This window comes from Gymnoscopelus braueri (assembly GCF_963280865.1).
Source record: "Gymnoscopelus braueri genome assembly, chromosome: 1".
In the NCBI taxonomy this organism is placed as follows: domain Eukaryota; kingdom Metazoa; phylum Chordata; class Actinopteri; order Myctophiformes; family Myctophidae; genus Gymnoscopelus; species Gymnoscopelus braueri.
The window spans coordinates 33,697,300-33,768,190 of record NC_137603.1 but is presented as its reverse complement, the minus strand read 5'-3'; the positions used below and the strand labels follow the sequence as shown (position 1 = coordinate 33,768,190).

Sequence of the window (70,891 nt, the reverse complement as noted above, 5' to 3'; positions counted from 1 at the left end):
TTAATTGACTTTGACATCAAAGTCCACGGGCCAATCACAGCACTTTTCTGAGCTTAATTATTCAGAAAACCCCAGACCACAGAAAGTCCACTGAATGTTCAAAGTTCTGTTTTTTGGGGTGTAATTGAGGTTAATTATTTATTCATTTTTTAATAATTTGATGTCATGAAACCTTTAACAATTCAGTGGGTATGAATTATTACCCTCTTCTATGCATGGTGTGTGGACCCTATAACGCATACAGTATACATGGTCACTTCACTGGTGTTACTCTCCGACTGTTTTCCTATAGGGCTCGAGTGTCAGAGGGCCAAACACCAGGACGGCAAGGACAAAGACCACGAGGTCATCTCCACGGGCACAGACAGTCCTGAGCTGTGCACTCCGGACACCACGCCTCCTGTAATAACACCCGAACTCAGTCCTGTGTTGAGCGTGCCCGCCTCGCCTCCACGGAGCTCGCCTATGCACGCTCACCGTCCCAGAAATGCTTGCTTCATGCGGCAGAGTGCCGTGGATGACCAGGGTGGGGCTGAGATCCAGGTGCTGGTGGAAGGGCGGGGTATGGATCTGCCTCGGGGCGGGGCTAACAGTTGGACAGAGGACATGTATCCGGAGCGAGGAGGCAGCAGCCGTTCCACCACGCCATCCCTTCTGGAGGAGCAAGAGGGACAAGTTAACGGCCATGAGCAAGTCCCTTTGACCAATCACAAACCGCGGGAGAAATCCATGTCCAATCACAAGTCCAGAGAGCACTCGTCCTCCTACAGAGCCTGGGAGCACTCCTCATCCAACCAAAAGCCCTCCAAGCATGCCTCGTCCAATCATAAGTCAAGGGAGTACTCCTCCTCCAATCACAAAACATGGGATCATTCTTCCGCCAATCACAAGGCCTGCGAGCATGCCTCTTCCAATTACAAGCCGCAGGTGCACATTTTATCCAATCACAAGGCCTTGGAGCATAACATGTCCAATCACAAGACTTCTGAGCATGCTTCTTCCAATCACAAGTCCCAAGATTATATCTGCTCAAATCACAATGCAAAAGACCACTTCTCTTCTAGTTACAGCCCTCGAGAGCATGTATACTCCAACCACCATCACCCAGAGCATGTGTACTCCAACCACCATCCTAAGCAGCACATCTCATCAAACCACAAGCTTAGCGAGCATGCGTTGGTCGACCAAAGGCTTGACGGCCACACTGGGGCTTGGACTAATGAAAGCACCCTTCGGTGGAGCCCCGCCCACTCACGCCTCACGGAGCAGGACGAGGAGAGGTTGAGTGACTACACTGTAGATATGAGGCTTCAGCCGCCAGACTCGCAGATGTCCCAAGGGCTGGGCCAGGAGTCTCCGGGCCCCAAGGGCCACCACAGGCTGCGGTCCCGGGGCCTGCGGCCCGTAAGGGAGGGATCCATGGATTCTGTACAGATGCTGGACAACCTGAATGTGGGGGCAGAGCTGGAGGCTGAATGGCCACTGCACAGAGACCTCACCCTCTCCCCACCCCTCAAGTCTCAGCCCATCACACTGGAGCAGGAAGGAGAGCATCTCACCCTCAAATCAAACTCAGTGAGTCATTACGTTTTACATTTCTGTCTCCTGTACTGAACTGGAAGACAGCTTGAGATGACATAGGCACAATAATATATATATATATATATATATAGGGTGTGTGTGTGTGTGTGTGTGTGTGTGTGTGTGTGTGTGTGTGTGTGTGTGTGTGTGTGTGTGTGTGTGTGCGTGCGTGCGTGCGTGCGAGCGTGCGCACGTGTGTGCGTGCGTGCGTGTGTGTGTATATATATATATATATATATATATATATATATATATATATATATATATGAGATATATATATATATATATATATATATGAGATGAACTCTGAGGTCTCCAGTGGTCTTTAGTGTAACAAAATATGTTCTATATGTAGAGTGTGTATATATGATAATAATCTATTAATAAGTTCACTATGTCCTTTCAGAACTGAACTAACGTTTTCATTTGTCTTCTTCTCTCTTTTAGGGCTCCAGCTCTATTCTGGTGGTTATGGTCATTTTACTCAATATTGGAGTAGCCATTCTGTTCATTCACTTCTTTATTTAAGCTTCTACAAGTATGATCTAAGACTTATTGTTACCTACAGTATACTATATTATTATTTATTGAGAAGGACATTCTGCCTATTCGACTGGAGCCCACAGCCCAAGTGACGGACACTGCAAAGTCTTTCTATTGTTGCTACTGGTCTTTTCACCTTTGTTGAAGCCCATTTGAGTTTCTATAACATAACCATTTCTTTTGAAAAGCCTATTTTGAGCTTGCAACCATAGTGAAAAAGGTATTTGATAACTATGTTAAGAAAGCAAAGAGTGCAGCTTTAAGGTAGTGTGGCATCGTAGGACACAATGTGCATGGGTTCAACATCTGCTGTAAAAAGACTGGAGATGACAGGACAGTTTTGCCCTTTCTTTCTGCTCTAGAGACAAGAGTACAACACCACTATGTCCAACTCGTTGTGACTACCACTGAACATGCTAGCCTATAGCATGGCAGACACACTTCATCCTAAAACCCCTTTTGCCTTTTACTTCTTTCCACCTTCCACCTAGTCCACAACCCTATTAGCACTATGCGCTAAAGAACTATGCTGCAAGAGTAGATCCATTTTAAAGGGCTCCGTCATTGTTCTTTTCTTTTTCATCACGAAGCACACAAACTCGCAACCATTGCATGAGGCTGTGTAGAGTTTAAACCGTGCACCATTTTTTTCTATCCCTTTAACATGTGTTGTCTTCATTTGTACACGCTCCACTCAAATGATGAGTTATAGGGTCACTGCACCTGTTGGCAGATATTTGGGATCAGTGCCATTTCACCTCCAATCAAATGAGAGAATCTGACATGGTCAGATTGGCATTTGACTCATGAATTCTATGTTTAGCCACAAGTACTCTAATGGCTTGGATTCAAGAATCTAATCTTAAGTAATTTCATGAACTTATTGTAAATGAAGAGGAATTTGTCAACCCTACCACTTACGCATCAGCGCACATCCAGTCTCAATGTCGCACACATGCACATATACGCACACAACAAACACATGCAAACATTTGACTATTGACAAATTGAGGAGGATTCAGGCTTGCCCCTTTGTACAGCTTTGAGACTGTTACGTTATAACCACTAATTCTACTATATACGTGTATGTGTCATTATTATTCCAGTTTGTTACTTTTTGCAGTTTGCAAGACAGAGAGAATGCTGAGTGCCTCGTATTTATTAATTTCTTGTCTCAACTTAATTTAACCCTAACCCCAGCCCTTGATAAAACACTCGTCATGGGCAGGCTATGGGGAGATAGGTAAACCTTCAACATTAAGAAAGGTGACCCCTCCGCCAACCCTCTGAAATGGCATGCACTGTTTTGTCTCTCTCTCTCTCCTACTCCCCCTTTTGGACGAGTCAAAAAGGGAAAATGAGGTTTCTACAGTGTCACTTCCAGACACTTTGGGCCGGATGAGATTTTTTTCAGCATGTTTGTTTAGCCTGCTCAATCTGGTGTCAGTTTGTGAGTTTCTGCCTCTAGTCTCTTTATCCAGCAACACAAGGCTACATGAGACATGGAGAGCAGTGTAAAATAAACGCTAGCTTTTAACTCTCAGTGGATACTGAAATGTCCTGAGTTTATGAATGATATAAAAAGAAACTCTCTGCTACTGTATGTTTTATACTTCGCACCCAGTGACATCATCATGTTGTGACATCATTGCATGCCCAAGCATGCTCTTTCTTACACTTTGGTTTATGAGGTTGTTTCGAAGTTAATGTGGAGAAAATAATGAAATGTTTGAAATTATGAGCTTGGTGTGGTTATTACTGCTGTCTCACATGTTCAGCCAAATATTTCAGTTTGACAAAAATGAACCCTTTAATTTTAACTATTTGTAAACAGTGGGTAAGTATAATAAATAATATACAGTATGTGGACATCTACTTTCTCATGTATATATTAGTTGTATCAACAGAAGACATACTCTAGTCTATAGACATGACATTTCGGTTGGACATATATACCAGTATCTCACATTGTCCAAAAATCACCAACAGCTTATGCCTGATTTATACTTGATTGCGCATCGTGCACTGAAGATATCCGTGAGGCAACGCGTTGTGAGCTTGTAGATCTGCTATTTTCGGTGTGTGACACTGGCATGCAACGTTAGAAAGGAATATAGCACATTTTATTTATTGTCTTTTTTGCCTGTTCCAATTTCACCAAATGTAGTCGTTAATGCTCCCCCACTAGTAGCCCGTCACTGCTGACCCCCCATTGGTTGGTCTTGGGGAGGGCTGCGGTCAACCACCTGTCTCCTCCTAAATGTGATGTCTCACCAGTCACTTCTTTTCACCGGGCAGTGAGGAGTTTCACCATGACAACTGTAAAGCATGCGGACGAATATGCTATCCCTCTCCCTCCTCATCCTTACCTAACAGGTAGGAGAAGAACCACCCCTCCCCCTGGCCAAGCCAGATTCAAACCTCTAGTCTGGGCAGGAACTTTACTCCTGCCCTGCACTACTCGGACGCTCCAGACAGCACCCACATACCGTATGTTAGCTGAAGCACTGTACTGTGTGATGAGCCAGGACTGCAGCCATCTTTACGCACCTGGTAAAAGACAATGGTCAGATAGCTGAAATGAATCGCAAAGACAAAATAATGTCTTCACCAGAGAAATATATCGGGCATACAGCAGACTTAGGTGGGACTGTGACAGGGGGACCATTATCCCAAATGCTGGAGAGGTCTACATTATGCTCTTCCTGGGCAATATATTTTAATAACCTAATTTCTGGTGTGTTTTGAGAGAAAGATTATAATTTCATTTTAGATAGACTAGGGCGATGCCCGTTGAGAACAATGCCCTTTAATTGGGAAAGCTTGCCCCTTCAGTTATGCAATACCCCTTTCACCCGTTATACCCACTGCCAGAGTACCCGCTGTATCTGTTGTTAGAGTCCTTAATTCAGAAACCATTATCATAGCAGCCTACTTGGAGGCCAGTCTATGACTATGACCTACGTAATGACATCATATTGATGACATCAGGGACCTCCATACATGGGCATAAGACAGACAGAGACAGAGACCGAGACCGAGACAGGCAGACAGACTGAAACACAGATTTGTGAGCATAAAAGGGACTCAGATATACAGACAGACAAAACACACACACACACACACACACACATGCACACATGCACGCACGCACGCGCACACAATTCAATTCAATTCAAAGGGCTTTATTGGCATGAGAAAACATACGTTTACATTGCCAAAGCAGACACACACACACACACACACACACACACACACACACACAGCACATTTTTCGGTTTCTGGGTGGATTTTGATAAATTTCTTTCTGTTTTTGGCAACTTTATTTCGGTTTTAGGGTTAGGGTTAGGTTAGGGTTATGTTATTAATTTTTTTTACCGATTTATTATCAAAACATTTAAAATCAATTAAATTATATATATATATATATATTTCCCCCCAACTTTTTTTGCGCCTTGGCCTCTCCAAACTGCCGCTCTAGGCGGCCGCCTATGTCACCTGTATGGATACGCCGGCCCTGGTTGTAAACTGTAAATCTGTTCTTTTTGGCAAGCGACACCGTCGTACTACGAAGCTGTAGATTGGCACAAAAAAATGGCAGCGGCAATAGCAATACCCAGTGGTGGAAAAAGTGCTCACATTTTTACTAAATACTCTGTTACAAGTAAAAGTCCGGAATTAAAAATGTACTCGAGTAAAAGTACAAAAGTATTGGTATCTAAATGTACTTAAAGTATCAAAAGTAGAAAGTACTCATTAGTCATTATGCAGAATATTCCCATTTCACAAATTTCAAATGCATAAAATGTAGGCCATATTATGAAAATAGCAGATCTACCAGCTCACATTGCGTCGCATCAAGTTTTCAAATAATTCTAGTGGAGTAAAAGTATAATATTTGCCTCTGGGGTGTAGTGGAGTAAAAGTAAAAGTACTCTTAAGTACAGTAGGCTACTCGGTTGCTTTTACATCAGTGGCAATACCCCACCTTGCCCCCCAGAGGGCGCACACAACCCCCCTCCCCCCATTGTTTCAGAAATAATGTAATAAAATCACACCTTCTGTTTGATCCTGGTTTCTATTCGCTGCCACTAAACAACACTATTCTAGTAGAACCAGAACCTAACGTTTACAGTATTAATACCGATGATAATAATAATTATCATTGGAGTCACAGTAAAGCAGCGCAGCAGCAGAACTGCGTGGCGGTTTCCGGTGTCCTGCTGCGTCTGGGTTCTGTCTCATCTTAGCGGCATCAGGCTGCAGAACAGAACAGAACCGCTGCTTCTAACGGCTGATCATCTCCAAACCACAGAGGAGGAGGAGGAGGAAAAAAAAACATCACATGCTACTTGTGTAAGTTGAACGGCTTCCTGCTGGATATTTTTTGTATGTGTGTATGTTTGCAAAATGGGATGATCATGGGTCAGGGGGGGAGGGAGGCCTATAGGTTCGGGCCTCGGTTCGATCGGGCCCAGAACAGTATTTAGTCCGTTAATTGTGGGCCCAACGGCGGCTTCAAATCCCCCAAATTAAAGGCTAAAGAAAGGCTAGCCTGCCCCCCGGCTAATGATGTAGCTCGATCTGCTAAGCGTTTGATTCGGGATGGTTTTTATTTTACAATGGCAACGTGATCGCAACAATGTAACATTGTAGCAGGTCGATGATTCAAAGGATCGAGGCGCTTTAGCAACAATGTAACAATGTAAACCGTGCAGAACCAGTACCGATCACACAGCTCCACGGTACCAGCTAACAGCTATAGCCTGCGGAACAGACTATCATCTGGGGTGGAATTCATTTCAAAATGCAGACTGTTCTGTGTTCTGTGTTCTCGACCCCTGATCAGCGGTCGAGAACACAGAACAGTCTGCATATTAACACGAAATACGTCTACATTACACTGTAGGAAATATGCAATAAATATAGATGAATTAATGACGTTAACAGGTCGACTAGGTTGTGTCTCAGTAAATAGTCAGAGCCCAGATCCTGTTTTAGTCCCTAGCCATTTTGCAGATTTGACAAAAGGCTGTTATCAAAAATGTCTCAAATAGATGATATCCCCATGGAATGATGTACTGTACTGATAAGAATATGTGCTTGGTTGTTTCCTTGTGAGGTCTCAATGGGAGTATTAGGCCTGCTAACTTTGCCAGTGTTTTGACTTAACATAGAAAGGATGTTGCATTTATTGCTGAAATAAATGTATGTAAATGACAAATGTTTTTTTTTTCCTGACTGCAATCGATCTGACATACAACACAAACCACACTACTTCCTTTTAATGTCATCCAAGGTTTCATTAATATTCATTAGTCTTTAAGTGTAGTTGTATCATTCCATATATATATTGGTATGTCTATGTATGTGTATACATAATGTGTGTGTGTGTATGTTTTATACTATGTAGTGTATATATATGCATAACAGGTTTACATGTACACTGATTCTTCTTTTACTGACCACAATTACTGGTTCACACTCAATTGTTCATTTTGATTTCTTTCCCTCCAGGTTGTGCCACTGATTTCAAAATACATTTGTAATCACAAGGAAACAGGAACAGAAAGCCCCTCCCAAATAGCTGATCGCCATCCCCCAAGCCACTCCCACATTCTTAGACTCTGACAGTCAAGTTTCGCTAGTGTTGGAAAAACTCAAAGTTCCTTCAAATGCGAAGCGGAAGGATGACGGAGGCGTGGCAGCAGCAGCATGCCGTGGCTCCACCCTCTGTTGTGCACACCATCCCCCAAGCTTCAGACAACCCTCTGGCCTGTGCTGTGTATGGAGTAGTCCTGCAGCAAGACTCTGCTGTGCTGCAGCAACCCCAGCATAATAGCCAACATGGCCAGCAGCACTCTGTGCAGGCCCAGCAGTCCTCCTTGCAGGTAGGGGGTGAGAGAGGACACAAATGCGGGGCCTGTGGCCATGACATATCCCACTTAGCCAACCCCCATGAGCACCAGTGCATGGTAAACCAGGACCGCTCCTTCCAGTGCACTCAGTGCATGAAAATCTTCAGTCAGGCCACTGATCTACTGGAGCACCAGTGTGTGCAGGTGGAGCAGAAGCCCTTTGTATGTGGCGTGTGTAAGATGGGCTTTTCTCTGCTGACCTCCCTGGCCCAGCATCACAACGCACATGGCAATGGAAACAACCCCATGAAGTGCTCCATCTGTGAGAAGACGTACCGGCCAGGTTCTGGAAATGTCACCCCAACCTCCTCAGCTGCCAACCCTATACAGCCATCCGCTGGCGAGGCATCCGGTGGTGAAGCAATTAGTGCATCCTCTCCGCCAGTGTTTGAGGCTGCCTCACCAGACAGGCCCTATAAGTGTTCAGTGTGCCATAAGGCCTTCCGACATTTGTCCGAGCTGACCCGCCACGAGAGGGTGCACACAGGCGAAAAGCCATATAAATGTGACACGTGTGATAAAAGCTTCAGCCAGTCTTCTCATCTGGCCCACCACCAGCGCACTCACAGCTCAGAGCGTCCATACAAGTGTGCCGTCTGTGAGAAGAGTTTCAAGCACCGGTCTCACCTAGTGCGCCACATGTATGCACATTCGGGCGAGCACCTTTTCAAGTGCAATTTGTGTGAGATGCACTTTAAGGAGTCATCTGACCTCCTGCACCACCAGTGCCAACCAATCGGTGAAAGGCCCTTCCGCTGTGGCTCTTGTGGAAAAAGCTTCAAGCGCCCATCTGATTTGCGGCAGCATGAACGCACTCACTCAGAGGAGCGACCTTTCCAGTGTGAGGAGTGCCAGATGAGTTTCAAACAACAGTATGCCCTTGTGCGCCACCGTCGCACACACAAGAATCCAGCTGACCGCCCTTTCAAGTGTAACCTATGTGATAAGGGATTTCTACAGCCTTCCCACCTGCTTTACCACCAGCAGGTCCACGGCATGGAGAGTTTGTTTAAGTGTGCATCATGCCAGAAGTCGTTCAGTCAATCGGGAGAGCTGCTGAGGCACAAATGTGGAGGTGAAGTGGAGAAGCCCTACAAGTGTGATGTTTGTGGTAAGGGGTACAAGAAGAATTCAACACTGCAACGCCACCAGAACTCTCACTGCACCGAGAAGCCACTAAAATGCTCCCTGTGTGACAGGCGTTTTGTGTCGTCCTCCGAGTTTGTTCAGCATCGCTGTGACCCGACCCGTGAGAAACCCCTGAAGTGCCCAGACTGTGAAAAGCGCTTCAAGTACTCCTCTGAGTTGGCGCGTCATCGCCGTGTTCACACCGGAGAGAAACCTTTTAAGTGTGCCAGTTGCGATAAGAGCTTCAAGCAGCGTGAGCACCTGGCCAAGCACCAGAGTGTGCATTCACGCGAAACCCAATTCAAATGTGTCTGGTGTGGTGAGCGTTTTGTTGACCTGACAGCTCTGCAGGAGCACACAGTACAGCACACCGCTGAAGGAGATGGTTTCCCTGCAGCCCCCTGCATCCCATGAGTAGCATTGCGCTTGAGCCCTAGGTAGTGGCACAGTGAGTGTGCCATTTTTGCTAGCCATTTGTAGCCAATAACGCGCACCCATGATTTGCATTTAATATTTATTTGTCACCTCTAATATTAAGACTAAGCCCACATTCAAAGATCATCTACATGGGGCAGGTCACTAACATCTTGGTCATGTCCCTTCATTTGGCACTCATGGAAAACATTAAAAGAAGAATGTTATAGAAAGGCAAGTCAAAGTGAGGGAATAACTTGATTTTGTGTGGACTTGGGTGTGAGATCTTCTGTGATTGCATGTGGTTTTGTGATTTGTAATTTAGTTATTGAGAACGAAAGACGTTTTAAGACAGTTGTCCTCAATGTTTGCTTATGTACAAACTCTTATGAACTCCATGTGCCTTTACTGATCAGTCACTTTGTATTCATAAGATGAACATTTCATTTCAAGTTTCCGACACAGATGAATCCCCCACCCCTCCTAGATACAGTAGCTGGCCTGTGCAATGCTGTCCTCTCACGAAAACCTAGGTGATATCATCTATTTGTGCATGAATATTTATTATACTTTAAGTCACTGTTGTATTATAATAGGTTTGGTTTATTTAGGAACACAACCTGAGAAGAAAAAAACCGTGTAATTGTAAAAATGTATACCCTGTGTGTTATGAAGTTCTGTGTTGTTGCATCTTTGTACTAAAATAAATGGCATCTAGCTAACTAACTCCTTCCCATCATGTCATGAAGACATCCGTCATGTGCAATAAGACATGCACAATATGTTTATAACTACTGAACCATGTTTGTTTTAAGATACAATAGTGTGTGTATACACTAATGTAAAGACTGAAAACAGTATTTTGCTTCTGTTATATTATAAGTTTGCAATGTGTTTAACAAGCACATTTCTGACTCCAAATGGAATATCACAATAGTATCTTAACAAACATTTTTTGCTCACTTGCCACATACCTATGACCATTAGTTTTGGTGTAAGAAATAACTCCAGTAATACTATTTTTTGTTTAATTTTGATATATCTCCCTAGTTTGGTACAAGATTCCAGTCCAGAGGTTTGTAATTTTAATCTGAATTGCTTCATAGTTGTGACTTTTGTGTTGGTCTATGATGGGGATGAAGTGTAAAATATTACATTTTAGTTTACTGTGTGCATTTCTATATTCTATACAATCTACAGTATATTTAAAACGGTTTTGGGATTTAAAAGAGATTGAGTAGTGGAATGGGACAGTTCACTGCTGCTAAACCACACGTGCATAAGTCATTGTCCTATTAGTACAGAGATGGGCTGAAGATCAAAATGTGTGGCAATAGATTTGAGTATGAAAGCTTTGAATATATACATATGGATGGATATATATATAGTACATCATGTTCATACTGTATTCAGATAGAAATTAAAATAAACCACACTATCAACAAAATGAATGTGTTCAATTGTCTTCCTATGGGGCACTCAGGATCAATTATTAGAAATGCATTACATATAGAATAATTTGAAGTTGCCAACATTTATACCTGATGATGCACCAATAATTTGTGTTCATTCTAACTGACGCAGAAATGTGTCGCCAACATTTAGGCCAGCGGTTTTCAAACTTTCATATCGGTAACTCAAATGGCCTTTTCCCAATGATTCTATTTCTATCGTAGGGACGGTGATATGAAGATATGTTTTGGTTATATTCATAGTGGTGGTATTGAACAGTCACTCACGTAGGAGGCAAACCTATTTATACATGCCATGATTGATCTTCTCCCATAGTTTGAAAAGCTGGTCACAACGTAGTTTGGCAACTGAGTCTCTTTACACACATTAAAACATGATGGCCAGTAGTTTTCATCATTGTCATATAGTAAAAACGTACCATTTATTCAATTTGATAGTTTTAAACATTTTGCAGATGCTCATCTCATTTTAAGGTTTTAAATGGGCTGAGTCAGTCAGTTCATAGAAGGATAGTAGCAGCAGGGCATCAGGGAAGCTAGAGAGAACTGCGTTCAGTGGTCTAAAGTAACTAAGTACTTGTAACTCAAGTACTGTACTTAAGTACAGTTTTGAGGTATTTTTTCTTTATTGGAGTGTTTCCAATTTTCAGTGCTTTTGGCTCTACTCCACTACATCTCAGAGGCAAATATTATACTTTTACGCCACCACAATTATTTATATATATATACATTTTGGCCATTTGAAAATAGCCGATCTACAAGCTCACAATGCATATAAACGGGTAGTAATCGAAAAAAGAAAATATGTACAATAAATAGTGGGGGGGTGTAGGCTTTTACTTTTTTACAGGGGCCAGTTCTGAATTGTGGCATAGCAGTAGAACTAATTTAATCCCTTGTTAGAGACAAATCTGGGTTGAACGTGATTTGTGGAGCTCCCTCTGTGTTGTGATTGTGGACATCATTGATGTTTCTGAAGTAGTTTGACAATGACAGGTACATGGGTGTCTTTGTGGTGTAGTGTATCTTGTAGACCAGGCCCATTGCAAGTTTCTGTACTCTGTCCTCTACCCTGAGCCACCCAACCCTAGCAAAGTGAGCAGGGGTTAAATGAATTGTAGATGTAAGGCCAAGCAGTAGCCTGACCAGTTTGTTTTGGGATGTCTGCATGGAGCCTTGTTTTTAAGGCCTTTGTGATCTCGTACCATAGGTACTATGAGGACTGCTCAATGTATTCTTACTGACCAGAGAGGAGATCCCATACAAAAATCTTGTTTTTTAGTTGACTTTTGTTGCCAGAAAACTTTGACATTCTGCATAAATGAGTACTTTCTACTTTTGGTACTTTAAGTACATTTTGATACCAATACTTTTGTACTTTTACTCAAGTAAATTTTTAATTCCCGACTTTTACTTGTAACAGAGTATTTCTACATTGCAGTACTATTGATACTTTTACTTAAGTAAAAAAATGTAGGCTACACTGGCTACAATACAGACAAACGTCTTCTCTGTTAGAGCCTCCTACTAGAACAGTCTTAAGCCACTAATTACCTAACATTAAACTGAAAAATGTCTTGCAGTCATGGTTAATCATACCACCTGCCACCAGTATAATGCACTAAGTGCAGCTACTTGTGTTTAGTTTTTTTTTGCTAAATAATTAAATAGACTACTACATGTTTGTGTGTTTTAATAATTTAAATACATTGACATTAAATAATTTGTCAGGGGACCCCCTGGACCCCCTGGACCCCCCCCCCCCCCCAAGCATTATACCGTAGTCTAATTTCTTTCAGAATGTAGGGTACTTGTGTTTTTTGCTAAATAAATAAATAGCCCACATAAATTTGCGTATTTTAACCATTTAAATACACTGAAATGTACTAATATGGCAGGAGGGACCCTCTGGAACCCCGCCAAGGGCCCCTGAGCGTCCCCCGGACCACACTTTAAAATACGACAGGACCCGCGTTGCCATGTCTGCTTATTATAAGCGACTTTGGCCTTCTGTAAAGTTGCTTGTAAATATTGGTAGTTGCGGTACTTGACTACTCGTTTCTAAAGTGTAGTTTCTTATTTGGTCTTGTTTCCTAGTGTTGTTTAAACCAGTGTTTCTCAAACATTTTCAAGTCACGGACCCCCAAATTAATATGAATTGGTCTGCGGACCCCCATCTGAAAATATGTTATGCCAGGCCGGGACCCCCATACAAGATTTGTGTTAAAAAAATGTAAAATAAATATATTCCAAATAATTCCACACTTTTCCAAATTTCTTCAAGATAATTTTATAGCTCCACACCGCATTGCGACGCGTTGTGAGCTTGTAGATTGGCTATTTTCAAATAGCCGAACGCTTCATTTTGGGCTTGTTTGTTTTCATAGACCTGGGTTGCGTATGTCTCTCACACGATCTGGCAACACGTCCGACAGGACGTCTCTCTACTGTGCGTGAAGAACCTTGGAGTACTTCCGGGTGATGTTTACCGCTACAGAGACGACCAACGGCTCTTCTTCTGCTGGTGGATGGAAACCAACCTTTAATAAACCATTGTTATTATTTAATATATCTAGATGAAAACCAAAGCAACCAGAGCATAGATTAGACCCCGGTAACGCGTTTAGATGGGTCACCAGTAGGTGCAGTACACCCTGCTGGACTTCCTCTTCACACAACATCTCCACGGCGAGGTAACATCCGTCTGTCCGTCCGTCATAGCGCGAGCCCTTTTTTATAAATATATATATATATATATGTCACCGCTTTTTCACTTAAACGTCATTTTTATCGACCGAAAAGCTATAAATGAAGCCGTACTCTGCCTTATTCATTTCACCTACTTGATAATTGTGTTTTATTTTTATTTTTTTTAATGAGTGTTTTGCACCTTTATTTTGCCTTGTGCTACGCCTGGGTTAGCTAACTTATTATGTAGCGTAACTTCACGTGCTTGTTTTGATTGTGCGTAAACCGCCGTTAGGGTGAGTTAGCTAGGTCCAATTACTACTAGTAGTAGTAGTAGTAATTGAACGACTAGTAGTAATTGAACATAGCGAGTTAGCTAGGTTCAATTACTACTAGTAGTAGTAGTAGTAATGGAACTACTAGCTAGGTTCAATTACTACTATAGTAATTGAACTACTAGTAGTAATTGAACATAGCGAGTTAGCTAGGTTCAATTACTACTACTAGTAGTAGTAATGGAACTACTAGCTAGGTTCAATTACTACTACTTGTAGTGTAGTAGTAATTGAACTACTAGCTAGCAGTGGTGGAAAAAAGTACTCACATTTTTTACTTAAGTAAAAGTATCAATACTGCAATGCAGAAATACTCTGTAAGTAACAGTCCGGAATTCAAAATTTACTTGAGTAAAAGTATAAAAATAATGGTATCAGTACAAAAGTTAAAGTACTCATAATGCAGTATGTCCCATTTCACACATTTTCAAATGTATAAAATGTATATAAACCTTTTGAAAATAGCAGATCTACAAGCTCACAATGCGTCGCATCGCCACTCATTGTGAGCTTGTAGATCGGCTATTTTTAAATGGCCTAAATGTATATAGGACTGAAGCGGCTAATGTATGTTTTGTAATAATAATCTACAAAGTAACTAGTAACTAAAGGTTTCAAATAATTGTAGTGGAGTAAAAGTATAATATTTGCCTCTGAGATGTAGTGAAGTAAAAGTACTGAACATTATAAATACTCCAGTAAAGTAGAAATACCTCAAAATTGTACCAGATAGTACAGTACTTGAGTAAATGTACTTTACGTCACAAAAGTTACTTTACATCACTGACTACTAGCTAGGTTCAATTACTACTACTAGTAGTTATTGAATTACTAGTAGTACTAGTAGTGTTGTTGGCTAATCAGCTAACTGTCTTAACGCACCTAGTACAGGCATGTCAGAAGATGCGGCAGATCTACACAGCTCGCAGTGCAAGAACTTGTAGATCGGCTATTTTCTGCGAAGTGATTAGGTGTAGAGCAGGGGTCTTTGACGTTTTTCAGGCCAAGGGCCCCTTGGCTGAGAGAGGGGTAAACCAGGGACTACATATTGTATAAAACTGAGTTGCAGATTAAACCTTTTCATAGATTTTCATAGTTGGCTTCATAGACTTGTTTGTCATCAATGTTGTACAAATTCATGTTTTTTTTGTTTGTTTTTTTAAACATTAGCTTCTCTATGAATTCATGTTAATGTGTAATTATCAGACATTTAACCACTTAAAGCCTCAATACTAAACTTAACTGTGCTTGGTTAGCTCTTTTTTTCCCTCTACACCAAACCTCTTTGCCATAAATAGCAGATCTACAAGCTGCGAGGCGTTGTGAGCTTGTAGATAGGCTATTTTTGGCTAATGTTCCCCTCACTCCCTCAGAATCCTATCACTCAAGGATTTGGAGGACCCCTTGTAGTAACTCTGAGGACCCCTGGTGTAGAGGGGACCAAGTACAGACCCCTGGTGGACCCCAGTCAACAAAGTATATAGGGTTTCAAGAGATTAGTCAACATGGCCCTCTAACACTTAATTTATTCTCCATAGTACGGTGTGGCTTGCCCCAAAAGACCTGATTTACAGAGTTTCATCAGGCAAGTGACACCATTGTGTGATTGAGTATAGATTAAGCTTAATGAACGTGGGCAGCACAGAGTGCCTGTTATTACATCTTTTGATTAAATGTCTCTGTTCTCTCTCCTTGTAGCTGGCGGGCCACCATCTCAACCTGCCTAACAGGCTCCTCAGAGGACTCAGACGGTCTTTAATCGTAGCGTTGACGATCCGCACGGCGAGTGACTTCTGTCACCTCAGGACAAAAGCAGTACAGACCAATGCCAAACTTCTCACAGAGGTCTTAAAGCCAGCCACCCCTGACAGCGTGTGTCCCGCCTTTCCATCCCGTGCCAAGAGCCAACCTCCTCGACATCGAGCGCCTAGGCTCGCCATGCCCGGCTCAACGGCCAGTAGTAAAGCTCGGGTGTACACCGATGTCAACACACAGAAGAGCCGGGAATACTGGGACTACGACGCACATGTGCCAAGCTGGAGGTACACCCCAGTGTTATTCTCAAATTAGATGAGTTGTGTGTACAACGTCATGCATGATTTATACTTGGTTGTGTGCCGTGTTACGTACCGGAAATAGCAGATCTATAAGCTCACACTTGTGCGCTCATGTCCGACCTTTTTGGGCACGATATCTCTTAGCCGTTTTAAAAGGTGAGGCAAATTCTGACTGTCAGGGAAGAAAACTTGTGTGCATCAAACGATAAAGAGAAAATAGTTTATGTGAAAATGCTGATCATATCACATGATCCTGTTTCATATAGAAATCAAATCTTGGCTACTTCGTTTTTAAAATTCAAGATTACGAAAGAAAGAAGCCCGTTTCTCAGTTTTTAATAATCCAAGTCGACTTCAATCACAGGACTTCAATATGAAATGAAACCAAAGATAAACAGTCCTGCGGTGCTGAAAGATGGCATGAAATTAAATCTCAGATCTGTTGCTGTCCATTGCGCAACACAAAAGAGTTCACACATAACCATGTTCTGTGGTGTTTAACCCTTTAGTGTTTCTTTGAGTCTGCACTGCCTGGGGAACCAGCTGCCAGTCCATTCAAGTCAGGGTGGTAGCTACTGGTTGCAGTTCTCAAAGAGGCAACAAGGTGGTCGTCTGATCCGTTATATTTGTGATCAGTACAACCTTCTTGGCAACTCATGCACTCATGTCATCACAACATTCTGATGAAAATGCACAGCTGAATAACATCATAAATCTTAATGTCTTTTGACTTGTCCAACTGGAGGGAGAACTGCACACAGGAGATTTGATATGCTTTACAGCTGCTCTCCCCAGAGGTCCTCCGAAGTTCCCTCACATCCTTGTGTCACTGTTCTCCTGGCCAACTGAAGGCTTGTGTTGGTTACATCCATGATCACAGTTTGTTGACCATAGAAACAAATCCTTGCCAGCTGTGAATATCTCGCCATCCCAAAATGATTTTGTGTGTTCGGCGAGAACATGGCACACATGGAGGCTGCAGAGCAGTGGTCGCAATAACTTACCAACCGGCTTTGTCAATGTTTGACATTTGTGGTCTTTCACCTTTCTTTGGAAAGGTCTTTGTCAGAAAAGACCCTTTCTGACAAAGAAAAGTCAGAAAGGGTCTTTCCAAATTCACTCTTCGCCAGCGATGCACAGATGCATACATTTTTCAATCAAAAAAATAATTAACTTCCCATTCTGCATGGAAATTACTTGTATCTTCTGTCTCTTGGCATCTCATCCCAAACGCATTATCAATGCTGGTGTCTGTCTTGTTAACTCTAGTTGTTAGTAGCTGAGTAGTGACAGGTTAAACACCTGGACATTGAGATGCTGCCAGGGCCATTCCTGTGTTCCTGCACTAAAATGTCTCCGCAATCGACCAAAAAGCCCCTTAAAGACATGGTTGCCCATCCATGGTTTAGAGGGAGACTGGGTATAAATCCCTGCTGCATAACAGCTTACACGCAAATTGAACACAGGATGTTGCTTTTCTAATGGCCTAAAACAGCCTGAAGACTACAATGATAGCCCAACCCTTTTTTATAGGTTTGTTTATAATTGATGTCCTAAGTTGGGTTTGTTTTCAATACTACTACTACTGCTATGAATAATAATAATAATAATAATAATAATAATAATAATAATAATATGTGATTCATTCTTGCTTCCAGCAATCAAGACAACTATCAGTTGGTGCGTAAGTTGGGTCGAGGGAAATACAGTGAGGTCTTTGAAGCCATAAATGTGAGCAACAACGAGAAAGTGGTTGTGAAAATCCTCAAGGTGAGCCTCTAGATTTGTTGTGGTTTGTTATGATTATTATCAAACCATTTGTGATCTTAGGGTCAACTATGTAGTAAGCCATTTATCTATTATAATATGGTGAATTCCTGATGTAAACTTTAATTGTTTTTAGCCCGTCAAGAAGAAGAAGATCAAACGTGAAATAAAGATCCTTGAGAACCTGCGTGGGGGAACCAATATCATTCGCCTGGTAGATACCGTCAAGGATCCTGTGGTAAGTTGACATAGTTTGTGTCCTTTAGGGCATGTTGCAGTATCATGTCATATTCCGTTTCTGCTGAATTTCATTCTCACTTATGTTCTGGGAAGTGATAATATCTATCTGCTATTTTCATAAATTAATCATTCCGTTATCTCTTTTTGCAGTCCAGAACACCTGCACTTGTCTTTGAGTGTATCAATAACACAGATTTTAAGGTAATTATGTTTGGCAACAATCATTCATATGAAACTACTACAAGTATTACCATTTATGTGAAGCCAGAAGTCACTGATATGAGTAGATAACATGTAACCCTTTAGTAATAGTTTGCAGTGAACAGAAGCCAGAACTTATAACATATACTCTGATAAATAATCTATGCATTAATTAAAAAAACTTCTGTTTTATAGGAGCTTTACCAGAAGTTAACAGACTTTGATATCCGTTACTACATGTATGAGCTCCTTAAGGTAAGAACATTACTTAATAAAGCCAACTTAAAGGTGTGCACAGTTAACATGAGCCACAAAATGCCAAACTTCAATGTCAATTCATATATTTCTTACATTTCCTAGTTGATGTTAAAGAAACAATCTGGGAGTTATGTGGTAGAGTGTGTTAATACAATATAATTAGCACATCTGCAGTGGTTGGAGGTGGTCTTCCTTGTGCCGCCATTTTGACTATAGCTTGTATATTGTTGCAATTAAGTGACTTTGCTGGAAAAGGGAGACAATGTACATACTACTGATTGTATTTTGGAAAAAGCTTCCAAATGCAATCAGTCTCAACTATGAATAGCTCATAAGTTATGTACAGCTGTTTGGTAATCAATAATTGATTAGATGGGGAAATGCCACCTCTTGTGTCATCTTATTTCAGGTCTGGTGTCAAAGTTGTGTTTCTTTGTAACAAATTGTGTTGTGTTGTGTTGTGAATGCAATTGAATTGATTGGCCAATCAATACAGTGCATTAACTATAGGGTGTGTCTTGTCTTCTCATAAAGGCTCTGGACTATTGTCACAGTATGGGAATCATGCATCGGGATGTGAAGCCCCATAATGTCATGATTGATCACCAAATGAGAAAGGTACTATCTTTGTCCATTTCAATCATTTCATGAAACTGAATGTGAGGACCTGAGAAAACCGTGAAACAAAAAAACTGCTCCCACACTGTCCACTTATTTATTGTAGCACCAAAGTGATGTTTCCAGCTATTCTAGATAGAGTGACGATGCATGATGTCATCTTAAATACGCACCCGATACTGGTCACAACAACCTCCCAGTTCTGTGTTTCGAGAGCGTGCACTCATAAGTGCTGCCTATGTAAAATATGTCTCCTCTGTAGTGTACAATAGAATGATAGGATATCTTAACCCATTAAGACCTGAGGACGATTCTAAAAATGTCTTCTAAATCCTAACAGTTTTATTTTAAAACGCATATGTTGCTATATCAGTGGTCTCAAACCTTTTCATGTCAAGGACCCCCCCAAAATTATGTATTTGGCCGCCGAGCCCCATCTCAGAATATTTTGTTCCAGGGACCCCCCTGAAGCAAAGATTTGAGTTACAAATGTTCGCAAAAAGAAAAAACTTAATTCAAAGATTTGCGCAAATTTTCATGATTTAAAGAAAATAGCAGATCTACAAGCTCATAGTGTGGCACTGAGTGCTCAAGCTATGAGCTTGTATATCTGCAATTTTTTAATAGCCAAAGTATAAGACATGGTTAAAGTGATTACACAGATGCGTTCCCGGTCTTAATGGGTTAAACATCTGACCTAGAGTTTTTGGGGAGTCATTTGAGCCTGCCTGCACCAGTTAGCCCTTGTGGCCTATAGTGGAAATAAGGTTAATGTGCGTCTGTTCCTCTGTCCCAGTTGCGTCTCATAGATTGGGGTCTGGCAGAATTCTACCATCCCGCTCAGGAATACAACGTCAGGGTCGCCTCTCGCTATTTCAAAGGCCCCGAGCTGCTAGTCGACTATCAGGTACAGTACATGCTACCATACATCATCTTTTGTACAGAAACATACTCGTTTTGCATGTTGATATATATTTTAACCAACAGAAGACGGTATATATTATAGTGTAGTCCAGACTGTTCTTACATTATTCACTTTGGTGTTTTCCAGATGTATGACTATAGTTTGGATATGTGGAGTCTAGGCTGTATGCTGGCCAGCATGATCTTCCTGAAGGAGCCCTTCTTTCATGGACAGGACAACTATGACCAGGTAATATTATTATTATTATTATTACACACTAAATGGAGACTGTATTAAAAAATAAGTAGATGTCATGTAAAACGTGTTGGCCCTAGAAGATGATATATTATTCTCATGTTTGGTTGGTTGGTATGGGTAGTTGTCACGTGTACATACAGAATATGTTATTAGATTTCCTTTTCTTTCTTTTTTTTTTTCTTTTTCTTTTTTGTCTCCAAGCATTTTGCATTTCTGTTGTCATTCTTGTTTTAGCTGGTTCGCATTGCTAAAGTTCTGGGGACAGATGAGTTGTTTGGCTACTTGCACAAGTATCACATAGAACTGGACACTCGCTTCAAAGACCTGCTTGGCCAGTAAGTAGACGACAAGAAACCAAAATATCATTGTGCTGTCACATTGTTTTTTTTATTAGCAAACTCTGCTTAGTTCAAAAATCTTTACATGGAGAATTCAGTTTGAAACCCCTGAAGTTCAAAGGGGAAGTTGTGGTATTGACTCCAGTGTCACTTGTTTTCACTGTGTGTGTCCAGGCAGACCAGGAAACGCTGGGAGCATTTTGTCCAGACAGAGAACCAGCACCTGGTGAGCCCAGAGGCCCTGGATCTGCTGGACAAGCTGCTACGTTACGACCACCAGCAGAGGCTGACAGCCGCAGAGGCCATGCAACACCCATACTTCTGTTAGTGTCACGCTCATGCCTCATTTTATACTGTGGATGAACGACTTTGCAGCTATGTTATTTTCAGCTAGCGGCAGCATCACGCACAGTATAAATTGAGCGTTATATTTGCCTGTCTATTAACCCATTCAATCCAGGAACGCATCTATGTCATTTTATTTGGCTATTCAAAAATAGCAAATGTACAAGCTTATAGCGCGGCACTGAGTGCCGGGCTATGAGCTTGTAGATCTGCATTTTCTTTTTTTAATCATGTTATTTTTTTTGAGCAGGACATTTGTAACTCGAGTCTTTTCTTCTGGGGGCTCCCTAGAACTAAATATTTTACAAATGTTCGCTTTAAAAAATATATTTATATTCCAAGATTTCCACAGATTTTTCAAAAATAGCAGTTCTACAAGCTCATATGAGCTTGTATATCTGCTATTTTTTAATTGCCCAAAGAAATGTTAAAATGAACACAAATGACATGATACTATTACTGTCATGTCTGTCACACAACACATTGGTCATGTAAAATGTTTGGTAAATATTTAAGGATGAACTGATTACATTTTAGTAATCAAATAATAGCTTTTGTAATGTATCATGTAAGTATTTATAAGTGCTATGTACAACTTCACTAAAATGTGAATGCTGGGCTTTGTTGCATATTATAATATGAAAAGCTAAGATTTGGATAAAACATCAAGCAACATTAAGACATCCAGATGTCTGTTTAGAGAACGTGATGAGCATTTACAGTAATTTTACTTAAATATATATGGTAGATTTATTGACTTGTTTCTCTGTTGTTTCTGTGTCATTGGAATTAATTAATGATTAATTGAGGGTGGAATGTATTTTATGCCATTCTTACTTGAACAAACCCGATGAGGGTTGTGTTATTGTGGATGAACGCACTGGTGACGATTGTGTATTTCCCTGCAGATCCTGTGTTGAAAGAACAAGCAAACACAAACACGGACGGCACAAAGGCAATAAGCGGCTCCAATGCAACATGATGAGAAGAATAGGAGGTAATGCATTTAACACTTTTCTTGTTGTTCAGGTGTCCTAATTGAATATATACCTGATATAATATATACTCTTCAATATGTTTGAACAATCTGTGCTCATTGATACTATAATAATATGGGCTACTTTGATGTGTGTGGGACTAACTTTTAGGAAGAATCTATGATTGTAAAATATTCAATATTTGTATGTAAGAAGACACTTAAGTGTAATCGTTCAATACATTGCGGCTATGTGTATTGTATGTAGCGGTGTATATCGAGTACGTCTGGTTAGGACCGTCGTGGTTAGAATGTAAGTGGGTCAACACCGCAGCTCGTGGTACTACAACCTATTTTTAACTGCCTTTATTTAGACCAACCTTCCTTTTAATAAAGTTTTAAATTATCTTCATGTGATGAAGCAGTCTCCCAACACTCATCATGTTGCACTCCCCACTCAGTCTAGACGGTCCCATAGTTAAAATATTATATGAGGGGGCGCCCGCTGGCCTAGCGGTCCAGGCGCATACCACATAGGCTCTAATGCCTGACGGCGTGTCGCGGGTTCGCGTCCCGTTCCCGACGACCGTTGCTGCGTGGCACTCTCCCCGTTTCCTGTCATTCTCTACTATACTATCGATAAAGGTAGAAAAGCCTTTTTTTAAATAATAATAATAGAGAAATCTTATATGACTATGCCAAAGTTGCAGTGCACAGAGAACATCTGGAATTGAAATATTTTACAAATATTGTAATTTGGTGCCAGGATTAGATGAGAATATACGTATACATTTATGGTTGCAGCGTGACTTAACACTGCATAATCCCGTGACATGTTTTTTTCCTTATGGCCAACCTTGCATGCCAGCATTTCTGACGCTGTCTTCATGATATCCGTTAGACTAACTGAACTGTCGTCATTGCATTGAGTGGACCATTTGTTTCACGAACATGGATGGAATCCAGACACACAAAAGGGGATGTCATGTATTGACACAGATGTGATTTGTGAACATGTTAACAATTTAGAATTGTCTGTCCGTAGACTATCCGTCTCTCTCCTTAGCAGAAATCCTGTCTCGCTTCTGTGCCTTCCTTTACATGTGTACATGACTGTAGGTTTAGCCCGGAACAACCCAGAACAGTGTCAAAATGAATCATGATCTTTATGAATCATCAGCAGCATACATTTTAAACAAAACATTACATGCCAAAAGCATTATCCAAATTATCTTTTGCGATTGGAACTGTTTTGCAAGGTTTATCAACACACCATTGACTGGAAAAACGTCCCACTCACATGAAGTCTTTATAACATGTATGAGCTATACGGCCGGTATGCTTATATGAAATGAAATCGTGCTCTAGTGTTTGGTTTTATGACACTGCAGTGGTGAGGTTATGGTGATAGCCCTGCATATGGTTCTAGTATGGAGTACATATTACATGCTTTACAATCAAGTAATTTACAAGTAGCCAGCAGCCGTTGTAAAACCACACCGTTCATGCAGAGGTAGCTGGTACACCAGGCAAAAACAAAAACTATCACTACAACTCTCTGAACTGATTATTTGATGGACTGGAATGAAATATGCACAGACATACATAAGTGATAATAATGGCACAATCGATCAACTTTTATATCAGGACATGTCATGTCATATCTACCGGCATAAGTGTTAAATCTACTTCGGAACTTAAGCTCACTGTACCAATAATGATATAAATAATTAAGATTTTATCTGTCACATACTGAGTAACTCTGAGCAGTGAAATATTGGTGCAGCTGACTGCAACAAGTCATGTCCAACATAAAATACAAAATGTAGGTAATAAAAGGTAAATAATTAAAGTTAAAATACAGATATATGGTACTTCTACTAGTAAGTCAAAAATCTCACGGAAGTGTGGTGAGTGACCATAGACTAATGCATAGTGTTCTATATACAGTTTAGTATTGCACCTTCCCTGGGATCGAGAATCTATAGAATATACAGTTTAGAATTGTACCTTCTCTACACAGAGTATACAGTTTAGAGTTCCTAGAATTTATATAAAGATGCAAAAAGATGTATTTGTTGATTAGTAGTATACAGTTTAGAGTTCCTAGAATGTATATAAAGATGCAAAAAGATGTATTTGTTGTTTAATCCTCCCCCCCCCCTCCCCCATCTATTCAGGGAGAACCTTTGTTACCTCAACTTGTGACCTTTTGGTGGCAGAAACGTCGGCCTCACATCAACAGCCATACTGGAGTAAGATCAAACACAAGGTTCAACCTAAACACAACCTGGGGGGATTGATTGGTGCCGCTTGGTCAGTCACCACCCCTCCCCCACCACTACCTTCAACTTGTTTTTAAAAGAGCAAAGTGACTATTGTTGGATCCGTATCAAGCCGGTGTTGTGCTGTAAGATGTGTGTTCGTCATTAAGACGCTGTGGTGACCTGAGATCCAATTCCAGGTAATAGCACTGAGTGACATGGAGGCTCTTTTCTGCTATGGATAGAACAAATGCTATATTGAAAGAGAATAAACCATTTTTATTTAAATGTATGCGTGTTTGACTGTTGGTATTGATTAAATTGAAATGATGTATAGAATAGATAAGCATATTTTATAGGAATGGCTGACTACTGACATCAAAGGATGATATTCTGAATAACATTATATTTGTCTTTGGTATGAAATACAAATTAGGCTTCTTGATTCTATGGTTAAATGTCACTATAAGAAGATATGCTAGGCTGATGTTGCAAATGCCACTTTGATACATTTTCATATATTTTGCAGCTACCTCTGAAGTGAATTAATGAATGAAAAAAACCCAATATTGTCCCCGCACAGCACAGGAAATACTGCGTGGGGACTGCACCAGGCTATTAGACCTGGTCTAATCTGGTCTACGCTGCAGTCGCTTTCTGACTATTCTCACTCCACCAACAATTTGCCTGACCATGCCTCATTTTATGACCAACATGCCCATGGGTGCACAGTTGGGTGCAAATGCATTTGGCACTTGCACAACGTGGGCGCTGGGCATGAGAATGACAAATGCCTCTGATGTAACTAGCAATGACACTTGTGCTACATGCCAGCTTTGTTGGGAGTAAAATAGGGCCCATCATTTACTTATACTCTTTACATTTAGCCAAACTATCCATTTATAATGGATAATCCACAAACAAGCAAGTGTTGGTCCAATTAAATGTTTTACTTTTGATCCTGGTTTCTGACTTGTGTACTACTGATTTTGAAAACTGGATGGAAGTCCTCCGAGTTGTTGGGGGTTGTCTACTACAGAACAGAGATATACAATAATGTACACAGAGGAGAGATTGCTGAGATCATGTTTGTGGTACAAAACATCTAGGGTTCTACAGTGACAAACCTGACTTAGTGCGTTGAAAAATGTTCAGAGTGATCAGTGCAGCAAGTGTGAACTTTTGCTTTTAATAAATAAACTGGAAAGTCGAGTTGATTTCCAGAACATAAGACATTGTGCAACATTCGTGCATTACAAAAGGGTGCATTCGTTAAGGCTTGTCACTTGCCTGGTCAAAGCCAGTGAGGTCAGCATCACAACTCAATCAAAATTGAAAGTATATCTGCTTTTCACAGGGTTAAATTGTAAACAAAGCAGAATAAATACTTTTGAAATGCCACATATAACTTTTAAAATGCAATATTTCTGCACAAATTGTCACATTTTGTACATCATCTAGTTGTTGGACATCAAAACAGAAACGGTGGCCATTACTGTTCTTCACATTTTACTGTGTTGGTCTTGAGGTTGGCCATCAACCTCAAGATTAACTCAAATCAGTGCTTATTAGCCCAAGCCATTAAACGAATGCCCTCACTGACAAGTAATAAATACATTAAAATGCAGTTTACAAATACATAGCTCACTACAGCAGATGAGTTCTAAACCCATCAAAGGCAAATGAGGAAGCTAATGTATGGTTGGTGAAAGGTCAGCTTTGGAACGCCTGTTTTACAGGCATGACGGTATGTTAAAACCATGTAGCAAATTATCTTCAGCTGCTTGTCACATAATTACAAAATAAAATTTGGTTCCCATGGAAACAGCATGGGGACAGGTGACCACAGTTGATATCGAAGACCACCAAGGACATCTTAAGATTACAGTTACAAAGCTGATTATCTTATTAGCAACACACAATGTACATTTTTAATACTTGACTGAGTCCATTGGCACTTGATATTCGAGAGTCGAGGTCTCAGTTGATATTTTCCCTGGGTTCTTAAATTGAGAGGTCCTTGGTGAAGTCCAAATAATCGGAAGCCAAAAGCTTCATTTATACTTCCTCGCACAATGGGGTCACTTGCCAAAAAGAACAGATCTACAAGCTAAGAATGCGTCACTCATTAGCTTATTGATATTTTCTTTTAGGCAAGTGACACTACGTACTACAGAGTATAAATTAGGCTTAATCTATATTTTGTCATAGGTACAGTGTTGATTGCAGAAAATAACAGATTTTCAATCTTTTTTTTCTTTTTTTAGCTGGAAAATCTGTCATTTCTGGCTAGTAACACTGCCATGTAACAGTATAGATTAGGCTTAAGGCATAAAACAATGTACTCTGCAAAAGGTATAAAGCTAATACCATACACATTCAGTTGTTTTCTGAAAACAAATAAAACAAAAAACAAAAACATTCACAAAACACTTGCATGGATTAAATACATGACTATATGAATGTTTGAAAACTGTACAAGACATTGGATGCAGTGGTATTTATGACATGTGCACACAGCTTTCTACATGTACTGTATAATGCGGGTTACATCCTCGGGTTGCAGTGTTGAGGTAACTTCATGGTGACAGTAAAGGCTTGGCCTCGACACTCGGCCTGGTGAAAAATCCACAGACATGCATCGGACATAGATGACCTACACTTGTACCTAGGGGACTGTGTGTAATGTATATGTATGTATATAAATAATGTACCTGTATAAGCCCATAGTTTATACGATTCAAGTTTTAAAAAGTGTACAAATAAAGCATTGGTTATACAGTATATGTCTTATGATATTCAGAATGCCAAATGATCTATGCTCAGATACCGTCCATTTGCAGACAATTGGCAGCTTCATTTTCTTTACACATGGATGGCTTGTGTTGTTGCAGGTGTAGCGGGGACAGTGGCAGGGTCATGGTAGTATATGTTGCAGCTATAGCAGGGACAGTGGCAGGGTCATGGTAGTATATGTCGTAGCTGTAGCGGGGGCAGTGGCAGGGTCATGGTAGTATATGTCGTAGCTGTAGCGGGGACAGTGGCAGGGTCATGGTAGTATATGTCACAGCTGTAGCGGGGACAGTGGCAGGGTCATGGTAGTATATGTTGCAGCTATAGCGGTGGCAGGGTCATGGTAGTATATGTTGCAGCTGTAGCGGGGACAGTGGCAGGGTCATGGTTTATGTCAGTGGTTCTCAACCTGTGAGTCCGGACCCGGACAGATGTCAGAGAAAGTGTCAATTTTAGGACTTTTAAGACCTTTCTAATACCCCCAAAAAAACTAACTTTACTATAAACATTGGCCGAATTGTCAAATAATATAAGAAAGAGGCAAAAAAATAGCCGATCTACAAGCACAATACTTATCTGTGGAACCGAGTCAAACTAAATGTAATGCCTCAACTCCTACAATTCCAAGTTGCTTGTCAGGATGGCGGGTCCCCAGTTCAAATATGATTATTTGGGGGGTTGCGGCCTGAAAAGGTTGATAACTACTGGTTTATGTTGCAGATCTAGCAGGGATACTGGCAGGGTCATAGTATGTTGCAGGTGTAGCAGGGATACTGGCAGGATCATAGTATGTTGCAGGTGTAGCGGGGACAGTGGCCAGGTCATGGTAGTCGATGTTGCAGGTGTAGCAGGGATACTGGCAGGATCATGGTAGTAGATGTTGCAGCTGTGCATCATCCAGTTCGTTAACTGCAACTATGTGGTCGAGGTGCTCCAGGTAGCGCTCCTGGTCTTGCATAAAGTGTGGGATTCTGGTCCTGTGAAACACAGCCAGGTGCTGGAGCCTTTCTACATCTTCAAAGGATACCTGTCAGAGTCAGGAATCAGGTTTGAGCCATGTCCACCACAATGGTAACAATGGTAGTCATTTTGATAGAGACAAACATTTTCCCCCCAATTTTGTGCTCACAAAGATTTTGAGCTCACAAGGCGTTGTGTTGCGACGTGTTGTGAGCTTTTCGAATAGCCAAAACATAAAATAGGTAATTTAAACTGTTCCTCATTTTGCCAGTGTGGTAGAGAATGGTAGTATTGACACTAACCTTCCCCAAAGAGGTCAACATCTTGAAGTCAATGGTCTTTCGAAGCCGAAGGATCCTGAGGATTCCATCTAGGTAGACCTGGTCTTTACTGAAGCAACCTTAAGACAACAATCCATGCACATTATATGAGAATAATAAAATGAGGCAACAGGCTCACTGAATCTTTCAGTTCATTTTCTTCAAATAATTTTTAAAAGCAGCTTAATTAATGTTACCAGGAGTGTTAGTGTATTAACATTCATGTTACCTGGCTCCGAAGTGTCCGTCTGTCCCCTCTTGGCACGCAGACAATACTCCCAGCGCACGTCTGGGTCTTGGACAAAGCGGCCAATGTGACTGAATAGCTGGCTGAAGCCCATACTGGCTGCATGGTACACCGTGTAGTACAGGAGAGCTGCGCGCCACAGGTAAGGCTGTTTCCGTAGCAACACGCTGTGCAAACTGGCCAAGCCCTCTTCTGTGGGATTGGCCGGTTTGAGGCCAAACTTCTTCCGGCCCACTGCGGTGGCCCACGGCTGGAGGTTGTTGTTTACCCCGCGCAGATAGTGAGTGCCTAGGATGAGGGATGGCATTTACAATTAAGAGGATGAGCTGTACTTATAAACTAAGTGTAGCATATAAAATCACTAGTTCACACCCAGGGCCAAAATACGTTGAGACATTTCTTTTAATTTTTCCATCATGCTCCAGCTCTTTATTAAAGGTGTTTTATATTCTGTGAAGAGTGACTTGGATTTGATATGTTACCCTTAATTTAATTCAATTATCATCTTATTAGTTGAGATTAGCCGTAGTATTTTATATTTTTTGTTATGCATGTACTGTTTGTACAGTATGTATGTATTGTACCTATTTCATGTCTCAGCATCCCCTCCAGCCAGTGCTGGCGAGCTCCAGCCAGGTTTATAGTCAGAGTGGGTCGACATCTCTCCACCATCATCACAGCCTGAGAGAGCAGCTCGTCAGATAGACACACCACCACCTGGGGGCAGTATCAGTGCTTTAATTAATGAGCATCATCACAAACAGCAATCGCTTTGTTAGAGTACTACAGTTTCCTTTCAAAATGTGTCGCAGAGATAAGAGTTCTAATAGATATAATTCAAAACATGCTAAACCATGTAAAGCTGAGTTGTGCTTAAACAAGTGGAAAATTACATGTGCTTTCCTGTTGTACTTGCAGGTTTTGTGGCATTAATTTTTTTAATGCTATGCATAATATTCAAATATATTTGCCATAACTTTCTGCTCAACTATGTGTCCTCTCTCCTCAAGTGATTTACCGGTAATCTAATGTGTTTGCACGTTAGAAGACTTGCTGGTTATTGTGCATTTTATAAAAAAAATAAGGAAAACATTGTTTTGCTACTGACAAGCCAATAGACCCCTTAACAGACAACGTCACACTGATAAGAACCAGTATGCGTGCAACCAGTATGTGCGCAATGAAACCCATTCTGTCAGGTCTCGCTAGGACGCGCCTCACTAGCCAACACACAAGAGGGGGTTGGGATGTACTGAAACCAGCGCACCCCGAAACAACAGGTTGGGAATTGATTGCGTGAAACAATCACCTGTGCGTCCAGTCTCAATGTTAGTAAACAAATAATTGGTCTATACTCCATTACAAATATATCAACACAGTGGTGGAAAAAGTACATTTAGATTTAATCTAAATGTACAAAGTAACTAGTAACTAAAATAATTGTAGTGGAGTAAAAGTACAATATTTGCCACTGAGATGTAGTGGAGTAGAATTAAAAGTATAGACAATTGGAAATACTCCAGAAAAGTAATAGTACCTCAAAATTGTACTTAAGTACATGTACTTGAGTAAATGTACTTAGTTACTTTACACCACTGAACACTCATGAACACACTCACCTCTCCCACACAGTTCTCCTTCTGCAGGTACTTGCGTGCAGCGGCCCACACTCGGCTTTTAGGTAGTACACTGCCTCCAGTCACTTCCTCAAAGTTCTCATAGTTGCCAAACTTCCTCAGTACACATTCCATGATTCCAACTGCCTAGAATATGGGGCACAAGCAGATGTGAGTTACTGGGTCACAACTAGGCATAATGATGAGATTTGAGCAGGCAAATTCTCTGAAATGGAGGATATGTTTTAATGAATGATGAATACTGAAGCTTTTTTATTTTCAATGTACATTTGCAAAGTGTAAGGGAAAAGTTTCTATTCTGTAATTGAGTCCATTCGGAGACCATTTTCATTCGATATTATCTCTATATTGTCTGTTATACAGAAATCTAAATGAATCAAATAACATAAATAATGCATATACTGTAGTAGTTGCTACTCTGTTTAATTGTGCAGTTAAGTAAGATTAGAGAATTGCTGAATATATCAAGTATGGCTGTTGGATGTTTGGCCGATGAATCTCATATTTTTGTGTATAGGGCATAGCAGTGGTGGCCATTTTGTCGAAAATAATATTAAATATAATTAAATATAGTACATAATATAGTTAAATATTCAAATATTATTTTGACACAGAATAAAAAAATAATTATGGTCATGATTCACCAGGAGCCTGGGGGGCTTGGTTCCAGGCTTAAAATAATTTATATAAATATTTTTTGAAATCTCTATTCGGTTGTTAAGACGTGACGTTGCACCCCGCTAGAATAACTTCCGGGTCCAAGTGTGTATTTTCCCAATATGCGCAGTGCTGTGTCCCTCGCTGTTTTAACAGATCTGAGACTAAAATAACGACTAAAGTGTCATTCTACCGCTTTCCTGGCAACGACAAAAAGAAGAGGAAATCGTTTTTTTATATACATATATATATATATAAATATATATATATAAATAAATATAAAAAATATATATTATAATGTTAATAATAATAATAATAATAATAAATAAATACAAATATAAATATATATATTAGCCTACTTTTTACTGTCTATGATATTAGCATTAAGACCCTTATTAACCCTCAATGGTTCATTTCTGAAAAAGGAGGTTATTGTAAAAAGATTTACGGGTTCCAACATGTTTGTTTACAATGAAGAGTGGACGGCGCTGGTGCCTTTTGGACCCAGACGTGACGTCGGACTACAAAATGACGTCAGTCTTAAGAACCGAATGGGGAAAATGAATGGGTTTTCAATGTGTGGCACCACAAAATGCTATGCCCTATAACAGTAGTCCCGTATTTGGCAGATTTGAACCAGAAACACATATGATGGTGACATGATGTGTTTCCAATCAAATAAAGCTGGACATTTTTTACCGGAAGAGGGAATAGATATAGAGATTATGCACAGAGCTTATTGCTCAGCACCAGCTGAGATCTTCAAAGCAGAACATTGTTTTCATACCTGTTCAAGGAAGAGACCTGAACCCTCCTTGTATTTCTCGAGCACACTTGTGGGCTCGGGTTGCGAATACTCAAACTGAGGTTCATACTTGTAGTCTGACTGGAAGAATGTCTCCTTCTCCTGCGCCAGGTTCAGGGGCCTTAGTGTAGGGATGCAACAGTTAATCGAACTAATCGATTTAATCAATTAGAAAAAATAATTGATAATTGATTTTAATTAAAACAATCTATTTCAGGGGAACATTTTAAATGTTGCTTTTCCCCTCAACATTTTTTAGAAATAGTGATAATCAATTGAGTCAATTATGAAAAAAGTATATATCCTATGTAGGCCTATATATATAGATTACATTTTTTCAATAGATAAATATTTAATATATATAATTAAACCAAAAAAACTGACTTCTCGTTATTAGATTAAGGGAGAAAGCAATTGGCAGAATAATCGCTAAGAAAATAATCTATAGTTGCAGCCCTACCTTAGTGCCACCAGTAGACAGGGCCTGCTGGAGGGTGATGGCAGCGGGGTGGATCCTACTCCCTTGGCGATGTGTGGCAGGGAAGTGGCAGGTCGCATTAGCCCTCTGTTAGCCCGGAGACCCAGGGAGTAGTTAACTGAGCAGGTGCTCTCACTGCGGCGCATCCAGCGGCCAGGGGCCCCAGGAGGACCTCCAGGGCCCAGGCTGGGACTGGTTAGACTGCGGGCCGGTGGCGAGGGGGCCGCAGCACCAGCGCTACGCCAGGGCGGCTGGAGGACACGACTGTCCGCCATCTGCTCCTGGGATCCTCGAAGGTACCGAGGAGTCACCTCGAGGCTGAGGGGCCGACGGAGGGGCGGTCTGGGGGTAGCCACACTCTTTGATGCCCTCTTTTCCACCACCTGGGCCCGGTCCGGTTTGGGCTCCGTCTGGTCCGGTGGGAGTCCGTTGTGGGGTGTCTTCTCCTTCTTGGTGCCGCTTTTGACTTTGGCCCGAGGTTTGGAGGTCGTGCTGCTTCTGGTGGTGGTTTCAGGTGGACCTGCTTCACGTTCTTCTGCCTCCAATACGCCCTTCCTGCTGCTTCTCCCAACATCTTCACACTCAACCTGATCCATACAGCCCTCGCCTGAGTCCAATACCATCACCACCGAAACACCACCACCACCGCCACCACCCACCACCACCACCACCAGACCACCCTGTCTCCACACCCGACACTGTGGATAGACAAGATGTATTGTTGTTGTGGTTATGCTTGTGTGTGTGTGTGTGTGTGTGTGTGTGTGTGTGTGTGTGTGTGTGTGTGTGTGTGTGTGTGTGTGTGTGTGTGTGTGTGTGTGTGTGTGTGTGTGTGTGTGTGTGTGTGTGTGTGTGTGTGTGTGTGTGTGTGTGTGTGTGTGTGCGCGTGCGTGTGCGTGTGTGTCTGCAGTGTTTCCATTCATTGTCACTGCTTAATAACATTAGAATAGAGGTTGTGGTTACGCCCTTAATTATTGAAGCCTTAACCAGTGTGCTCAACTGTCCATAACTTATGGCACGCCTGTTAAGGGGTTTCAATAACTCATAGGCTATTCACAAACACTCTAACAGGACATAAACTTGGACCCATTTAGAATGAAAAGGTCTAAACCAACATAAAACTATCCATGCTAGCCACAAAATATTGTGATGGTAGCTGACTGATACAGGAAAGGTGGGCACTAGGGACATCTGGGCACCTTGATGTAAAATTGGCTATTTTGTCCAAAATGTTAAAGAAAAATATATATTTGAAAAATGGTCTTAAGTATAATGTAAAGTATGATGTGAACATGCATGGTGCATCATTATCAGACTTAATTTTATCCTTCAACTTCTTGTTATGTCCAAAAATGTCATACAGGTTTTGTAGCAATTTGTAGCAATTATAGAAATATTAGACCTTAATTGTCGAATGTTTAAGCATGTTCTAATCATGTATGCTTTACTCTACTTAAAAACATTTGTCAAATGTTTTATTTTGGAAAGAATAGCCAATTTAACAGAGGTGCCCACTCTTCTTTGATGCCCACCTTTCATGTTACTCTTATAATATAATAATAACTTATAATCAAAACAACACATTTTTCCTATTTTATTATCAACCCATTCCATGCACACAATAGCATGACATCTTTTCATGCTATTCATTCAAGTCACTTTATAATGACTCGTTGTAGTTGGGGGGGGGGATCCATAAGTTAAACCCATCCTCATGGAAATGAATCATGTTCTTTGGATTCTTATTCAAATAGTTCTTACCTTGCAGCGTCAGATCTGTCCGTTCAAGCTCGTCTTTGATTCATTACGACCGTTAGCCGGTGTTGTAACGTGTTGAATAATAACGGTTACTGGTCTGGTTGTGGTGGTTGAGGTTCTGAATGGACCGGATGGCTCGGCCCGGTAAGGAAGCAGGGATTGTGTTGGAAGAAATGACGCGCTGGCAAAGATCAGCGTGCCGTGGTGACGCTGTGGTGCGTCATTACGCATTATTATGACCCCCCCATCCAGGCCCAGCATCAGAAATCACAGCCCAGCCAGCGCCCGTTATATTGTCCTAGTTCTGGTACAGAGCGATAGTGAGTTCTAACGCTCTGCCAGTCGCGCTGCTCTGCTCATAGACCGAAAATCCGCTATTCACCGGCGAAACAAAGGCACATTTGTGTTGTTGAAAGTCTATTCTCCACGGTGGGAAGCCTCTCAGGACTCCACCTTCTCTGAATAATACACTTTTTGGGCAGAAAATAAAATATGTTCGTCAGGCGGAAAGTATTGTATTTATTCCACTGCGCCCTCTACAGATCTGGTCAATGGTCATTTATATTGACCAGATCTGTAGAGGGCGCCGTAGTGGAATTTCCGAATAAAGGCGCTCTTTAAAGTAAACTGCTATTTTACATTCCATAATTCCACTTATTACACATGATAGTAGCAGCAGACCACCTCAGGATTTCTCAGAAAATATTAGGATATTTGATGTGTCTATTGAAATGTCATAATTTATAGATCATTCATCAAGGTTCAGATTATAATTAAAAGGAAATTTCCCATTGATACATTTCTCTTCAAAATTATAACACATAATTAAAAATTAAAGCCTCATGAATTGTATATGACTGAGTCCATTGTCTTTTCCCATTGTTCTTCTGTGAAAGATTAGAGCCAGGAACAAACTTGAAGAAAAAAAAACTCATCCTTGGTTTTGATCCAAGAAATAACCTTTTGTTAAGGCGCTGGCATATCTCCTGCACCACAGAGGTATGGGAGATATTGTGACAAACTAAATTCTTAACCTCATAGGATTTATATGCAGAGTGGACATGTTGCAAACAGTGCCTTTGCAAAGTTGAAGAAAAAAAACCTGCAACATTGTTGAAAACTTGTCAGGTGGAAATGGACAGGGCTTATTTGGGGAAAATATTTTTTAAAGTGTCAAAGTGTCCTTGAGCAAGACACTGAATCACTAATTGCTCCCGATGAACAGGCTGGTGCCTTGCATGGTTTCCTCCGCCATTGGTGTGTGAAATAATACTGTGAATGTGTGTGTGAATGGGTGAATGTAATGCACAATCATTGTAAAGCGCCTTGGAAAAAGGCGCCATATGAATGCACCATTTACTTACTGTGAATTTGTTCGAAATAGTGGATTCAAACTGGGGATTTGTGTTATAAAAAGCTGACATACTGTATCTCTCATGCTATAGAAGCATGGGAGATCTTAAGGATATTTTAATACTTAATCTGATAGCTTTTACATAATATTTCACCTGGTAGGATTTGGGTAACACAAAATGTCAAAGTGGTGGCTTTGAACCTTAGTGATGAGTGATGACAGGTCTTTGACATAACATCCCTTACTGTGAACTGGAAGAGATTTGTTCATAGAAGCCAATAGATTGTTTTCCAGATTATACTTACTTAAAACATGACTTATTCTCAGTTATTTTTGGTGATTGATACCATCACACGACAAAGTATGTATTAGGCATGGAAGAAATCAGCAATACAAATAACTTTGTCACCTTTCTCTGAGAATTTATCCAAGCAGGTACACAAAGTGTGGAATGAACCAATGAAATTTGAACTTACATTATCTTTCATTCTAAATATTCTGGTCCCTGAGCCTGACCTCTACACTATACTTTATGGAAACTTAAAATACACTCAGAGCTTCAAATGAATGAATCATTGCTAAGTTGGTATTTCTCACTTCCTCATCTATTTCCAGTTGGCCATGAGGACAGCTGTTCCAAGAGCAAACTTTTCACAAAATAAGATGTTTTTAGGAAACACACAGACTGAGAATATAGATCTTGCTGAAGTGTCTTCCCTTTCAATTTGCAACATACTCCCATTATGTTGCAGATTGCAGGGGAAGACTGTCAACTTTCAAGAACATTCATGTCTAAGAAAGATAATTCTTATGTTGAGAAGAATTGAGAAAGTGAAAATGCCAAAGATAAAACCACAGATAACTATGTAAATACTGTATATAATATAGCATAACATAAGTTTAGTCGATAAGCACATTTATTTGTATAGTCTTACACACACACACACACACACAGACTAATTATATAATCTCTTATATGAGCTGAGAAAGGCATTCTGGGTTTTTGGTTTCTGGCACAAACCATGTTTCCTCCACTTCTGTGGATTAACCACTTAAACCCCTGCAGTTAGAGAACTGGACTTTTACAGCACTTTGACCACTTTTTCCATCTATTCCAAATCTCTTGCCAAATATTGCCGATATACAAGCTAGCTCACAATGCGTAGCTTGTAGATCGGCTATTTTTGGCTAATGTTGCCCCCCAGAATGGACGCTGGGGTTCAAGTGGTTAAAGTAGTTGGAGTAGTTTAGCCTTATTTGTAATGTGTAGAAGCGAAAAGGTGCAACTGCATTCATAAGTCAACGTTGCCACCCAGAGGCTGACTTCAACAACTTTCAGTGTGACCCATATTAACATCACTTGATGTCCTGTAGGACTCAATGTTCAATGCAGGGTTTAGTGATCGATAGGGATTGACGTTTGTGTGAGGAATTTGTGTAATGATCATATGGCATCGATGGATAACTACCGGTAACCAACTTTGCAATTACAAAACATTTATCTTCCATGTACAAAACGTGATTGGATACAATTATGCATCAAAGTAATCTAAATACTGTATAATTCAACAGCATAACAGATACATTTTCCCCCAAAGCTGTTTTGTTGGAAAATTAAGATGATCAAATTGCATGTTGGAATTGATAAAATGTTCCATGTTAAAAAAAGGGTAGATATTTTGAGAAAGAACACCATCGGGATGAGTTGTCATTTTTATTGGTTAGGTCATCCAGCTACCTTACCTTCAAATAGTTAAAATTCTTTTTAAATATAATCTTCAAAGAAGAAAGAATAACTCAAGGCAAACCTCTGCAGAAAACCCAAAGAATATCCTTTAACTAGCAAAAAAAAATACATAAACTGGGTTCCTCCTCATAGCATCTACTCATACAACATTAAACAAATAAATCGCAAATTGACACGCTACACATAACTTAAATTAGTATAGAAAGCATTGATACAACATGGACCTGAACAAACAATCATTGATCATTATCCACTCATTGAGCACTCATCAACCTCGCCGATTCTTTCGTGTCGCTTCATCTCTCTGCGGTTTGCCACAGTTTCTCCAAGGGGTGAGTGAGGACTGCGATTGGATGAGGGTGGGTGTAGGTGTGGCCACTGGACAGCCATGTGACTCCGGAGGTAAGGCCAATCACGATCGTAGGATTTATAAACCAAAGGTGTTCTCCCCGCTGTACGCCACGTATAAAAAGCCGTCCTCGTCCTTTTCTTTCTCGTACAGCTGTCCCATCGTGATGCTGCAAACAGCAGTGACGCACGGTTATGGCAATACTGCACAAATACTGATTCACATCACATGTAACTTTTAAATAAGAAAACCGGGTAGTCCTTTATTTTACAGTCCATTACTGGCCACGTATTTATCAAGAAGTAAGCAAATATAATTACTACAAAGTAACCATAAGAAACTGATAGTACTGCAAGTACTACATAATAGATAGTAAGTACTACATCATTTCCTAGTAAGTAGATAGACACTTCAGAAAGGGATGGCCTTCAGAGCAGCCCGTCTTTCTAAAAATGGAATGAAAATGGTGTTTGTGACACAGCACAGACACACAAGCAGTCAACAAGGAAATAATGGTAAGTCTGTTGCAACACGAAGCCTATTGAGGCTCCTGCACATTATTTTATGTAGTCAATGTTTGCCTTGTGAGTGAATATTACCACTGCATGCTCTCCTGGATTTCAGATGGTCAAACATGCTGGTTTCATTTACATTATTCACATAAACACTATTCACATAAACACTATATACCCAGCCATTACATTTCTGTATGGAATGGAAACCATAAGAGTATGTGCCAGTGTTCTATAAATTAACCACATGAACCCTAGCGTCCCTAGTCTGGGGCAATCATTCAACGAAAATAGCCGAACTGCAAGCTCACAACCCCTGGGGGACTCTGGTCAGCGAAGTATATAGGTTTTAAGTGCTTAAGATGGATTGGCTGCGTCATCATTACATAGATAGTGTATTAATTAAACTTTTAAAGTGTAAAAATAAGTAAGAGTTAAATTAACACTCAGGATGTTACTGTCTTGTAGGCAGCTAAATCCAGAGGCACTGTTTTGGCAGTGTTTGGTCACTGCCACGCCGACTCATTTTATTAATACCGCTATGTTTTTACTGATGGTTAGAATGCTGGATTATTGGTAACATACCAAATATGTACATAATATGTATTTACCAGGCATGACTTTCATCTATAACAGGATCAGCAATATGACTCCCTCCTAAGTCCTGACCAAATCGAACCAACAACTTTAGTAGTGATAAAATTATTTATACACTCAGTCACATGATCAACCTTCATTCAATCCAATCTAATATGGTGAACTTAAGTTCCACCCTGAATTTAAAAACAACTCTATGGGGATAAGTAATGTAGGTAAATGTAAACACTTCAGTTGGACTTGAGTGACCCCATCAGCCTCAGGCTGAACTTTTAATCTAAAGGACCCAGGTCACCCCACCTGAACCCATTCTGTGAGAGAACAGCAGATCACAAGCCACCAATGAGAGTTATGATTACGGTTACCAGACGTTGGCCGGGATTGTCTCGGTTTCAAACTGGATATCCAGAGTACCGACAAACATCAACACAAAAATGTCCCGGTTTTCAACATTCACTACCAAATTTCAAATTAGTAACACTTGTTTTGAGTGCTTTACATAGATGTTTATCATGTTCCGTTTAGTTGAAAGCTGCAGTCACTGGGTATGCCAAGTGATAAAATAATTGTCAACCATCCTGATGAAAACACTAAGTGAAAATAAAAACTAAAGAAATTGTCTAAGTAGCAAACAAAGCCGATCAACAAGCTCAAAACGCATGGCGCATTGTGAGCTTGTCGATCGGCAATTTTCTCCATTTTCAGATTTAAGTGATTAAGCTTCCCGGTTTGGGTTTTTAAAATATAGTCAGCCAGCTATGATCAATTCACTGCATGTCAATGTCAAATCATGCATGTCTAGGACTGATTTACATTTTACGTTGTAATTGAACTTGTGTCATGGTTACGTGTATTGATCTGCTTGGTAGTACATGCAAATGGATCTGACAATAAAAGTTGTTTCTGATTGTGAAATCATTTCTAATTAAAGGAAAAATGGATGGATGCTTTGCAGTGTAGATCTGTTCAAATCAGTGAATGGAAGCAGAAAGAGATATGCAGCAAATGTACAGTAAATCTCTTGCTGCAGTTTGCACACATGACAAGTTACCTACGAACCTGGCGGGACAACAGGCATCTTTTTGTAACCTCCCACGCCTAATACTGACCTGGACTGAGGCACCGTCTTGTCAACGAACAAGAAGATGGCCTTCTCGGAGGGCAGTTGGATGCGTTTCCTGATGATCCACATGAACTGGGCCACTGTGATGTCCGAGGGAACCAGGTACTTCCTCTTGTCAATGTCCACTATCTGTGACCCAGACACCTTCTCCACAATAACCTACACATAACACATACAGTAAACTCAACAATAACCCAACACATACTGTACATACAGTACATTCATAACACAAACTCAACGCATAACACATACTGTAAAAGTATTATTTTGAACACAAATTCAGGTATATGTTCTCAACCTCGACTGTCACACACGTGAAAGAGCAGGAAAATAGTTTCACTCACCGGAACCCTATCAGGGTACTTGTTGCGAATTTTGGCTGATTCTATGCACCGATGTTCTGATGACATTAATGAAAAAAAGAAGAAAAAAAGAACAATGTTAACAATATTGATGACATCAATTATTTTGAGGGGTTCCATGATAACACAATACAATATAATACTTACTACTTACAATACCACTTTATTAGTGCATGCAGGCAATTCAATTTAGGGCAGGGGTCTTCAACAGGGGGTCCGGGACCCCTAGGGGGTCCTCAGAATTACTACAGTTGGGCCGCCAACTGTAGTAATGGTAATTGGTAATGGTAATTACTATTTTTTTTAATTAACCACTTGAACCCTAGCATCCTTATTCTGAGGAGAACTTTAGCCAAAAATAGCAGATCTACAAGCTCACAACGCCTTGCAGATCGACTATTTTTGGCAAAGAGATTTGGTGGGGACTGGGAGGGGGAAAAGTGTTGACGGTTTAAGTGGTTAAACGTCTGAAGATACACATTAACATGAACCCAACATGATAGTGCTGTCAAACAAGTCTATGAAGCCATCTATGAAATCTATGAAAAAGTTTAATCTGCAACACAATTCTATACATTAAGGGGTCCTTGGGCTGAAAAACTTTTTTTTTTTTTTAACAGTTTAATTGTGATAGATTATTCTTCCTCTCTTTGATATGAGAGGGAACTACAGTGACACTGCATGGGAACAAGTTTGGACGAGAGGTCACGTGACACTGACTGCACCTGCCAATCAGCATTTGTAAACAGCAGTGGTACACAAGGATTTCTTTGTTTGTTTCATTTTGGGCTGAGGTTTCTAAAATGTGTGAAAAGAATCTTAAAGTTAGGGTCTTATAAAACATCCTACAGGCCTAAAATTACACCTGTCATGCACAGCCTAAAAAAATACTTTTTAACACTGGTCTGGGAACTATATATGCTGGTCTATTGTGTCAAAAAAATAATCACCTCTGAAAACTTACCTCTACACCAAGTGCATTTCCTAACTGTAGGATGTGATTGTACTCAATCTAATGTTGTTAATCAAATTTTTTTTTTTTTAATTTTGCTTAGTTGTCTGTTGTTTTTAACCTTCCTCTGTGCAGCACTTTGGAACTTTGTTTTGAAAGGTGGTATACAAATACAATTCATTATATCATTATCAAGTTTGTTGATTTGATTTTAGGGCGATTGACTGCAACAAAGCATACGGTATTAAAGCTGTTTATAGTGATCGTCAGATTATATGACATTAGATGACAATAAATAATAACTATAACTAATGTTTCTGTAGCAGTCACTAAACAAAGGGCTCAAGGATAGGCCATCCTTTAGTCCAAGGTCTGAAATATGTCTTAGTGCCTTGTTTATAACAGTGATCCGTACAAAATACAGACAATCCGAGCGATCTAACTTCACTAATAGCTTACAAACGGATCCTTTTATTATTACGAAATAATAATAATAATAATAATAACAACAATAATCTCCTTTACCCAGGGAATGATCCTCTTTGAACATCCATTTCATGTTTGCTGATGATCCCGGATCTCTTTTTGCTCGAAGCCGTAGGAAATGGACGAGATCAACCAAATCTATTTGGTGATTAAGTTAGACAAAGAAGAGTGTAAAAGAGTGTAAACGTTAGATTTAAACCTTAAACTAGTCGTCAACAATCTAGCAAAACAAGCCTTGGCCTAAGTACTGCCCAAACGATGACGTCAGTGTCAGTGTTGCCAGATTGGGTGAGAGAAATAAGCAACCGGGGTCTATAGGAAAACAAGCCCAAAAGAAGCAACTTTTAGGCCACATGAGCACTTAAGCATCGGCTATTTGAAAATAGCCAATCTACAAGCCCACAAGCTTGTTATTTATCTTGTGTGCGGGGGTCCCTATGGCATAAAATATGTTCAGATGTGGGAGGGAGGGGGGGTGCGGACAAATACATATTAATTAGGGGGTCCTTATGAAAATGTTTGAGAACCACTGGTTTAAACAACATTAGGAAACACGCCCAAAATAAGTACACTTCAGAAACAAGCCCAAATAACCGCAACCCACAACTACTAATATTTATTTATCGGTTAAAGTAATCAAAAAAGTCAACCAAAGAAGATTTTTGTACAGGATCTCCTCTCTGGTCAGTAAGGAATACATTGAGGACTCTAGTAGGAGCACTCATCCAATGTCACTTCGACTACGCATGCACCTGGTACCATAGCACCACAAGGGCCTTAAAAACAAGGCTCCAGACATCCAGACATCCCAAAACAAACTGGTCAGGCTACTGCTTGGCCTCACATCTCAATGGAAACAAGCCATAGTGCTTTCTTGGGTTTAAAATCCTCTTAGCAGACCTTGAACTGCACTTCCCTTCGCTTGTCTTTGCAAACTGTTAATAAAGTATTCAATCAATTAATCAATCAATCATGCAACTTTACAGAAAAACAAGCCCAAAGTCGCTTATAATAAGCAGACATGGCAACACTGGTGGAGGACTGTACCACTCACCTCACGGGGGGAGACGGAATTTGAGACGGTCGAGACCATTTTGTGTGTATATGTTTGTGTGTATCAGGGCTGGGTAGAAACCGTAGAAAAACCGACATGTAAACACATTATGACAAAGAAGTAACCTTGATCAACCCAGATTACATTCGGAAAAATGTGTAGCCTAGATTAATATAGTTACAATGTCAAAAAAACATGATTAGGTTACCCATTTTGTGTGTGTGTGTGTGTGTGTGTGTGTGTGTGTGTGTGTGTGTGTGTGTTTTACATCTAGGGCAATTTTCAACCCCCACCCGAGGTCCTGATGGGTCAACTCAGTGGTTCTCAACCAAATTATTTTCACAATATTTATCTGTGGAACCAAGTCAAACTAAATTTAATGCCTCAACAAGTGCTTATCAGGGTGGGGGGTCCCCAGTTCAGATATGACTATTTTGGGGGGTCACGGCCTGAAAGGGTTGAGAACCACTGCCCTATAGGGTCCAGGGGACCCAGACTGCAGGATGGGGGTTGAACATTGAGAAAAGGGCTCTGCTACTGTAGATAGCCTACAGTGGTTCTCAAACATTTCCATGTCAAGAACCCCCAAATGTATTTGTATTTTGCTGCGGTCTCCTTTTAAAAAATATATTTTGTTCCAGGGACCCCCATAAGAGAAGATTTGTGTTTATTCCAATTATTGTGATGTTTCCAAATTTGTCAAATAGACGATCTGCAAGCTCACAACGTGTCGACACTTGTGAGCTTGTAAATCGGCTATTTTCGAATAGCCAAAGTATAAATTAGGGTTAAAGTAGTTAGATTATATAATTGTGATGCTATAGGCCTATATTAACTCATTTTTCTGGGGCTTTGAGAACCACTAGCCTACATAGCCTCTGTGAAGTCTCTCTACTATTGTTCACAATGAGCCGAGGTGAAAGACAAAGGGTGGTAGTAGGCTGGAGGGGAGGCTTAATTGATTATGGGTTAAAAACAATGCAACTCATGAAAAGAGCATCTGCCATACAGGGATTCTCAGCCCTAAGGCCCACAGACAGTTGCAGTGTATTGTTACACATTTATACAGGTCCTATTGTTAATCCTCATAATGCTATTGGATAAATGTATATATATTTGCTTTAAAAAATATATTTTGAGATGATTAAAGAGAAAAATGAGTTTCTGGAATTAAAAGTTTGATGACACTTTGGTAAAATGTTTTAATATAAGGTTTGCAATGTTTGATTTCACAGTAATCCAAAAGTAATACGTGGATGTGTGCTCAGCTGCTCACATACTGTAGGGCTATTTGTCTGCTGTTAATGCACAAGAGTAGTTTAAAATACTCAAAATGTGTTATTTGTCAATAAAACTAAAAACATGAAGTCTTACTTGATCCCCAAGAGGTGCAGGCGACATGGAAAAGATCATACTAAGGCACTCCGTCTTCAGGTGAAAAAATACTTATTTATTATTTTGCAATAAAACAGACCAATGCTTATCTTCACCAGGGTCTAACAAACAGCTAATCAGTCTTAATTATCAGTCATCATTATCCTCATTATGGCATTCCACCCAACACATAAGGCCTTATGTGTTGTTAACCAGTAGAGGGCACAAATACAGCACAGGCTCATACATGCATGCCAAAGAAATATGAATCCACAATAAGGCATAGTAACAAGAAGTGATTTACATTCAAAGGAAAATATATAAAAATACGGAAACTCCCCACCCATTACCTTTTAAGCACTATGGATAATATAAGCACATAGAAAGTCAGAGGATATTAAAGAAACAGCATAAAGTCTACTTCCTCATTTAGTCCTGGAGACGCATACTGGCCAAAATGTTTCTCTTTGGAGGAATTTACTGTCTATCACCACCTCTTATATGATTAGGTATGAACTCAATTACACTTTTAATTAACAACTATTGGGTAATTTGGATTCTTTGTGCAGTTTTATGCTCCAAACCACTTAAATCCTATATACTTATTTGACCGGGGCCCCCCAGGGTAGGTCCCCTAGTATTTCCCTCTACACCAAAAATAGGCCACTACAAGTAGGTGTAGATCACCTATTTCTGTCGAATATTCGCCCCCGAGAATAGAGAAGCTAGGGTTGAATCTCCTTTTTGTTCTCCCCATATACGCAAATACATATTATTTTAGCTACACGTGATTTTCTAAGATATACTGTAAACACTGTATTCTAAGATACCGTATTATGCACTGTACTACTTGGAGGCTGACTGAAGACTGGCTTTCATCTGGTTGTCGGGGGGCAGGGTTTTCCCCAGATGATGTCCCGTAGTGATGCCGATGGGGTTTGAGCTCCATTCCTCTTTCACCTCTGGACGGAGCAAGAACCCCCCTTGAAAGCTGAGGTCAAAAAGCTCACATGGTGCAAAGGTCAAAGGCTTTTCGGAAAGCAGTCCTTTCAGTCTGCCGCGCCACCCGTCTAGCATCGCAGTGCGCGCCATCAGAGGACTGTGAGCCGGGCTCCAGAATATCTGCGGAGCAAGAACCTGGAATCCACAGAAGTGGAGAACGCCATTCTGCGAGAAACAAACAAACGAATGGAGAAAATAATAGCTAAATACCATCAGCACACAACACACAGAATAAGTGTGTATCAGTATCTGATGCCGTTATAGTTTTTTAGATCATTTTTAGATCCATAGTAGACGGTTATACCATCCACATGGTCATCTCTGTGTCATGCAAGCTGTTATGTCACTTTTTGTCACTCACTTGTAAAGGCCACAGTGTGACGTTGATGTCTCCATTGATGCCGTCAGGTCGGAACATCGTCTCCATTGCTCCAGTGCTGAAGGACAGCATTGCTTTCTTGTCCTTTGAGAAAGAGAAATGCAACACCAATGAGATGTAAGGGGAGAGAAATGTCTGCTAAAACATACTATATACTTGACTATTCCCTTGTGGTAGTTCAAAACAACTGCCTTAATTTCCAGCGTTGAAATTTCACGTTCCTACACCTATCATCTATAACAAAGAGTATGCTTTTACTATTGCAGTTAACCTCTATATACTTTGTTGGCCATGGTCCCCCAGGGTTCTATACTTGGTGCCCTCCTTTTTTTTACCCCTTATCTCTTTGCTGAAAATAGCCAATCTACAAGCTCACAACAAGTCGCTTTGTGGCATGTTGTGTAGATCAACTGTTCTCGCAGAATGTTCACCTATTATGGCATGCCCAGAATAGGGACGCTATAAGATTTAAGTGGTTAAATGCTTGACAAGTTGTCCTAACCGTGTGTCTGTTCTCATGGGTTTAAATTTAGGCTACTTGTTAAAAAAGACAGACCTTGAATATTCCATTGTTGTACATCTGTTGTAGGGAGAAAGCAAAGCCTTGTGCCAATACTCTGTCCATCCATCCCTTCATGATGGCAGGTACACTGAACCAGTACAACGGAAACTACACATGAAAGAATTAAAGACACAAAGTGAGAAAGAGCAGGCAAATCCTACAACAAAAATAAATCATAATAGATCCACAAAAGACTGGATGATAAATATATATCAGAGATCCATTGCATGCATGCATGCATGCATGCATAGATAGATGGTTGGATGGATGGATGGATGGAAGTGAGCTCTGACCTGGAAGATAATGAGCTCGGCTTCTTCAACTTTGCGCTGCTCAGCTGCAATGTCTTCACTGAGGCGACCTTCCATCCAAGCATGCATGAGCTCGTCTCCATACTGGAAGAGCTCTGGGTTCTTCAGTTCACCTGGCCGACACAGCATCAGCAACATCAACAGTCTGTGTGTGTGTGCGCGTGTGTGCGTGTGTGTGTGCGCGTGTGTGCGCGCGTGTGCGTGCGTGTGTTATTTATTTTCTTTCAATTACACACCCCATGAAGCATTGAATTATTGGATAAAAAGAAAAGAGGTTCTGAATTGGCATCCAGGGAGTGTGTGTGCACAGTTTCGCTATGATCAAGCCAACGGTGGCGGAGATTAGCTGTTCACAGATAGACACACGGACACACACACGGACACATGGACAGACGGACAGGTCCTTTAAGTGCATGTGCTAAGATGAGGCTGAGGTGGATCTGAAGAGGTGAGAATGTGTGAGAATTTACCAATGACATCGTCTTGTGTAGCGCTGGCTCTGAAGTTCATGGCATACAGGTCAGACACAGTGACTTTGTAGCCCTGCTCTGTTAACTCTTCCACGGCTGCATCCCGCGCAGCGGCATTGAATGAGCCTGGACTCTGGTGAGCGTACACGATCAGAACGGTCTTCTGAGCTGTCTCACACACACACACACACACACACACACACACACACACACACACACACACACACACACACACACACACACACACACACACACACACACACAATTCAGATTTTCAAAGTTATCAATGGCCAACACAACTAGTCAACAAACAGTTAACCCCTTAAAGGTAGGGTAAGTGATTTTCTTTGGTTAAAATACGTTTTTCGAATTAATGAAATTTTTTAGATATTTGAATTCAGTCTTTTGAAATAATAAAAAACTAAATCTAGGAAACAAAAAAATAAAGGGATGTTACTCGCGACCCATAAAAATGGGTCCGGGAGCCAAACATGGGTCCCGAGGCCCACTGTTTGGGAAACTACAGTGTTTGTTCAGTAACAGGAATCTCCATGTCTCTCCAGCTCTTTATTAAACAGAAAATGTATGGTATCCAATCTCTAACTCAGACAGGATTCAGTTTAAAAAATAGAAGTGATGACACAAAGAAATGAGCAAACACAATTGGAACTGGAACACTATAAAAATGTAGTTGATAAATGGGTACTCTCTCCTGATTGGCTAAGTTCATCACTTACCTTACCTTTAACCCACTTATTTGACCGGGATCCCCCAGGGCTCTATGCCTCCTTTTTTCCCTCTACAGCAAATCTCAGCCAAAAATAATCATAACGCATTGCATTACAACATGTTGTGAGCTTGTATATTTGCTTTTTGACAAAATGTTTTCCCCAGAATAGGGCTGCTGTAATCTTGGGTTTATGTGGCTAATTGAATTTAACTGAGAGACATTACCTATTAGCAGCCTCATGTTACAGCACATCTGATATGCAAGTACAACAATACACGCACACGCATTATGTTCCTTCTCAGTGAAGTCACCTCTGAACACCCCACCCACCAAGCATTCAAATAGTTGTAAAACATGTCCTACAAGGCTGTGTGTCAACAACAATATCTAGTTTCAGCAGAATTCTTCAGTTGTGCTTTCTTCTCCTGTACATCACATAGAACACCAGGCTATGAAGCCACGGCTCTTGTCTAGACGTTGTGTTGGTTGGTAGAAACCAGAGCAAGTCACTATTATGAACTTTATTCACATTTTCTGAGCACTGGTTGGTTAGCTGATGTGACATCCTTTAGCTAAATCATTTCCTTACTTTAGTTTGCAGGAGAAAATATGATCTATTGTGCCTAGAGGCAAAATAACTATAATAATAACTAGAAAATGTGCTCCTCGGAGCACAGGTCTCCGCCAGTACTGTTCCTGATTACGTGAAACTTGACCAATGTTAGGTGTTCTCAGAGGGACACACACACGCACGGACGGGTGATTTGTACTGGAAGGTACTGTTCCAATCAAGACTGATTGATCCTGTCTTACCTCACTTCAATCACATAAATGGCTTTTTGAAGTGACACACCTATTTATAGGATTTTATTTCGTCATGCGTCCCTCTAGCCAATCAAAAGCGTTGGTGTCAACATATTGTCACGTGTCACGTGGAGCTTGACCAATGTTAGCTTGGCTAGGGGGGGGGACACACACAGCGGGACAGAACGAAAACATACTCTCCACCTCTGGCGGAGACAATAATACACAAGGCATGTTGTACTGAAACATGTGCTAAGACTATTACTACATTATTACTGTACTACGTTATATATTATGACTATTACTACATTACTGTTACTACATACTGTATACTAAATGACTACTGTCACTACTCACTACATAATGTAGACCGCTACTACCACTATTACTGCATTGTTACTGTTATGACATGTACTACCACTATAACTAGCCTATATTATACTGTTCCTTCATGTAGGCTACTATACTACTTTACTGTTACTACACACACAGAGCCGAATAAGAGAGTTATGACACTAAGTCGTTGACTGCCATTGTAAGAATGGAATGCGGAAGTGATCTGTCTATCTCAATGAGATAGTTCCAATGTTTGGAACTAGCCCATAGACCCCTCCAAACGTCATACTGGCTCCAAATGAAACCCATTCTGTCAGGTCTAGCTAGGACGCGCCTCACCAGCCAACACACAAGAGGGGGGTGGCTAGCACACCCCGAAACAACAGGTTGAGAATTGATTCATTCAAACAATCACCTGTGCATACAGTCTCAATGTTGGTAAACAAATAATTGGTCAGCCCGCTTTGCGGCGAGATCAAAGCTGACGTTACTCTCTCTTATACACACTCTGTTACTACATATACATTTTCCTAAATCTTTATATTATCACATTTTCATGATATTATGGTTTACATTAATTAACAGGCGGTTACTCTCATAGTCATACGTTTTTTTTTTAAATAATAGGCCTACTAATTATCAGGGCTCAGAAAGCAGTCTTTGTTATATATTTCAAGAAGCACCATGTTTTTTTATTTCTAACGCCTATAAATGACAGCAATAACTAGACGCGTCGCAATTATGGGAAATTGCAAAGTGTGGTTGCGCCGTCGCCGGTCGCAGGTTGCCGCCGCCCGGACTTGAGGAATATGCTTGGAGGAATACCGTCGGAGGTCGCGTGACGTGCCATTCGAATTTGGTGCTGATTGGATCCTGTGTTCGTGATACATGGCGTTTTGATTTGAAGAAATAGGCCCCTCCCACTAAAATAAATAAGCCCCTCCCACAAATGTAGCGGGCCAATGACATCGTCATGTCACTCCTGAGATCACCTGCTTTTCAATTTGAGAGGAGTGATCCCCCCAAAAATCATGTTTTTGCATCAAACGGTTACGTTTTGCAGAGTTGTGGCGCCCCCTATGGGTCAAAGTGGAAATGCTTTTGGGGATTCGTTGAGTAAACCACCCTCGACATGTGATTCAAATTTGGGATCGATTGGATGTTTCGTTCGTGATTTTTGGCATTTTTGGTAAAATGGGCTCCTCCCGCTAACTTTGGAAGCCAATTACGGACAAACGGTAAGGACTATCAAAATGCCGTTTGGATAAGTTTATCGCATGGGTCCATAGATGACCTCTACCGATTTGTGTGAGATTTGGACAAAATTTGTAGGAAAAGGAGCAAAAAGTGTGTTTTGAAGAAAATTCTAAATGGCAGAAAATCTATCCAGACGCAAATGGGCGTGGCCTATATGGGGAGATGCGTAGTGACCCAAGGAATCCAGGGAAAAAGACAAGACCGTAGGTCGATTTTACGACCTACGGTTCAAGAGTTAAAGGCCAAAACGTAAAGGGCACTGTTATAGCGCCACCATGTGGCCGATTAGTGTAATTATTTTTTCAATAATTTCGGACTAAATTATGAACCTCCCCTCCAAATGTGGTAACTCTAGCTCAATACTTGAATTTGAGTTTTTTCACTTTTACATTAAAGCAGATGGGGAAATTTAATGCACTAATAAATCAATATCAATTAAACTATTTAACCAATCTCTTAGCATAAGATACAAGCGCACGATTCCAGGTCAAGACGGTCATTTTGAGATATGGCACAACATTGGGGGATAAAAACTGTGGGAGAAATAGCAGTTCGAAATATTGTTTATCTAGAAATAATAAAGAACATCCAGTACTATAGTCTGGTAACTATAGGCTAATGTGAAAACAAAGATTCAACACTGTGTCCCATTAATGTCCTTTCTATGTATGCAAGGTATCTCGAAAACGTGCGATGCGATTACTTCCTAATGAAAAAGCTTTTTCACACTGAAATCAGACTCCCTGCAAGTTGCAACAGTACTCACACAGTAATAGACTGTCTAGTGTCATAACCGTAGCCTATGGCTAATTTTTCAGTTGAGATAATTACTCAAATCGACCATGACAGCTGACATGCTTTGTGCAGAACACCGGATTGCCTATTAATGCGTTTCATATTTAGATTGCCTATCATTAAGTCAGCTTAGCTGATCATTTCCCCACAAATTACATCTAAATATGAAACGCATTTAGGCAACCTGATGCTCTGCGCGAAGAAATACAAGTTACACTGTAAACTTTGCGTTCATTGGAGACTTCACTCACCCATGATCCTGTGTTGGAGCAGGTCTTCCCCGGCAGTGTGTGTGTGAGTGTGTGCAGCTGCGTGAGTACCTCTCTTATACATCTGGCTTGAAGCGATATTTGCGTGAGAAACATTTTTCGATTGCAACTCAGATTTAGCAGTTACGTAATACTATTCAGAAGGATCAGGGGGCAGGGGCCAATGTCTACACACTTTACACACAAGGAAGGAGGAGGATGCAGAACTACTAGGACCATATAGGAGCGACCAAGTTGTGCTTTTTAAAGGACAGAATCACTGGTGCAAGAGGATACGATTGGTTCTGGTCTGGAAAAGAATGTTTGGGTCACTATAAAGGGATTAAACAGAACAGGTCATGTGGTTAATACATGTCTTAATCCGGTTTAAATTCGCCTGAGAGAGACGAAAGGATTTATATCCTGAAAAAAAGGAATCCCTACACTTTGAAACTTTGTGACAATTAAGCTAAAGCATGTTCCAAGACAGCCAAGGAGGAGACACACCTTCGGTGTGCGTGTCACCACCAAGTTGTGTGCGTGTGGCTTGCAGAGCGCCAGTCTGGAATGTGACGTGGCAGGCGACGAGACGTCTGTTGGAATGTTACCAGAGCACTTCTGTCGCCTGCTCTTCAAGTGACTAAGTAGAAAGGTATACATGCTATGAGATCAATATCTGGCCGAGGTCTACATTTTTGGCCGAGGTCAATTTTTTACACAAGTTTGAAATCTGCATTATAAGCAACCTCAGCACTCTGCTCAGCTGTTAAGAATAATAATTTGTTAAATGTACAGGCTCCTTTCTCAACCCATTCTGTTTCTATGGCTTGTTGCATATATTTTATATACATTTTCCACATTTCCTTTTGCATACCGTTGCTATATTTATTAATATTAATATTCTACCATTATTATTATTATTAGGCCTATTATTATTAGCCCATAGTATTATTATTATTATTATTATTATTATTATTAGTATTATTGTTATTATTATTTTTATTATTGTTATTTTTATTATTATTGTTAATATTATTATTATCATCATCTAAATGTGCTGTCATTTAAAGTATGGTCATAATGACTTCTACCTCACTGTATGAGCTGCACACATTCCCACTCAGCAGACACCGCCCAGCAGGCAACGGGGTTGTCCTAGGACTAGCCCTTCAGCGCCATCTGGTGGATTTCTTCCACCATGACGGCATGAAGTTCGGAGGCATCAGTTTGACAAGGATCTTGTTGGAAATAAAGTGTTCCATCTCTGTTATCCTTGGGATTCTTGTTTTTGTGTGTGTGATTGTCCATAAACCAAATCGATCAATCGATCAATCAATCGATCAATCGATCAATCGATCAATCGATCAATCGATCAATCAATCGATCAATCGATCAATCAATCAATCATGCCTCCTTCTTGCTGTTGGGTTCCTCCTGCAACCGTTGACATGTAGCCTACTGGTACTGGGCACAGTGGTGTAAAGTAACTACGTACATTTACTTGAGTAAATGTACGTATGTACTGAAGTACAATTTTGAGGTATTTATACTTTACTTGAGTATTTCCAATTGCCCATACTTTTACTTCTACTCCACTACATCTCGGATCCAAATATTGTACTTTTACTCCACTACATTTATTTGAAAACTTTAGTTACTTTTACTTTGTAGATTTTTATTAATATTACAAAACATACATTAAACACTTCAGCCCTATACATTTTGGCCATTTGAAAATAGCCGATCTACAAGCTCACAATGCGTTGCATCACAACGCATTGTAAGCTTGTAGATCTGCTATTTTCAAATGACATTACATGACATACATTTGAAAACTTGAAATGGGACATTCTGCATAATGAGTACTTTTACTTTTGGTACTTTAAGTACATTTTGATGCCAACAATACTTTTATACTTTTACTCAAGTACATTTTGAATTCTGGACTTTTACTTACTAACAAAGTATTTCTATATTGCAGTATTGATACTTTTACTTAAGTAAAAATGTTGAGTATTCTTTCCACCACTGACTGGGCATAATATTTTCCTCTGACAGGCTCTCTGACAGCCAACTGCAGTGGTTCGCAAACCTTTTAAATTCAACTTAGGTATGCATAAAGGCCACAGACCCCCATTACTCAGAGAGTGTATAAATGGAACCTAAAGGGACCCTTTTTGGTTCCATTTGTCATGACCGTCCAATTGATTCCTAACTATGAATAATTTAGCTGGGCCCCATTTGAGAAACCACTGGTCTACTGCAGTGGTGTAAAGTAACTAAGTACATTTACTTAAGTACTGTACTTAAGTAAAACTTTTAGGTATTTGTACTTTACTTGAGTATTTCAAATGTCCAATACTTTTACTACTACATCTCAGAGGCAAATGGTGTACTTTTACTCCACTACAATTAACTTTAGTTACTAGTTACTTTGCAGATATAAATGATTACATTATAAAACATACATTAAACACTTTAGTCCTATTTTATACCTAGGCTATTTCAAACATTTTTGTACTTTTACTTTTGGTACTTTAAGTACATTTTGATACCAATACTTTTGTACTTTTACTCAAGTAAATGTTTAATTCTGGACTTTTACTTGTAACAGAGTAGCCTACTTCTACATTGCAGTATTGATCCTTTTACTTAAGTAAAAGATTTGAGTATTTTTTTCACCACTGCTTCACTGCAGTGGTCCAGGCTGTTTTCCACTTTCAAGTTCCAGTTCTTCCCCTCAAAAAATTTATATTCCCATCATGGGCCCCTGAGGCCTTGAAGCCACCAGTGGTGGAAAAAGTATTCACATTTTTTACTTAAGTAAAAGTATCAATACTTGCAGTGTAGAAATACTCTGTTACAAGTAAAGTCCAGAATTCCAAAAGTAAAAGTACAAAAGTATTGGAATCAAAATACCATAATACCAATAAACAGTAGAAAGTACGCATTATGCGGAATGTCCCATTTCACAAGTTTTCAAATGTGTAAATTCAATTGTATAAAAACTCTTTTGAAAATAGCAGATCTACAAGCTCACAATGCGTCGCACTGTGAGCTTGCAGATCGGCTATTTTCAAATGGCAGAAACGTATATAGGGCTGAAGTGGTCACTGTAGCTATATGTTGTGATAATAATCAAAATCTACAAAGTAACTAGTAGTTTTCAAATAATTGCAGTGGAGTAAAAGTCTAATATTTGCCTCTGAGACGTAGTGGAGTAGAAGTAAAAGAACTGAAAATTGGAAATACTCCAGTAAAGTGAAAATACCTCAAAATTGTACTTAAGTACAGTACTTGAGTAAATGTACTTAGTTACTTTGTTTACACCACTGCCCGAGGCCACAGTGGCTTTGAAGCCACGCCCTCACCACCCCAGATGATGGTACTGTTTTCTTCACTGCCTCTTCTCTGTCAATACAGTTTTTAAACACCAGTGTCTTTTGTTGAGATTCTGAATTTTTGAATTCCCCCTGACTCCTCATGTTCAAATGAGTCCAGTGACTCTGATTGGTCCAGAGCTGAGCATGAATGAACATTTGACTCATGGAGTTTCTACAAATATTGGTAATTTGTAAATACCAATACATTGTTTTGTGGAGAGAAAATAAATTCCGTGGAGTTAAAATGCCCTGTCATTTTGGCCTGTGTGCCCTCAAAACAATTCTTACAACACCAAAGACCTTTGGCCCCTAAAATGATGACATTCCAGGCCTGTATGGAATAATTACAAGATAGCCTCAATTCACTCAACAGACAATTGATTATTTTTGATGAGACAAACAGCTAAACAGGTAAGCTATCAAGTTGCATGGAAGGCTTTCTAAAAATTTTTTTGTTAAAGAATAAAAAAAATACAATATAATTTACCCCACTATATGTAGTGGGTGCTCTCTCTATAAGGAAAAACGTTGAAGACCCCTGAACTAAAGTAATGCTGTCTTTAAGAGATTCATTGGAGCAGATTAGAATAGAAATGTACTGCAGTGTGTAAAGCACTAGAGGGCGACACCAACCACTTCTTTCCCCAGGTGAGATCTTATGGATTTACCTGAGCCGCACTCTCGGGTATCACAGCTCTCCTCCCCACCCAGTCTGGTCTTTACATGAGCTCTGTGTCTCTGTGGGGGAGCATGTTTTAATATGCTGTTTAGCCTCGATCTTGTTCAGGGTGAATGGTTAAGAACTGGAATAGTTAAGGATCATTTTCACAACTCTCGCTGTGCTGTGGTTGCAAGGAGGCTACCAGATGGAACATACACGTTTTAAAACTACAAACGTTGGTAAGAAATCTTTTTTTCTTTCTCCCCTCTCCTTTCACATTTCAGGGTAATAATCAGTGGTGTAAAAAGTACTAAAATTGTATTAAGTAAAAGTATCAATTCCACAATGTAGAAATACTCCACAGCAGAATGTCCCATTTCAAGCTTTCAAAATGTATAACAATCTTTTGAAAATAACAGACCTACAAGCCCACAACCAGTCAATGCGACTTGTTGTGCGCTTGTTTCAAATCTGAATCTACAAAGTAACTGATAACTAAAGTTTTCAAATAAAGGTAGTGGAGTAAAAGGACAATATTTTCCTCAGAAATGTAGTAAAGTTGAAGTAAAAGTATTGAAAATTGGAAATACTCTCAATTGATCAGTTACTCTCATATTCAGTAGGTGAGTATAATTGTGTCCGAGTCCGTAGGCCTATGTGATGCATTCTGTCCTGCTTGCTGCCTGTGTTTACTGAATATAAGAGTTTCAAGACTGGATCAACTTTACCTACTACTAGAAAATATTAGCATATAATGTAGATTTTCTGAAATCAAGCAAGATGACATTCATTTTGTCACGATTCATACAAATTCACTTTATCTGACCATCTGTTTGGCTGCCTTATGTTAAAATATTGATTTAAAACCAAGTTGTTTTAAGTTGCAACCAATTTGGCAAGTCTCAACACTGCTGACCAACAGGAAAGCTAATGGTTAATGGTTGACTTATGAGGAACTCGAACACACTCTGTGGTGTTAGCATGTCTTTGTTTGACTATATTATTGTCACAACATTCACACATTGGTATCAATAGTGGAACGAATCCGCAAAGTGCAAGTGTGTGTAGCCCTGTAAACCATATGAAATGGAAAGACAAATCCTTTATAATTCTCAATAGCATACTACAGGGAGAGACATTTATTTTCCAAAACACCAAAAATGCATTAAGGCAAAACATGTTTATTTGTATATCACATATCATGCACAATGGACATTCATTGTTTATTTAAATGTTCTAAAATGCATTTAAAGAGAAATAAAGATATGGGACTTGAACACCACATAATTATGGGACTTGAACCCTGCAATTAGAATAATAATAATCTGACCACCGGTTGAACTATAAAAAACCCACGCTTATTGGATCCACAACCAATATAGTCTTTTACGTCATGTATTTATTTATTTCTGTTTGTATGGTCTACTGGGGTGCATGTTTGTGAAAAAGAAGAAAAACTAAAACATTACACTTTTGTTTTATGAGATAGGCTAAACAATGTTTTTTTTTACTCCTCCGAATAATGATTGTACTGTATTCAAAAGCTACAAATCTGGGAAGATGGCACTAAAGGCCAGACCGCACCAATGTAACTACTGTAGTCACAACTCCTTGCAACAAAACTGTTTTAAGGCCAGTCCCACACCAATGCAACTCCTTGCAACTGCCATTGGGGATAATAATGCAACTCCTTGCAACATGCAACTACTTGCAACCATTCGTTGCAAGTAGTTGCATCATGTTGCAAGGAGTTGCATTGGTGTGAACTGGCCTTTAAACCCACATATCAGGTGGACTTTAACCCCACAAAACTGTATACAAAACATGGGACTGTAAACCACTCAATGTGTGATTAACCCAATAGAAGTAAGTACATAAGTAAGTAAGTAAGTAGATAAGTAAGTAAGTAAGTAAGTAGGTAAGTAAGTAAGTAAGTAAGACAATATATAAATAAAGGAGGTACAACTTAAAATTCAGCAATATCATAAAAGAAAATCTCATTGATCAGCGTTTAGGTGGGCTGCAACTTTTATATCTACAAGATCACAACGATGTGTCATATTGCTACGCGTTGGGAACGTGTAGATTGGCTACTGTATTTTCGATGAAGAGATTTGGTGTAGAGGGAAATACTGGCAAAACTAGTTTAGTTTAGAGCCCTGCCCCTTGGGGACTCACAGTCAAATAAGTATCTAGAGTTAAGTGGTTCCCCCTGGGAACTGATATGATTGTTTCCTTCAATTGAACTTTCACAAAACTGAAATTCTCATGATTGACCCACTTCCATTCTAAACAATACCCTAGTTGACTACAGTTGTCTCCCAGGGGTCTATAGGCCGGTTAGGCCCTCTCTTTTTGTCCCCCTCCACACCAAATCGCTTAGCTTAAAATAGCCGATCTACAAGCTCAAGACACATCGCGTTGCAACGCGTTATGAGGTTGTACATCTTCTATTTTCACAGGATGTTTGCCTGGGTGAGGAAGTGAATTAGCAGCACTCACCCCTCTCTCAATATCCACCGTGGAAATGCTCTTGAGCAACACATTGACCCCCTCAACTGCCAGGATGTTTGCCCCATGGGTTAAACTCAAATTAAGTCTTCATTGGTCCTTCATCCAACAATGTCAGTTCTGTTTTCAAATACCTTATTTGAGCCCAGCTTAAACTTGTGTTTACCAACTTGTTCAGACATGTTTTAATCATCTCAGAAATATCATATGGAACAGATCCTTTTTTTGTTTAATGATAGCAAAATCATTAACACTCCAAGCAAAAACAAAACAAAACAAAACAAAACGCACAATAGGCTCCAAATCTTATTATAATATAATTATAACTAAAGCCAGGAGAAGAGTCTTATTTAAAATCCTGTCTTAACATGTAATTTTATTGAAAGGCCTTTCTATAATTTGATATGCTGAGAGTTTCATTCTGTTAATGTATTTATATATTTAATATGTAATTGTATTTATTTTACAGTTTAATACTACATCATGTAACAATATTATCATGTTTTTTTTAATTCTGTTCCTGATTTTACATTCTTTTATTGCTTCAGTTTTAAAGCCTTCTTTTTGTTTATCTACAGTATGCAACTACTATTTATAGGTTCGCTGAGCACAAAATACTATAGTTTTCAGATCTTCACAGTCACATGGTTGCACACATTCACACTTGGGAGCTGCCTAACCACTGTCTTATACTGTTGTAGCCTACTGGGATCTACCCAGTACAACCATTGTCTTATACTATATATGGTCACTGAGCACATCCACAGGAGCAGTTGAAGGGGTCAATGCCTTGCTCAAGAGCACTTCCACGTTGGGTATTTAGACAGGGGTGAGTGTTGCTAATTCACTTCCTCACCCAGATTATTCTTGCCTGGAATATTTAGGTCACAAGCAAGCTTCTTCTAGCTGGCAGCACCTAGACTATGTACATTTTCATGAAAAAAAATGAAACAAATATATATAATCTTTCCGTACATGATTTTACATGTCAGGAGTGTTACATTTGTGATCATCTTATAGAGCCTTTATTGACCACTACAGTCATGTTAAATGTAAAATATTCATTGACTATTTATATTCAATAGCATATATTTTGTCCCTATTTATTGTAGATGGTGTTTGCAGAGAGGTGGTTTTTTGCACATAAGTTGAAGAAGACGCTGTGACCACATCCTCTCGTCTGTGCTCTACTCCAGACACCGCAGACAGAGCTGATAGTTTCATATGTACTTGTTAGTCCATGAGCCAGACACGGTTTCATTATCAAATGAGTTGGCAAAACCTTACCCATATTAAATTGTTTATAGGGTCAATATAAGTAAATTGATATATGATAACCCTTCCACAGGAGTAGCCTTTTCATATTTATCACACATGTTGTTATTTTCACCTACCGTATACATAGAGGTGAATATGATAAACTTACATGAAGACAAATATTTATTGTATTACAAGTTATCTGAAATTGTATGTTTAAATATGCAAATTAGGCATTATATGGGCAAATATGCGCTAATTTGCATAACTTTCCAGAACCAAACTTGAACACTGGATGAAGCCAGATTCAACATTCTTCTTTTATTTTGCAGACATGTTGGAGTCAAAGGTTTTTAAAGAGGGAATATTGGATATTTATTTTTATTACACTGTTTTAGTGGCCAAATTCTGCGATGCGAGAGTGCGGTCTAGCCAACACCAACTCGGGACTCCTGAATCCCTGCCCTCCACACCCTCCTATTTAGCATCAGGGTTTTGAGCTCTACAGTGTTGTTAGCTAAGCTGTCGTGTTGCAATGCATCTGTACGTAGGTGGTGCGCTTCTTTCCTTTCCTGGCTTTGCCCTGGGTTGGCTCCCCCTCAAGTATCAGTTTGCTTGCCTCTAGTTCCGGGTGCCTGACGCAGTGCCTTGACATGTCGTGGCCAATTAATAAATGTATTTGTTTTGACTTATTATACACCTCAAGTTAAAATTGACTCATGAGTTTGTTTTATATGTCACAGAGAATATGGTGGACATAGGATTAGTTCAAGTGAGATGGGTTAGTTATGTTGTGGAAAAGTGAGACCCAGATGGCATACCGAGGCAGTTGTACATTCTTGAATATATCAGGCTTTGCTGTTAAAAGAACATGATCCAAAATCTTGATAATCATGTCTAGGTTCTCTTGAAGTTGGTTATCACAACTTGCACAGAGATGTACATTTCAAGCCATTGCTCAAGCCCTGGCATTCTGGGAGCTGCATCTACGGCTGCAGTTGTAGGACAGCAGCTGCAACACTGCTGCTGAGTACGGGTCTTCTCGGATCAACTCAGGTATTACACATCATAAACAGGTACTAGACCCAATTGACCTTAAAGGTTTCATGACGTTCAGTTTTACCACACATTAAAAGTCTTTGTCATGGTCCTTCAAATGTGTATAGAAAGTTTTAACAAAAAATTCCACTCCATTGATCCATGGCAGGTGTTTTTCTCTCACATTTCTAAAGCCTTTTCAACTGCAATGAAAAAAGAAATATTTGCCTGCGGGTGTCGCTGGTGAGGGATTTTGCCTGTCAATCATCGCCTCTGCTCTGCCCCCCCCCCCCCCCCCCCCCCAAAGAAAAGGATAGGGGAGGGGAGGGGCGAGGAGGAGAGTGGGCGGGATTAATCGGCTGTGACCTCACTGCCGAAGGGCCAAGCTCAGATTACTTTTCAGCCTCATTATTCAGAAAACCCCAGACCACAGAAAATCCACTGAATGTTCAGATTTTTTGGGTGTAATTGAGGTCATAAAACCCCCCAAAAAACATTTTTTAAAAAAAAGTGAAAATGAATGTCATAGAACCTTTAATAAGACACGGACCTGGACGCGTACGGGTCTCGGGGCATTGACAGGTATTTCTGGTAGACCCTTGAAGACTGCTAATGTCGTGGTCAACTGTCAGAACCTACTGGGTGGCTAGGCACGGGTGGTGGACAAGTGTAGCAGGGCTATGGAGCCCCTAAGGCGGGTAGAGGGGGTATGTGGGGTGGGAGTATGGAGGTCACTGCAGCGCCTAAGCAGAAATGATGCAGGAGTGTAGCGGGCCTAGGGTGCCCTTCAGGTGGGTTGAGGGTAGTATGGGGTGTTGGGATAACTAGATAGCTTCCTGGGCACTTGGAGCATGGAAGAGTAAAGTTATAGTAGCCAAGGAGGCCCTGAGCTTCTCCCCTCTCCCATGTCAGAGGTGAGACATGACTTTATGGCCCAGTAGGTCGTGGGCTGTTCCCCTCTCCCCTTTCCATAGTTAAATAGCTCCAGAACAAAAACAGAGTCTAACCATCAGGTGTATGCAGAAAGCAATGCTTGTCTATCAGATAGCAGCAGGGACACACAGCCGTTAATGGGCCTTGAGACCTTTATTTCAATTCAAATAGCAATACGCATGCATGTCTAGTGAAAAACTACCACAGAGCTGTCTGTTGAAAATGCACACACTCACACACGCACGCGTGTGTGAGACACACGTGTGTGTGTCTCACACATGCGCATCGTGAGCATGTGTGGTGGTGGTTTCTCTCTCTCTCTCTCTCTCTTCACACACACACACACACACACACACACACACACACACACACACACACACACACACACACACACACACACACACACACACACACACACACACACACACACACACACACACACACACACACACACACACACACACACACATACATAATTCTCTTTCTCTTTCTCTCTTACTTTTTCAGTCAAGTTTAGAGCCCCCAAGATGAAACACACAGCGGAAAAGGACTTCTCTTTATAATGTGTTGAAAAGCAAAGATTGCATAATAGAGACAAAAATAGCGATGCAATAATATTTAGTGTTTTGGATTACTTATCTTAAGCAAGTTTCAAGTCTCTGCAAGTTGATTTTCATTCCGTTCTGAAATTTCATGGAATCCAATGGCTTCCTCACAAATCAAAGAAACCAAGATATCCTAAACATGCCAAACCACTGGTATAGTCCTTCAAGGGTCCATTATTATACTCTCAGAGTTAAATTAACACAGAGGATTAGACAATGCCTTTCAAAAAGCATCCTATCAATATTTTGAGGAGTAATTTGATCTGGCTTTAAAAGGATAAAAAGACAGCCCAAAAACAGTCAAATCCAGAGTGCCTATATTTACACTTGCAGAGTTAAATTAACACTGTATTAACACTTTTGTTTATTTTTGTCTCTATTATGCAATCGTTGCTTTTCAACGCATTGAAAGTGAAGTAATTTATTCCCAATTAAATAAAAAATATCCTGTCACAATTCATATTTAGCCAATGTTGACTCAGTTATTCAGTTAAATTTGGTTTTGATGAAATTTGGGGGAAAAATTTAAACAAATGTCAAATAAAACCATTAACATGAAAACTGATCTATGTTTATGTACAACACAAAGCCGAACCTGTTATTTGACATAGTATTGACACAGATTCTGACACAGATTAAGTGTTTGTTTAAGGCGCATTGTATTGTGGAAAGCATCAAGGACCGGAAGCAGGGCAAATTTGATGGTTTCGGTTAGTTAACACGATGTACAGTAGGGGGTTTGGCTCTAGAGACCCGAGCTGAGCATGAGAAGACTCTGAGGAGATAGATTACAACAATTGGGGTTGGGTACGACAACAGTTTGTTTGAAAGGTGGCTACAGGTTGAAGTTCAAGTTACTAATACCACAAATATCGTCGCTGTCATGAAACCTCCTATCTCCATATTCTAACTTGTGTTTTTTCGTAAATTAATGCCCTACTTGATCATGCTACAGTGTCACACAAAAGCATAAAAATGAGCAGATCCGCAAGCTTGAAAAGCGGTGCAAAGTGGCACGTTTTTATCTAGCAGATGTGCTACTTTTGCTGTTTCCACCCGACAGAGACGATATGCTTCAGTACTGAAACTCATAGAATATTGATGAACCAGTTGAAATATCGTCCCTATTCTGGGCATGTCATAAACAGGCAAACATTCAGCTAAAATAGGTGAACATTCTTCTAAAATAGCAGATCTACAAGCTCATTGTTGGTGAGCTTGTAGATTAGCTATTTTCGGTGAAGACATTTGGTATAGAGGGAAGAAATTAGGGGGTCAAGGAAATATACAGTATAGTGTACCTACTGTAAAAGACAAGTGGTTAACACAACAAGAGTTGAGCAGTTGACAATATGGCAGTGATACTGTAAGTGACACGCTACGATAAATTGAGCAATACAGGAAAATATAAAAGTGACCTTAACTGAGCCCATCGGTAAATTCGACTCAAATTAGATTCAAGTCAAGTCAGAGTGATTAGTGTAATGTTGTGAACTTTAACTCTTTCAAAGCATCACAAAGTATTCACATTAAATGATGTTGTGTAGCATCATGGTCCCATCATAATTTAACAGTGGTGGAAAAAGTACTTTGTTACTAAGTAAAAGTATCATTACTACAATGTAGAAATACTACAAGTAAAAGTCAGGAATTAAACATTTACTTGAGTAAAAGTACAAAAGTAGTTCAAATGTATAAAAGGTAGACTCATCTTTTGAAAATAGCAGATCTACAAGCTTGCAATGCATTGTGAGGTTGTAGATAGGCTATTTTCAAATGCCGAAATATATATAGGGCTGAAGTGGTTAATATATATTTTGCAATAATAATCAAAATCTACAAAGTAACTAGTAACTAAAGTTTTCAAGTAATTGTAGTGGAGTAAAAGTACAATATTTGCCTCTGAGATGAATGGAGTAGAAGTAAAAGTATAGTAAAAAATACCTCAAAATTGTACTTAAGTACAGTACTTGAGTAAATGTACTTAGTTACTTTACGCCACTGTAATTCAAAAGACAAAATGTAGTAAACGAAAAAAGGGATATTTACCCAGTGTTTGGGAAACACTGGTCTGGGCTTTTTGTTCTTATGGCATTAGTGTCCTTTTTCCAGTTTATAGCCCTGTGATGTGGACACACCCACTCACAGTGTGACACTCAAAGGGATACAGTTGCAGTCAGATTATACTACTTGCCATTCTCTACTGTATATCTGTCCTCCTCCCAGGGAAAAGCAAGTCACTTCCCCATTGTTAAGTTGTTATCTTTTAGTATCATTGCAGCGGTAAGTTTCAGTATAACCTTGTAGTGTTTTGTCCATAATTGTTTTGAACAAATATGTTTGTTTGGATGATGTGCATGTTTTATGCCATCTAAATGAGCTAAACGCAAAATCCAGTGTATAGGAGAGATTGCAATAACACACCTAGAAAGTTGAAATATGCTGTATAAAACTATAACAGTGGTTCTCAAAGTGGGGTCGAGGGGTCCTCAGGGCTCCTTGAGGGGGTTCCAAATGGACCCTAACAGGTCTGTAAACACTGAAAGGGTCCATATGGTTCCATTTGTGCACTCTCAGAGTTATGGGGATCCTTCAAATAAAAAAATAAAAAAGGTTGAGAACCACTGCTATATATATACAGTAGGTGGCCAGTGACTTTGACCAGTTTCACTTTCAAAACCTTTGCATCATGCATGTCACACAAACAGAATGCGATGCGTTTTGTTGATATAACGTCATGCAAAGGTTTTGAAAGTGAAACTGGTCAAAGTCACTGGCCACCTAGTACTGTAACACTGTTCTCTATATACTGTAACTGCTAGATAAGATAAGTTAAGATAAACCTTTTTTGATCCCCAGAGACAAGTTCAAGGAAACTGACATGTTATCCTGACGTTAAACCACTGACATTGGAGAAGTAGCTGTATGTCTATTGTTGGCTGCTACTAAATCATGTAGAGTCAAGTCATCCTTCCAGTTCCTTAAACAAAACATTGTGGCACCTTGGGTATCAACATACCCAAGGTATGTTGATACCTGTAAGAACATGCTCTGACCAAGTTACTTATTCATGTACACACTGTTGCACATACTTTTAGTTAGTTAGTTAGTTTATTTATTTCGGTCATGATTTTTTTAAAACAAAACAGTACAACTTAGTCAACATGATGACTATTTGGCCGAAAAGGTATGGGCTGAAGCCGAAGCTTATTTTGCCCGCCTTATTACCATTTAAAATAAATTATCATAGTAGCATAAAGTAACATACATGAGATAGAATGAGTGCATAATGGACTGTGTAGCTATAACTAAGACAACGTATGACCTGCTTTATTTGTCTTCATACATAAGACATAAGACATTGTTGTACAAATCTGATATACACAAATCCAACCTTTTCTACTCCTGGGCCAGGAGTAGGAAAATCTCAAAAGCGTTCACAGACCACCCATCTGTTTAGTGGTCAGATGGGTGGGCCGCAAGCATTTTCAGAGCATGTTTATTTTAATTGTCAATCAGTCGATTGTGTTCCGGCTTGCTCAATGGAACTAACGTAGTATACTTTAAGTTCCTACTTATTGTGCACCATTACTTTTTTTCCTTTTCCCCCCCTTTTTTAAAATATATATTAATGTTATGTTATCAATAGTCTTCTTAGTGTTTTGCCAATTATATTTGGGCCCACTTGCAATATCCTTGGCCCACAGGTTGAGAATCGCTGTTATAATACATAATAATCCTATAATACACAGTGATAATGAAGGTTCAGTCAGTGCAATCACTGTGTGAGTCTCATGAAAGAATGTAAACCCTTCCACTGTAGCGTGAGTTTGGATCTGAGATATAAGACACTTCCTTTGTGTAAACTAAAGGTGTGAGATACCATTGGCAAAGCTTGTCTGTACTCTGTCAATGGATGTTTGACGCTATGACCCTATTCTGGGGTGAAACATTTGGCAAGAATTGCTGATCTGCATACAAGCTCATAACGTGTCACAACGTGTCGCAACGCATTGTGAGATTGTAGATTTCCTATTTTTTAAAGGAGGGGGCCTAGTATATGTAGGTCTGTTGGGGACTGTTGGGATCAACAAAGTATATGGGGTTAAACTCAAAGGTTAAGTCTTACCCTGCTGACTAGGGTTCACATACTCCCATCTTGCACTTTGGAGTACCTCATTCTGTTGTGTCGATGAGGAATCTGGATGGGGCACTCAGAACACATAAGAACACAATAATGAGACAGAGACAGAGAACTCAGATTCCAAAGTATGAGAGATTTTAAGGTATTCGAATACAGTGGAGCCAACGTACACGTCAATGCGACATGCAGGCTGACTCAACTCAGGTCGTTCAATGGTTCATTCATTCATACAGGGGGGGGGGGGGGGGACATTGGGAGGTGAAGCGGCGAACAGTCAATGCCAGCGTTCTCACTTTTCCCACATTCACACTCACACGACAAGTTCTGAAGTTTATTACACACATATAGAATATATACAGTACTGGTGGACACATGACGTGACCGGAAGATATGAGACATTGGAAAAGAACAGAATGAGTGAGAACATGCATCTTGTATCATTGTGCACAGACGTCAGTCTATCTGATAAAGTAGTTGATGGCCATGGCGTCAAGTGTACAGTATCAGTATGTGCTCTGCTTAGATGAGAGTGATTCAAATCTTTTAAAATGGTATCTTTTATAGAATTGAAGTACTTTGCTAGGTGCTTTAATTGTGGTGTATATTTATGTATTGTCTTGTCTTGAATGTATGCATTGACCTGAGCAAAACAAATTTCCCTTGTGGATAATAAAGACATCTAATCTAACACATGGGTCAGGCAGATAAATGTCAGTCTTATGATCATATATTCATAACGCAGAGTCACCAAAATCATTCAAAAACAAAATCTTAAAAGATTGGATTGTGAATATATAGTATATATTTCTTTTATGTAATTTTTTTACACCTCTGAACAGCTATTTGTATGGTATTGTTGTTTTGTTGTTGACTAGATCTAGACTGAGATAACTGTAGAGACCAACCTGTAACATCTCTGATACAGGTAGGGACAACATTTCCATATAATCCAAATAAGGTCACCAAATCTTCAAAAATGGGTCAAACCAATTTCAAATGCACCATGCACCAAATGCACCATTCTACATTTCCTTGCAACTCCAAGTGCCACCTCTGTAAATGTCATTTTGTGCTTTCTTAGATTTTCACTGATAGTAGTTTATTTTTTGTCACTGCCTGCAATGTTGCTACAGCTGTCCATCAATGTTAAGTCCATCATGTGACAATAAAGCACTTTGAACGCTGAACCATCAGAAATGAGTGCTGACACACACACACACACACACAAAAACAAACCTCTCTCTCAGACCCCTCCGTCTGGGCGTGGAGAGACAAGCCCAGACTGGCAAAGGAATGACCGTCAATCTAACCAAAATTGTTGTTCTCCAGGCAACTGTCAGTTCTCACTCTCACTGACTTTTACGTAGGCTAGTCTGTGTAAAAAGTCTCTTCGGTACTTAAAGTCTCAAAGGAGAAAATTAACATCATCACGCTCAAATGCAACCATCATCATGATGTATCCGTCTCTTTTTCTTTTGTGTTTCGAAGGACTGGGACGCTCTAGAAGAATGCATCAGGATATCCTGGATCGACAGCGGAGGAGCCGTGTCCAGTGACAGATGGTCATCTTCTCACCTATGCACAGTAGACACCGGTTTGGTGTCTAAAGCGCAGGCCGGACGCGGCTTTGTTTTTTTGTTGAAAACATGACGAAAGCCTCAGAAAAACTAACACACGTTTTGTCTGAATCCAGGTGAGCCACCGAGAACAAAAGACACACTGTCGTAATGGACCCTTTTCACAGCGCACATTTTGACAGGTAAATGCAGCAGTTAATGTTAGTGTTGAACATGAGCTGTCCATGCTGGCACACAGTAACACCTAAATGAAACACATCCACAAAAGTATTACATACAGTATTACTTTACCCGGCCGTCAACATGTCTGCTGTGAAAGGAATCTGTTTTATACCTTTTCAACTGAAAAATGTGAGCACAAGAGTTGTTCTCTGAAAGTATAACTGCATATTAATGCAGTGACTATAGCAGTATTCTATACCAATTTTGCTCAAAACCATTATGACAAAGAAGTCATTGAACCCATAATAAGTAATTGTCACTACAGCCAATATATGTGTGATTATGTTTGTCAGAGAAGCATTCATGTAAAATCTATTGTATGTGTATAAGGAAAGTATTGAACCTAATGGTGAGCATTTTTTCAGTTACTTTTTATATCGATTATGATTATTAGTTATCATCATTATAGTGTGACTTCACATAAATGTGTTCCGTGACAACTTTTCTATGAAAATGTTAATCACAGGAATGAAGACATACAGCATGGAGGGAAGAAACGACAGACGTGGAGACGGAGGTTCTGCTTTATATGCTTATTACTTCTCATCTCTGTATTCTTCTCAACTGCATTCTTGTATGAGTTTGATTTGACTCGGTTCCCGTCACAGGGCGCTGTTTTGTGGAGGAGTGACACTGTAACAGATACAACAGCCAAAGCAATGAGTGGTGATGCACTGCTCGAGTACTTTGTTGCTTATCCACATGACTACAACTTCACTGTGGATGAGCCGGAAAAATGTCAACAGCAGAAGCCTTTTGTGGTTCTGATCGTCCCGGTAGCTCCCCACAACAGGGCAGATCGTGACATCATCCGCAGCACATGGGGGAGTGAAAGCCCTGTGTTGGGCAAAGTGGTGAGCGTGTTCTTTTTGTTGGGACTGCCGACGGGAGAAAAGGCAGAACAAACCCAACAGAAAGTGCTGGAGGAGAGCAGAGAGCACCAGGACCTGCTACAGAGTGACTTCCTGGACAGCTACAAGAACCTAACCATCAAGACCATGGTGATGTTGGAGTGGCTGGACTCTCGCTGCTCCATGGCGTCCTTTGCCATGAAGATTGATTCAGACATGTTTCTGAATGTGCACAACTTGGTCGACATGCTGTTGAACGCTCCGAAGGACAAGTACATGACTGGACTTGTGGCCAGTGAAGCTCCAGTTCTGAGAGAGCCGGACTCTAAATGGTACCTACCTGTTGAGGTTTTCCCTGAGCCGCAATACCCACGATATGCATTAGGACTGGGCTACGTTTTGTCCTTAGACCTGCCTAGAAAGCTTGTGGAAGCATCCAGGTATGTTAAAGCTGTGTACATTGAGGATGTATATTTGGGTTTATGTATGAGATACCTGGGTATACCACCCACCGACCCCCCAAACTGGTCTTTGTTTAATGTGTCTCCTCTGCCTTATAGTCACTGCGTTTACTCCAGGCTAATAGCCACCACAACTAGTGACGACACTGATGTTATGTCTTTGTGGTTAGATTTGAAAGGACCAGGTCCTGTCTGTTTGACAGAGAAAATATAATATATTAAAGCACTTTACATGGAGGGTGTACAGGTATGCTGTCTTTCTGTATGAAATGATGCAACACATATATGGTCATCATATCAATGTTTACACTGATCTTTCGCAAACATATTAGACCTGATAGATTATGAGAATGGTGCTTTTGTTGAATTTATTTTTCTTAATATTTTTGCATTTTCAGAATATCTTTATAAAGCGTGGGATAGGAGGAGAAGGGTGACTTATAATAGATGAATTTTCATACATTTGTATGTATTCTATGTGCAGGTATATATGAATGTATGTACTGTATGTGGCTTGTTTCAAATCAGGCTGTATTGTGAGTTGCTGGTTGGGTATAAACTGGAATGTTTGCTATTTTGTTTTTGTTTTAAAACTGATGCTTTTGTGTGACACTATAGCATGATCATGTAGGCCGTTAATTTACACAAAAAAACCAAGACCCCCTCAGACCCCCTCAGGGCTCTATACTTCCTATCCTTTTCTTTACACCAAATCTCTTCAATGGAAATAGCCTAATGTTCGCCTATTATGACATGCACGTTAGGGTTCATGTACAGTAGTTGTTGTCCTCAGAACACCTGTCTTTTGTCATTAATAATTACAAATGGGTAACAGTGGTCCTTGGCACATGAATATTAACTTGGTTGCATTAGTGTGGTTAATGTATGTTATGAAATGACTCATCGGACAGCTACGCAAATGAAAACAATATTATAGAACTAATATAGAACGTTTGATACACGTTCCCTTAGTGTGTCCATTTAGTTCAATTTGTACACTGTCAGAGCTAAATTAAAACTCAGGATTTTATTGTGTAGAGTTTGTGAGTTTATACTGACTGGAGTGGGGTGTTATTTGTCTGGTTAGGTATGTAAAATGGAATTTTATAATGACACATTGATTCATATCTGATTTTATGATGTGATGTAATACACGTTGTTTGCAATATATTGATGGTGTGGTACAGCAGGTGTTGATTTATGAGGCAGAAAGAAAAATATTGTCTTGGCAATTACTTGGCAAGTGGATTTTCTTAAGTGATTCTGTGCTGTTTTAATAATAATAATAATAATAATAATAATGATATAACTGTGTATAGCACCTTTCATACAAAAATGCAGCCCTATGTGTTTCACACAAATTAGCAAATATTAAACAAATAAAGAAATGAATGATAAAATAATTATAACATATTAAGAAATAGCTATTAGAAAAATAACCAAGTTATGCCATTCACTGCCACAATTATTGCTGGCCACGTTTGCCCACTGCCAGAGATTTTTCATTGAAAAAAAAAAGTACTCAGGAGCCGAGATACAGATTTTTTAAGTTTTAAGTTAACAAGGAAGTGGATGGGAGTCTAGATCTTTAAACAATCATATCTCCTTGGTCTTTGGGTCAAATTTGAAAATAAATAAATAAATATATATATATTTTTTTGAAAAAATTAGAATTACGTTTTTTACGTCAGTGGCAGGATTGGTAAACGGGACAAATTACGTTTTTTACGTCAGTGGCAGTGAATGAGTATAAAAACAAGAGAAAAGGAGTACAGTGAAATAGACAAATAAATATAAATATCCATTTTCACCATTAAGACCATTGACTGCCTTGTCTAGGTCTTGTATTTCTGTGTGTATTATGTTCCCTGGTCTAGTTTTCTTAGTTCTATATTCCTGTCTGCCCCAGCTGTATCTCATTTGTATTCACCCTCATTTGTATATTAGCCTTGCCTTGTTCCCTATAGTCAGTTCCTGTTGGGTCATTGTTGTGTTTCTAGGCCTGTGTCACCTGCATTAAAACACCATCTTGGTTTTTATCTTTACCTGCCTCACTGTCCTGCACTTGGGTGGGTCCTCTCCTCACCACCACACCTACACATGACGAGCCATGGACCTAAAATGGGTTTGATAAAATGCCCTATTAAAATACCCCAGAGCTCGCCAATCTGAGTTCAAGTGATACGGTATAACACAACTTGTTAGGTTGTAAGTTATGTATAAACAAATAAAGGGGCTTAAAGATAACTCTAAAACTATTACAGTGTCGCCATGGTTAGTCAAAAGTATTGCGGTAGCATTCTGAATTTCCTGTAATGTTCTTACAGATTAATTTTTTTGGGTAATCCAGTAAAAGGGAGTTACAGTTTAATCCAAACAGCTTGTAATAAAAGCATGTATTAGCACTTTAGGAATCTTATATTAGGCATATATTTTACTTTCACTATGTTCCTGAGATTAAGAAAAGCTGTTCTTGAGGGAGTG

General features: G+C 40.0%; 7 protein-coding genes across 10 annotated transcripts in view; 4 read left to right on the top strand and 3 right to left on the bottom strand.

Moving 5' to 3' along the window:
• Nucleotides 1-2,137, top strand: part of jph3a (junctophilin 3a) — a gene marked incomplete at its 5' end in the record, with an annotated part of 15,473 nt that extends 13,336 nt beyond the window's left edge. Inside the window, 2 exons of the mRNA XM_080429660.1 lie at nt 293-1,575; nt 2,029-2,137. Coding sequence (XP_080285786.1) covers nt 293-1,575; nt 2,029-2,109 — 1,364 coding nt within the window. The 3' untranslated portion in view covers nt 2,110-2,137. The remainder of the gene's footprint in view (nt 1-292; nt 1,576-2,028) is intronic.
• A 4,084-nt stretch (nt 2,138-6,221) lies between these two features.
• On the top strand, nt 6,222-10,306 carry znf319a (zinc finger protein 319a). The gene is made up of 2 exons (XM_080426295.1): nt 6,222-6,480; nt 7,642-10,306. Exon 2 carries the CDS (start codon nt 7,800-7,802, stop codon nt 9,582-9,584), a length of 1,785 nt encoding a protein of 594 aa, XP_080282421.1. The 5' UTR covers nt 6,222-6,480; nt 7,642-7,799; the 3' UTR covers nt 9,585-10,306.
• A 3,230-nt stretch (nt 10,307-13,536) lies between these two features.
• On the top strand, nt 13,537-24,597 carry csnk2a2a (casein kinase 2, alpha prime polypeptide a). 2 transcript variants are annotated; one of them, XM_080427092.1, is made up of 13 exons: nt 13,537-13,749; nt 15,778-16,121; nt 17,795-17,906; nt 18,040-18,141; nt 18,294-18,344; nt 18,540-18,599; nt 19,137-19,220; nt 20,017-20,127; nt 20,272-20,373; nt 20,617-20,717; nt 20,895-21,043; nt 21,974-22,062; nt 24,222-24,597. In XM_080427092.1, the coding sequence occupies exons 2-12, from the start codon at nt 16,018-16,020 to the stop codon at nt 22,045-22,047; spliced, it is 1,050 nt and encodes a 349-aa protein (XP_080283218.1). In that variant the 5' UTR covers nt 13,537-13,749; nt 15,778-16,017; the 3' UTR covers nt 22,048-22,062; nt 24,222-24,597. The 2 variants fall into 2 exon arrangements, with proteins under 2 accessions (XP_080283218.1, XP_080283219.1); XM_080427093.1 differs by lacking the exon at nt 13,537-13,749 and adding an exon at nt 15,539-15,664.
• Nucleotides 24,598-25,379: 782 nt separating this feature from the next.
• On the bottom strand, nt 25,380-34,199 carry kiaa0895l. 2 transcript variants are annotated; one of them, XR_013933086.1, is made up of 9 exons: nt 33,964-34,199; nt 32,185-32,900; nt 31,707-31,845; nt 30,245-30,388; nt 29,210-29,342; nt 28,608-28,913; nt 28,361-28,458; nt 27,522-28,125; nt 25,380-27,419 (listed from the first exon to the last, which is right to left on the bottom strand). XR_013933086.1 is itself a non-coding variant. In XM_080427080.1 (8 exons), exons 2-8 carry the CDS (start codon nt 32,823-32,825, stop codon nt 27,964-27,966), a joined length of 1,623 nt encoding a protein of 540 aa, XP_080283206.1. In that variant the 5' UTR covers nt 32,826-32,900; nt 33,964-34,199; the 3' UTR covers nt 25,380-27,963. The 2 variants fall into 2 exon arrangements, 1 of the variants encoding a protein (XP_080283206.1); XM_080427080.1 differs by having other exon boundaries at nt 25,380-28,125.
• A 2,816-nt stretch (nt 34,200-37,015) lies between these two features.
• Nucleotides 37,016-41,706, bottom strand: LOC308092609 (gamma-aminobutyric acid receptor-associated protein-like 2). The gene is made up of 4 exons (XM_080438619.1): nt 41,482-41,706; nt 39,987-40,042; nt 39,629-39,801; nt 37,016-37,579 (listed from the first exon to the last, which is right to left on the bottom strand). Exons 1-4 carry the CDS (start codon nt 41,513-41,515, stop codon nt 37,489-37,491), a joined length of 354 nt encoding a protein of 117 aa, XP_080294745.1. The 5' UTR covers nt 41,516-41,706; the 3' UTR covers nt 37,016-37,488.
• A 2,219-nt stretch (nt 41,707-43,925) lies between these two features.
• nqo1 (NAD(P)H dehydrogenase, quinone 1) lies at nt 43,926-51,265 on the bottom strand. The gene is made up of 6 exons (XM_080417084.1): nt 50,768-51,265; nt 46,595-46,762; nt 46,107-46,237; nt 45,808-45,921; nt 45,234-45,335; nt 43,926-45,037 (listed from the first exon to the last, which is right to left on the bottom strand). The coding sequence occupies exons 1-6, from the start codon at nt 50,847-50,849 to the stop codon at nt 44,717-44,719; spliced, it is 918 nt and encodes a 305-aa protein (XP_080273210.1). The 5' UTR covers nt 50,850-51,265; the 3' UTR covers nt 43,926-44,716.
• Nucleotides 51,266-54,888: 3,623 nt separating this feature from the next.
• On the top strand, nt 54,889-70,446 carry LOC308096267 (beta-1,3-galactosyltransferase 5-like). Of its 2 annotated transcripts, none has more exons than XM_080443645.1 (3): nt 54,889-55,047; nt 66,785-66,989; nt 67,562-70,446. In XM_080443645.1, exons 2-3 carry the CDS (start codon nt 66,943-66,945, stop codon nt 68,619-68,621), a joined length of 1,107 nt encoding a protein of 368 aa, XP_080299771.1. In that variant the 5' UTR covers nt 54,889-55,047; nt 66,785-66,942; the 3' UTR covers nt 68,622-70,446. The 2 variants fall into 2 exon arrangements, with proteins under 2 accessions (XP_080299771.1, XP_080299772.1); XM_080443646.1 differs by having other exon boundaries at nt 66,785-67,055.
• Nucleotides 70,447-70,891: the final 445 nt, after the last annotated feature.

What these genes read in the sequence shown, in the direction of transcription:
- znf319a (XM_080426295.1), top strand. Translation starts at nt 7,800, where the DNA reads ATGCGAAGCGGAAGGATGACGGAGGCGTGGCAGCAGCAGCATGCCGTG.
- csnk2a2a (XM_080427092.1), top strand. Translation starts at nt 16,018, where the DNA reads ATGCCCGGCTCAACGGCCAGTAGTAAAGCTCGGGTGTACACCGATGTC. An exon ending in GCACATGTGCCAAGCTGGAG is followed by an intron (nt 16,122 to 17,794) that starts GTACACCCCAGT and finishes TCTTGCTTCCAG; the next exon opens with CAATCAAGACAACTATCAGT. An exon ending in TTGATCACCAAATGAGAAAG is followed by an intron (nt 19,221 to 20,016) that starts GTACTATCTTTG and finishes CCTCTGTCCCAG; the next exon opens with TTGCGTCTCATAGATTGGGG.
- kiaa0895l (XM_080427080.1), bottom strand. Translation starts at nt 32,825, where the DNA reads ATGGTATTGGACTCAGGCGAGGGCTGTATGGATCAGGTTGAGTGTGAA. An exon ending in CAGGTCTCTTCCTTGAACAG is followed by an intron (nt 30,389 to 31,706) that starts GTATGAAAACAA and finishes CCCATATTCTAG; the next exon opens with GCAGTTGGAATCATGGAATG. An exon ending in GACGGACACTTCGGAGCCAG is followed by an intron (nt 28,459 to 28,607) that starts GTAACATGAATG and finishes TGTTGTCTTAAG; the next exon opens with GTTGCTTCAGTAAAGACCAG.
- LOC308092609 (XM_080438619.1), bottom strand. Translation starts at nt 41,515, where the DNA reads ATGAAATGGATGTTCAAAGAGGATCATTCCCTGG. An exon ending in AGTACCCTGATAGGGTTCCG is followed by an intron (nt 39,802 to 39,986) that starts GTGAGTGAAACT and finishes TGTTATGTGTAG; the next exon opens with GTTATTGTGGAGAAGGTGTC. An exon ending in AAGACGGTGCCTCAGTCCAG is followed by an intron (nt 37,580 to 39,628) that starts GTCAGTATTAGG and finishes TGCTGTTTGCAG; the next exon opens with CATCACGATGGGACAGCTGT.
- nqo1 (XM_080417084.1), bottom strand. Translation starts at nt 50,849, where the DNA reads ATGTATAAGAGAGGTACTCACGCAGCTGCACACACTCACACACACACT. An exon ending in ACAACAATGGAATATTCAAG is followed by an intron (nt 45,336 to 45,807) that starts GTCTGTCTTTTT and finishes TCTTTCTCAAAG; the next exon opens with GACAAGAAAGCAATGCTGTC. An exon ending in TCACACTGTGGCCTTTACAA is followed by an intron (nt 45,038 to 45,233) that starts GTGAGTGACAAA and finishes TGTTTCTCGCAG; the next exon opens with AATGGCGTTCTCCACTTCTG.
- LOC308096267 (XM_080443645.1), top strand. Translation starts at nt 66,943, where the DNA reads ATGACGAAAGCCTCAGAAAAACTAACACACGTTTTGTCTGAATCCAG. An exon ending in CACGTTTTGTCTGAATCCAG is followed by an intron (nt 66,990 to 67,561) that starts GTGAGCCACCGA and finishes TGTTAATCACAG; the next exon opens with GAATGAAGACATACAGCATG.